Source organism: Mustela lutreola, chromosome 6, assembly GCF_030435805.1.
Source record: "Mustela lutreola isolate mMusLut2 chromosome 6, mMusLut2.pri, whole genome shotgun sequence".
NCBI lineage: Eukaryota > Metazoa > Chordata > Mammalia > Carnivora > Mustelidae > Mustela > Mustela lutreola.
Window position 1 is genome coordinate 45,875,497 of NC_081295.1, and position 72,089 is coordinate 45,947,585.

Consider the following 72,089-nt stretch of genomic DNA (forward strand, 5'->3'; position numbering starts at 1 on the left):
CTTTTAGTTAATTTTTCAAAATTAAATAATTTTGATTATTAGTGTTTGGCTAATGAATGAGGATGTTTCAGGACAAAACATCAGAGTGTATTCTAAGGAAAAGTGTCATATGGGAAAAACTGGGGCAAACTATAAGACACGCAAATAAATCCATTTTTCTATTTAGTAAGGCATACAGCTGAGAAACAGATGAATAAAAATGGTACAAGCGGGTAGGAATGTTCTTTGCATCTTCTAATCCCATGAGTTTATCTCATTGCCTCACTTCTTTCATTCCTAAAAAAGGGGATGCAAGTCATAACCACCACGAAAGTGAGTACACTAAGAAGAAAAACATTTATCTGGTCATTTGCCCATTTGGCCAATTTGGGAAGCTTTATGTGAAAGAAAGAAAAGTATGAGACAAATTAGAGGGTGGGTGAGAATGGAAAATATATACACTTTAGAAGAGTGTGGGTGAGCTGGAGTAGATTTCCTACTCAGAATCCCACCGTTTCCTTGGCCACAGGGAATCAGTTCTGGCTCTAGTTGACCACTAAGTTTCTGACGGAGGATAAGCCACTTGATCTGTCTGGACTACAAACCTCCTTGCCTCATAAATTAAGAATTTATGAGGCACACAGAATGTTACGGTTTCACGAATAGAGAAAGTAAGAAGGGTGACCATAAAGGCCCAACAATAACTATCATTTTACTCCTGGGCCTGGGAGGGAGAGTCTTACTAGAGAACAGCGTGATACCCTAGAGCCGTGATGTACACACAATAGATTTGGCTTCTTGCCGACGCTTCCTTTCCCACTAACTAACCTGTACTCTATGGTTCCATGTAAGCCATGGTGTGCTTAATCATCACAGCAGCTGCAAGCAGGGCATCCGGATCTTCTCACTGGGCATTTGCTTCTGTGGAACCTCATGCAAACCACCACGATGGGAGTTTGTGGGATAAGTTGATCTTTCATTGCTTCCCAAGAGTAAGTGCTATGTGATTATAAAGATTTAAAGTCAAGCAAACGTCCTTCCGAGTGAAAGGCAGAATGGAGAGGGGGGGCGCAGGTGCTGGTGCCACACAGGGGCTGGACTTTCAGTTGCCAATGTCTCTCTGCACCAAGGATCTGCTTTCCAAGACGAATGTGCCTCCTGCTCAGTGGGCCTGACAAAGGGCGGAGATGTGGCCTTCCGCTCCCCCTGAGACCAGCAGTCGTTCAGTGATTCATGGGATTTGGTGTGCAAATGTCCCAGCTCCCTCATTCTTCTGGGGAGCATGGTCAGGATTTCCCCAATGGGATTAGGTTGCGCTCATCCCTGGAGCTGGCTGCTTCCTAATGCACCCATCTTGCCCTGACGGCCTTCCTTGCCTGTCTCGTGTCCCCTCTCTCCTCTCACTGGTCACTGCTTTCTCCTCCCAAACTATCCGCACTTAAATTCTTACTTCATAGTCTGTTCCTCTAGGAGGTCAAACTAAGATTGGAGATTATTGGAAATGTAGCTTATAATATATTAGTTTTATTTAAAAGCAAATCTTGGGGTGCCTGGGTGGCTCAGTGGCTTAAGCCGCTGCCTTCGGCTCAGGTCATGATCTCAGGGTCCTGGGATCGAGTCCCGCATCAGGCTCTCTGCTCAGCAGGGAGCCTGCTTCCTCCTCTCTCTCTGCCTGCCTCTTTGCCTATTTGTGATCTCTCTCTGTCAAATAAATAAATAAAATCTTTAAAAAAAATAAATAAAAAATAAAAGCAAATCTTTTGGAGCGCCTGTGTGGCTCTGTTGGTTGAGGACACTGGGTCCTGGGATCAAGACCACTGTGGGACACACTGCTCAGTGGGGAGCCTGCTTCTCCCTCTCCCTCTCCCTTTGCCTGCTGTTCTCCCTCTTGTGCTCTCTCTCTGTGTAAAAAAATAAATAATAAATAAATAAATAAATAAACAAAATCTTAAAAACAAAGTGTTTAACGGTAACTTGTGCCAGATTACTTGTGTTCTCTCTCTGTAAAAATAAATAAATAATGATTTAAATAAATAAATAACATCTTTTAAAAAATAAGAAACAAATTGTTTAAAGATAATTTGTGCCAGATGTTCCTAAGCACTTTACAGATGTGAGGCTTATATATCCTTTCAAGGCCTTCTGAATTGAGGTACTAAATGATATTTTTAGATTTGAATTTCTGGCAATCATAGAACATAAATATTTCAAATGTTTTATCTCCTTTCTCTCTCTCTCTCTTTTAATTGAAATCTAGTTGACACAAATGTGACATTAGTTTCAGGTGTGCAACACAGTGATTCACAGCCTTGTACACAATGTTGTGCTCACCACAAGTGCAGCTCCTGCCTTCCCTTTTGCTTTCAAATGAGTTAAATTTAAGAATGGATAATCCGTAATTATATTAAGGTTTTACACTTAATTGTAAAAGTGTATATGGTCTGAGATCACTTGAGAGACAAAAGCAGGATACAGTAGTACTGCCTTACCCATGGTTTCGACTTCCATGGTTTCAGTTACCCAGGGTTAACCGCCATCCGGAAACAGATGATCCTCCTGACTTGTCATCAGAAGGCCTGTAGTACCTAACATTATGTAATAATCCATACGTCTCTCGCCTCACTTCATCTCATCACATAGGCATTTTATCATGTCACATCATCATCAGAAGAAGGGCGAGTACAATACAATAGATATTTTGAGAGAAAGACCACATTCATATAACTTTTATTATAGTACATTGTTATAACTGTTCTATTGTATGACTGTTTTAGTTAATCTCTTACTGTGCCTAATTTATGAATTAAAGTTTATATTAGCATACATTGGGTTTAGTACTAACCACAGCTTCAGGCATCCAGCTGGGTTCTTAGAATATAATCACCACAAATAAAGGGGATGCCATTATTTTACATTGACTCTCAGTTAGAGTTTATTTATGCTTCATTTTATATATATATATATATATATATATATATATATATAAAAAATGTATTTTGTGTGTGTGTGTGTATATATATATATACATATACATATATACTTATATGTGTGTGTATATATATATATACATATACATATATACTTATATGTATATGTATATATATATATAATAGTTAATTGTGCACCTCGGTGGCTGAGTTGGTTAAGGGCCTGACTCTTGACTTGGCTCAGGTCATGATCTCAGGGTCCTGGGATTGTCAATGTCAGACTCCACACTCAAAGGGGAGTCTGCTTGAGGATTCTGTCTCTCCCTTTCCCTCTGCTACTCCTCCAACTCACACACACATGTGTACTCTCTTTCTCTCTCAAATAATAAATAAACAAACAAACTAAATAAATAAATCTTTTTTAAAAACCCTGAAGTAATTATAATGGTTCGTGTTTTTTTGGTTTTGTTTTTGTTTTTTTAGAACATCCAGGAACGCCTGGAAGGTGCTCAGTTGGTTAAGCATCAGCTTTGGCTCAGGTCATGATCTCAGGGTCCTGGGGTTAAGCCCCACATCTGACTCCCTTGCTCAGTGGGAACTCTACTTCTTCCTCTCCCTCTGGCCCTCCCCACCACTCATGCTCTCTCTTTCCATCTCTGTCTCAAATAAATAAAATCTTTAAAAAGAACATCCACATTTTATTTATTTATTTATTTATTTATTTATTATTTATTTATTTAGAGAAAGAGAGAGTGTGCACACGAGTGGAGAGTCAGGGAGAGGCAGAGGGAGATAGTGACTCTCAAGCAGACTCCATGCTTAGTTAGGAGCCTGACACAGGTTTGAGATCTCACTACTCTAAGATGATGATCCGAGCCAAAATCAAGAGTTGGATGCTCAACTGACTGAGCCACCCCGGTGCCCCATAATGGCTCACTTCTACTGAATTTTAAGTTTTAATGATGTTTGAATAATACAACCCCAGCTAATTCATGTTATTCTATTTTTACTATAACAGAATATCCTAATATACATTAAAGTGCACTGTGATATAATAATAGCATATAGTAAGAATGGAGAGATTTTTCATTAAGACATGAAACCGGGGGCGCCTGGGTGGCTCAGTGGGTTAAGCCTCTGCCTTCGGCTCGGGTCGTGATCTCAGGGTCCTGGGATCAAGCCCCGAGTTGGGCTCTCTGCTCAGTGGGGAGCCTGCTTCCCCCTCTCTCTGCCTGCCTGTCTGCTTACTTCTGATCTCTCTATGTCAAGTAAATAAATAAAATCTAAAAAAAAAAAAAAAAAAAAAAGACATGAAACCGGTGTAATCTTGAGCAAATTACCTAACTTTTCTGTGCCTTAGTTTCCTTACCTGTGAAATCAGGGTATGGGTGTGGGTTATGAGATGTCAGCCTCCAGTTCTTTCCAGGACCACTTTTCTTGTATCCCTTGAGAAAATGTGAACAACCACAAACCATCACGCTTCTGTTAGGGTGTGACTATGTTTCTGTGAGCAAATCAGCACGTTTCAATCCTTTCACTTTTCCCTTACCTTTGATTACAGGTTTAGCCTAGAAATGAGCAGCAATCATACTATTGAAACACAAAAAGCAGTCTTGCTGAAAGGAGACACTTTCCTGTGTCTCAGCAACAGGAGGTTGGTAATAATGAGGGGAGAGAAGAGTTAATTTAGTCGTCTTCCCCCTACATCTTCTTTTTTGTAGTTTGGCAGTGACATGGCAACTGGATAATCACTATCAGGCCTCCCCCGGCCTCCCCCGGCCTCCCCCTCCTCTCCTACCCTTCCAGCTTGGCCATTGTTTCAGACTTTATTAGTTATTATATAATGTGTTGCCTTTTCCACTTGTATCCCTTTTGTGAGTCATCAATTGACTTAATTTGTGAGTTTTTTTCATCTTCTGATTTCTTTGGATGGCAGATGGTAGTGTTTGACAGATTTTCTCATCTTAATGAAGGACCGAACAACTGGAGTATTGTGTGTGTGTCAGTATCTTCCTAAATCTTAGTAGTGTTCCCCATGTTTCAAGAGTTCCTGGAAATTCAATAGGTATTAAGCTTGTAAAGTCTATTTAGGCAAACAAGGTTGAACATATCTATTCCCTTACAAGAAACAGAGGTGTAGAGTTTTTCTCAATGTTTTAAAAAAAAATTTTTTTAGGGGCACCGGGGTGGCTCAGTTGGTTAAACATCTGCCTTCAGCTCAGGTCATGATCTCAGGGTCCTGGGATGGAGCCAGTATTGGGCTCCTAGCTCAGTGGGGAACCTGCTTCTCCCTCTCCCTCTGCTCTCCCCCTGCTTGTGCTCTCTTACTTGCTCTCTCTCTCTCAAATAAGTAAATAAAATCTTTAAAAAAAACAAACTTTGGGGCACCTGGGTGGCTCAGCAGGTTAAACCCTCTGCCTTCAGCTCAGGTCATGATCCCAGAGTCCTGGGATCAAGCCCCACATCCGGCTCTCTGCTCAGCGGGGAGCCTGCTTCCCTCCTCTCTCTCTGCCTGCCTGTCTACTGTGATCTCTCTTTCTGGGAAAAAAAAAAAAAAAAACCTTTATAAAAAAATCCTTTTAATTCTTTAATCTGCACACATATTTACTGAGTATCCATTATTTAATGAGCATTGTCTGAGGATTCAAAAAGTAAGGAGAAGGAGGAGACATTTCTAACCCTTTGTAAGCTTAAGGTCTTTTGGAAGACAGCACATGATTAGAGGTCAATAAATAATTAGGTAATACAGATGGCATCTTACATTAACTAAATCCCTGCCCCCTCTAAGGCTTGAACTCAAATATTAACGGGTTTCTTACCATCCTTCAGTTTGTGGGTTGATGTGTGAGATCCCCATAAAGAAACCATTTCTAAAAATTCTGTTGTTGGTACTGAATCTCTAGGGAACGTCAGGAGTACATTGCTTTTCCCACATTCCCCTTCCCAATTTCCCAGAAATACAAATTAGAAGAGGAGTAGAAATTCAGAGAAGAGTGATACAGCTGAGTTCTGGAAGACCCTTGGCCAATTTCTCCCACCTGAGCCTGAAACCAATGTCAACGATAGAACTGTTTTTCCTCACCAGTGGGAAAGAACTGGAATTAGTTGATTATGATTGTTGTTCATTGCAGATGTCTCTGAGGGCCTTTCAGGAAGATAAATTTCACAAACTATAACAAATGGAAAAGAAGTTTCTCTTGGCTGTTTTTATTGTCACTTTTAGAGAAGAGAGGGGGCTACCCAGTGAACCTCCCTCATATGAGGACATGGGATTATGTTTGTAGCACAATGGCCTATCATTTTGTCACATAAGAGGTAAGAAAGATGGTGTGGGCACCATCGCTTTTGAAGCAATAACTTGGATGTGTATATAACTTTATTTCCTCACCACAATACTCCTACCAGGATAAAGGGTCAAATATGCTTGGGCATTTGGAGGAAAAATCTCACCAGCAGAGTACCAAAACCTGTATGGGTAATAACAAAATGCCATATAAATATGTTCTTAGTAGAGGAATAAATAAAGGGATGGCAGAGAAATTGACAGGCCTCAAGATTTCTTGAAACCCTTAAACTTTGTCTCCTTTCCCAACAAAATTAGACCTGGTTCAGTGAAGGATTTTGCCACGTGGATAAAATAAGTGCTAATGGGAAAATTCAGGGGTGACTTCATGGAAGATGTGGGTCATGAGCTAATCTTTGAAAGACAGGTAACATTTGGTTACTCAAAGTATACCATTGGGGGTTAGGTTCAAAGCTTATAAATGGAGAGAAATGGGAATTTATACTGAGAGATGGATAAGGGGACATGGCCAGTGAATCATTGTAGAGACAGCCCGATATATAAAATGTAGCAAAAAGGGTCTTGTGAAGAATTACTCCAAAATTTATATCCTTTAGACCAACATGGAGTCAGTTTAGGAAGGTTGAGGTTGCGATAGGTTTTGAACACTTGGTTTTAAGATCTTAATGTGACTTTGAAAAGGTTTGTCCTTGGGGGTGGGTGGAAAAATGAGTCTGTAACATACCAGAAGGGTGAGAGAGGAGTCAGAGATTTACAAATCACTCTTGTAGAGGTTACAGCTGGAACTGTGAGAGCCCAGGGTTCTCTCCAGAGTTCACAGAGATAAGTAGTACTCTAGGGATCCATACAATGTGGGAGGTGAGAGAAGACAAGCCAGAACAAGCCAGGACACAAGGACTGCTTAGCTGAAGAACAAACAGGGGAGGGAGGAGTCATCAAAAACACACAGGAAAAGGGCATTCCAAGGAACATGTGAGTGACGGCCTGAAATGCTATAAGAGCAGGTCTGATGAGAAAAAAGGAAGAGCTATAGAATAGTATCACATTCAAGAGAGCAGTTTCAATGTAAGGATAGAGCTCAGTGTCAGAACATAGGAAGCTGAAACAATGAAGGAGACAAAGAGGTGGCCAGAGCATGAACAGGAAAGGAAGAGAAAAGATGAAAACACATGAAAAGTAGCGGTGAGTCTTAGGTGAAGGTAATGAAGGTTCAGGGCCCCTCACTTACATGGGCCCTTTCTAAGGCCCTGGGAGGAGCCCTAGCAATTACTCCTGTGGTCATATGTTTTGTAAATTTTGCAAGACGAAGATAGTTTAACTGCAATTGGCTAGAAGACCATTTCCTTTCCACTTTAACTTCCCCTCCTCAGTATGAGATGCAATTGAGGGAAAGCTGAATTGGAAATACATTTAGTTTGGATTTATTGAAATCAGGGGGTACAAAGTTGCAGCTGGCTACAGTTAAATTTTTGCTGGTCCACCAGGTATAAGAATAGCTTCAAGAAATATCTTCCATCCACGCTACCAAATATCACTTGAAGACAATCAGCAAAATATTGGTTAAGTGTTGACAGTTTAAAGAGTATTTAAAACTCATCACTTAAGGAAGTTGAAATTCTCCCAAACCTTGCAACTTACATATGAAAGAAACTTGAAATTTTTCCTAAAATTGGCAACAATTCTAAATTATGACATGCCATTGTCAATAATGAACTATGACCCTAAAAAATGTTTTTTCTTAGACTAGATGGAATATAAAAAAGATCAATCAACAATGCTAAAAGAAAATCGTTTATTTTTTCTTTGCTAAATATACAAAAATGCTGTTAAAAAATTATTGTCCTATGAGGAAACAATCAAAGAGTGTGAGTTTGGTCTGGATTTTTCGATCAGCTTATTAGAAACGTGTAATGGGTTATGATTTATTTTCTCCTTCTACATACAAATTTACTTTTAAAACAAATTTTGTATTCTGAAGATTCACACCACCTAAAACCAGGATACACTCATGATGGGTCCAGGTTTTATTGTTTTGTTTTTTTGAGGGGGTAAGGTGAACTTGAAACAAAGCAACAGTAATTGCAAACCTATTCACTACGTGCAACAAAACAGTGCATTTCCTGATTTCCTTCTCGGAACAACCGTTCAAAATAAATAGTATTGTGTCTGTTGTCTAAATAATGGAACTGAGGCTCAGTTTCTGAGGCCATTCTGCTAGGAAGTGGGAGAACTGGCTTTAGAGGCAGATCTGTCAAATTTCAGAGCCCATGCCTTCTCCGTCATACTGCATGGTGAACTGGCAATGCAGACAATGAGAATAAGATTGGGGCATTAAACACAAAGTACACCAACACAGTGGAGAGTTGTGGGGTAATGACTATTTGTAGAGAAACTTTTGGGTTTTGCTCCTACTACTTTTACTAATTGGTAACTCTCATGCAAGCACACAAATTTCTAACACCATCTTAAAAGCAACAGCGGATGCCTGTGATCTTGAAATAGTTGATATTTCTGGCCACATCCCATGATGCAGTCTCTTTTCTGGTCTATAATGAACTATAACACCGTTGCATTTGATAAAAGCGAGTGTATGAAATGTTGTTAAGAAACCTCAAAGAAGGAGGCAATAAATGTGTTCATAAATTTTAAGAATTATGTCAAAACTGGAAAATTGGTTGCATATCTTTCATAAAGCAAATGTTTTGTCCATAGTCGATATGAAGTGTGCCAATTTGGGCTCCTTGGCTTGTTTCCACTTTTACTCAGTAGGCATCTGTCAATTCTCTGTGGCAAGATGTCCACTGGCTGACTCCCAGGTCCTTATGTAACAGGAAGAAAACAGCTCAAGCAAATGCATGCCCTTTTCAAATGAGAATTTCTGTTCTGTATAATATATTCACTCCAAGGTCTTCTATTATATTCAATGCTTTTAGTACTGCATGCATTTGATATTAGAGTATTTCATGACAGTGGAGGTGATTAGCTTTGGGGGGTTGTTTAGCATTTATAGAAAAGACAGATTAAAAATATGTGCTTAAATTTTATTGAGGTAGCTAGGTCAAATATCAGCCAGGATGCCATAGGGTGACAGCTCTAACCACACTTGTATTTAGAGTCTGAACACCTACATGATAGGAAGTGACCTTTGGCAGACAAGAACTTTATAGGAGGTAATTACTGGATTGAGACCAAGCCTTCCCCTGAGACGGAGTACCTATGACTTTCTGGGTGATTGAATCATCCTATAGTATTTTGTTTCCTGTGCTAATCTATATAGTATCCATTTTTAGCGTGAATTTGCCAATTAGGGTATTTTTGAAAGCTTATCAGCTTTAAAATAACTCATTTCCACCATTTTTAACAAGAGATAACAACTAACATACTGCTCTGAGAAGTGATCTAAATATAGAGTCTTTTTGCAGCTAATTAAATGTAGAAACTTGATCTGGGTGTCTATATGGCAAATTCTTCGATTGCTCTTGGCTAGTGTCTTAATATAGATCCGCCATGCAAATGATTAAAACTTCTCTAGTAAGCTGAAAGTTATATAGTTTGTACATTTCCTTAGCATAGAGGATGGGCACTTTACCACTCAAAGGTAAGCAATATTTCAATATTTTTAATGATGTTTCAAAATTTGCTTCCTGTTTATATGAGAAACTAACAAAAAAATCATGTTACACTATAGCAACATACTTGATTTCATGTGAACTCACATAATTTAGATAGTACTCTCTTCTTTTTTCTTAACTGACCTTGTTCTTGAGTTTTATTTAAATTTGGATCACATGTTGTCAGGCACTCTAGTGACTAAATCAACCATTTAGCTTAGTATCAATCAGTTAACCCCAGAGCTCATTTTGTGATGTTAGAGACATTAATAAAACCAAAAAAAGATCTAAGGAATCACCGGACTATGATCCTAGCACTTACATACTGCCCCGAGCCTATGAAGTACTTAGAGCTATTATTTAAATCATGACTGAAGGGTTGAAGTTATGATTCAACTGCACCTAGGTGGTAGCATGGTGAGGTAAAAGCATACCAGAATGGAAATACGTGTGTTACTTGTAGGATAAATTTTGTGCTCTATGTTATTTGATTTTTCAACCTTCCACAGTTTAATATTCTATCCTGGCCTGGAGGGTAGGATTTGAAGAGTCAGTTCAATACAGGAATGTTAGCACTGCTCAAAAGGACTGGGGAACCTACTGGAATGGGGAATTTTAAAACAGATCAATATTATCTTTCTGCCCAGATAATGTGGCACATTAGTTTAGCTATGGGCAAAGAGATGGACTTAATCATTTCTCAAGGAAGTTTTCAAACTCCAAGTTTGCTCCATTCAGCAGAATATATCTCTTGTACAATTTTAAGAATTGGAAATTATTCGTTAGAGTTTATGTGCATTTTAGTATGGCTTAATAAAAACCGTAGGTGTATAGGTATATTTAAATCCACATATACTTACACATAATATGTATTTAACATAGTACTAGTAATGGGAAAAGTGTGTGGACAATGATTTCCCATGATAACCCAAAGGGCAGAGTAAGGACACTGACAATCTATCTGTATCTGTATTTGCTTATCAAAACCAAAAGTACCTATGTTGCAATTAGGCATTCATTCCTGTTATAAGTACCATAAACTCACCATCAGTTACTGAGTTCTAATGATCCAAAAGAAGGAAAGCATCCTAAGTGAAAGGGAACCCTCAAAGAACATTCTGCTGTGGTCTTTATTTGCCTGCGTTATGTTAACAGCATCTAGTGTTCAGTTTTAATAGGGTTAAAATGATCTTCTTCTGAAGTGAGCACAGGACTTTAACATACATGTTAAACGTACCCTAAATATCCCACAGATTTTCAAGGGCCTTGAAAAACAGTCTTTCTACTTATGAATAATGCAATCTTATAGGTAGCATCAACCCATGAGCCAACCAGTGAGGTAATATTTGGCTGACAGCCCAACTTTGAAGATGGGAAAGTGAATGCCCCAACTGTGGTTGGCTTCCCCAGTGCCCCAGCTGGCAGGTGAAAAAGTACCGGCTAAAATCTAGATCTCTTACCAACCTCAGTCCTCTCAGCTTTGCAACCTTGCACAGCCTCATACCTACACTGGCTATTGGTGTTTCCTTCCTCTAAAACAAAACAAAACAAAACACCAAGAAACAAATATGTGCTATTTTAAAAGAGGATGAGCTAGAACTATCCCACACTGGATTGTCCCTGATCCCTGAAACTTACTGGCAGAATATGGCCATTTCACATGATGTCACGGTACTGCTTCATTCTAGGAGAGTTCCATTTTGGTTTCTCTATTAAACTATTTGACCAATGAAGACATAATTATGTGTAAGTGGCTTGTTATAAGTTATGATGTATGCAGTGGCCCAGACAAAACTGATCATAACATCTAGTACAATTTCATGTACACAAACCATGCTCTGTAAATATTTGATGATAATGGCATCTCACATCTATGTGAAATGTTCTCCAAGTGAACAGAACATACTTACGTGGCATGGTTCGCATCCTCTCTCCTTCAAACATATGCTTAGGGTAGAAATCTGTCTTCTGGATTATCTTGGGTGAAGGGCTAATTAGAGGCAATGGAATGAACTGCATGTTTCCATGTCCTTTCCAGATATATGCTTCTCTTACTCAAAAAATTCTTCAGCTTTTTTCATCATGAATACTGTCATAGCTTTTTTTTTTTTTTAAGCTTCTTCCTGCCTCTCCAGTTTTGCCCCACCCCCTCAAAAATGGTGGGAAAGAGTAGGAAACAGGATCATTTGTAATTCAAGTAGACCCCACTAGGGTGCACCATATGATCCAAAAAGCTAATTTAACATGTTTTTAAAGTCTCAGAATGAAATTATAACTCTAATCATCAAGGAATAATTTCAGAATATTTAAGTAACTATGTGTATTGGCAAATCATGACTTGGGAAATTATTGAGAACAAGAAGAAAGAATTTATGTTTACTGAGTTTATAGCTCTCTGCACCTTGTGAGTCAGCTACAAGGAATGCTCACATGTTACATTTTTCAAAGCTAAAAAACATTTTAACATTTTTGTGTCAATAATAACCACGCACAGACTACATTCCTGAGTGTGGCACACCACAGAATCTTACACTGAGTTTGATGTGCATCTGTTTGATGTTCCGATAAAATAGTGAGGAGAGAAAAATGACCTCAGGACAAAGAGAAAACAAGAGTGAGTGCCAGGAAACCTGAGTATTAAACAAAAACCATGGAAGATCAGAGCGTCTACAGGAACTCAGCATTAAAACTTGGTTTATGGCTATAGATGGTCTTTAATGAGAAGAGAAATGCTCCCAGAGCCCTCGAGGGAAAAGGGAGGGAGGGAAAATGAGAAACCCAAAAGGGTGAACACTGTCAGGATTGTGAGTGATGGCTACGGCTCAGGAGCAGAGGCCAGGAGGACCCTGGAACACATCATTCACCGAGCTCTTAGAAACCCGGCATCCTTCTAAATGTTAATAACAACAACCACAAATTGATATTGGGAGACATGTCAAAGCAGAAAGGTCGGGGGCGGGGGGAGACATTTGACATTTGAACTTTTAGGGCAAGAAAAAGATGGCTGCTACAATGGCCAACCAGGAGGTCTTTACACTGGTTTTTTGTTTGTTGTTTGTTTGTTTTTAACACTGTTTGCATCTCTCCCCAGTCACCAAAATCCTGGAAGCTACTCCTCATGAAGAGGCAGAAAGTAGTCAAGGCTCAGGAGGAAATAAAGGGGAACTGGGAGAAAAGCCTCCCTGGCTACATAACTCGAAGGAGTGTTAAAGAGAATCGCAGAAGCTAAATATATCACGTGCTGGAAAAATAACCAGAAGTGACAAAGGGTATTAAGGAAATGCGGAGGATGAACATCACAAGCACAGACCACTCGAGAGGAAGTCTGTGAATACAGCAGCCATGCACTCATAAACAAGCATTACATTAATTCTTATTTTAAAGATTACCTTTGAATGGCCGAGCCACAGAAGGCACATGCCCATGAAAAACCACAGATCCTCAAACCTTTGTGTTTATTCTAAAACACAATGCAATATTTCACTGCAAGGGGCTTTGGGCCAGTTGTGTAAGAAATCAGCAGCCCAGCTTGACTCTCGTAAAGGTAGCTGAGCGATATATCCCAGATGTTGAACTTGGTCAACAAGCGAGGAGAATTTGGTAATACTGAAACCAAGATCGTAATAGGAGAAGAAAACATTTGGTATCTGGTAGGAAAAACATGATTTAGACGAGAACTGAAATGTTCCAGCAATATTTAAGGTGCTAATGGAATCGAGTGAGGCTATGGACACCTGTCTGAGCTTTGTACTCTACTGAGAAAAGCAATAATTCCACACCAGAAGGTGGGAGGCCCCATGGTCAGGATAAACTCCAGGTAAGGGCGTGGGTGGGAAACAAAACACAGCTCAAGAGGCCTTTTGTGTTGGAGCATCTGCAGAAAAGTCTCAGGGTAGTACATCCAACAGCATGGGACTGACCACATTCAGTGGGCTTCACAGCCAAGAAGAACCATGAAGTGCGATTTGGGGAGTCACTCTGGGTTTTGTTACTTAGGCCTGTATTTTCACAGAATGCACACCTTCTAGATACTTCCTGCGCATTTCACCCACAGGAGCACAACTACAATAGCAATTTATGAATAATTGAAGTTGAATCGAAAGGCAAGTTGCAGGAGCTTATGAGACAAGTTGGGAACTGGAGTGGTTTATTTTTATTGCCAAATCAGGAAAAGATTTCAAAATATATTCATTGTTTTGTTTCAGGCTCAGACTTTTCCAGTCTTTGTCATTTTGCTTTTGCTTTCTTTGCCTGCCTTGACAATATCTTTATCAACCAAATGAACTTACTGTGAGGCTGTTCAAAACACACTTTCAAAAAACTGTATCAGATAATTCAAAATAACTGAATGTATGAAAGTCAAACACTGTCAGATCATTCTCTGAAAGGAACAGGACAAAAGAAAAGAACTACTTGAAAGTACGTCTGCTGAAGATCTCTATGACATGCTGTCGCATGAAAAAAGCAAACTGCCAACAGTATGCACAGTCTGATCTCATTTAAAAAGGGGTAGAAAGATAGCTAGATCACACGTGTACATGGTTTAAAGTATAAAAGAGGCACCAAAATTATTTTATATTAACAATACATATATACAAGTGGGAGGCTGATTCTTGTTTGTTCATTTTACTTGTTAGCATTTTCCTAATTTTCTGCAATTACCTTGTATTACTTGGAAATAAGAAAATAATACCAAATGTATTTAAAAATAAAGCGACTCCTTGTCATATAAATGCCCCGGCATGGTTCAGGATGTCAGAATGGGTGACTCAGAAGGGTACCATTGGATGTGACTGCTGTATTTTGGGATTTTTTTTTTTTTCCCTTTTTGTGACTCATGGCAGTTGACTCAGACTGAAATAGGGCAGAAGGAGCAGGGAGGCAGTTGGCTGCTGGAGCTCATCACTTTATGCTCTTTCCTCACCCTATCACCAGACGCTCAAGGCAAACCCAAATCATTTAAAAGACTCCTACTGGACTGAGTCTTTCATCAGCTTGGGTAGTTTTGCGCAGAATCTGCTGTGCAGCCAGGCCTCACCCCACCCGGTTTTGATTTGTCTTGACCCGCCAACTTGGCCTAATCAGCTCCTTTCCTTCTTCAGATAACCTCCACCTAGCCTTGACACCGCCAACTCTCAGGTCACGTCTCGTGTCTTTCTGGCCGATTTGGCCATGTTCTAAATGGATGCAGTACCTGACATTCTGCTCATTGGGAAGATTTTTGGAGGGATCTTTAATGGGGCAAAGGATTGAAGGGGTGCAGCGCCTGGCCTGTCTGACCTGTTTCAACAGCTCGATTCAGGATTGAAGCAGTTGGCACTGGATCATGGAAGTCTCAGCTGTAAAGAGATTTCTCAGCAGGCTTATGGAGATGCCACAGTGAGGAGGACATGGAATACCGGGTGTGGAATACCAAGGAGTTCCACGGGTGGGTAGTGGCTCCTGGGGCGATGTGTCCACAGGATCAAGGCTCCAGCTACTGGGTCAGGTTTATAGGACAACTGCCAATCTTGAGGCAAGAGACAAAAGAGAGAAGGGCAGAGCCCTCGTACTTATATCATGGAGCTGGTGAACTAAACAGGGGAGGAGATGAAGGTCTCAGAAAGGGGACAGATGCTAAGACCGTGGGCTACAGATGAGCTCAAGTTCAGGACCTCCACTCTCAGAATGTAAATTCTACAAGAGGCAAGTTGCAACTCAGGAAACCAGGAAAAGGGCTTAGGAATTTAGTACCTAGTCTCACGGGATAAATGAGGCAGGTAGTTTTGGTTCAGAAGCTGGGAGAGAGGAAAGAGCAATGCCACGAAGAGGCTTAGGTAACGTGCAGGGAACCCACACTGAGACCCCAAGAAAAATCAGAGTGGACCCAAATCAGAAAGTTCTGAATGACACTTACAGAACCATATGAGTTCATTTGAAATTATGTTTAAGTACCCAAGTAACATATAAATAAATATTTTTTGTAAAATTTCTAAATTATTATAGATAAGATTAAAGTCCTCTTATTTTTTTTTAAAGATTTTATTTATTTATTTGACAGAGAGAGATCACAAGTAGATGGAGAGGCAGACAGAGAGAGAGAGAGAGAGAGAGAGAGAGAAGCAGGCTCCCTGCTGAGCAGAGAGCCCGATGTGGGACTCAATCCCAGGACCCTGAGACATGACCTGAGCCGAAGGCAGAGGCTTTAACCCACTGAGCCACCCAGGCGCCCTAAAGTCCTCTTTTGATGCCCTTCCAACCTCTTTGATGCCACCCCACCCCTCTTCAGTGATATCACAGCTACCATACTTTCTGACTGTATGAATTTCTGTGAAGATTTTTTAGGCTAAAATTATCCCCAGAGATCTTTCCAAATTCTTAGCAATTCAAAAGTGACTAAAAAGAAGCAAGTCTTTTGCCCCCATGTTGAATGACCTCTTAAGAGGCTGCCTTACGGAAGCTGTCCCTAAGAAAGCAAGCTTGTCATCTTAGCCATGTGTGCGGGGCTAAATCACGAAAGACATCTCAGAGATAGGTAGAGGCCCAAAGATAATGACAAACCATATATTTGAAAGCATTTATGATTGATTTTAAAACCAATTCAAGTAGAAAGTATTAGAAAAGCCAGAACTTTGTAGAACTTCCTGCATTTGTTTTATAGTTTAATGTTTTTGTCCGGGAGGGCAATGCTATTTCCATGTTTAGAGTCTTGGAGATCCAAATCTGAATCAGGTCACTGGTATTATAATGTGAGATCTTTGACCGACACGCCCCTCCTTTTTGCACATGCGCACCAACCCCAATCCAACTAACTTGAGGATTTCTTGTTATAAATTTTATCCATTTAGTTTAAGGATTTGGCTTTTATAAAATGCAAATACTTGCTAAGATGAGTTATATGATGGAGAGCTGCCCACCATGGGTTGTGGAAAGGGAGCATGAGGACGCTGGGAAAGAAGCGGAGGAGAAGAGGAAAGAGCCCAGACTCAGGGATGAGAGCACGAGAGAAAAATGCAGCTCCTTTTCATGATCGCCTGTCACCGATTCTGCGTCTTCAAAATGAGCTTTCTACTTGCTGCAATTTCTTTTAAGAAAGAAATGTGCAGGGGCGCCTGAGTGGCTTAGTTAGGTGGTTTCCTTCGGCTTAGATCATGATCTCAGGGTCCTGGGATCAACCTTCTCCCATGTCCCCTGGGAGGCTCCCTGCACAGAGGGGAGCCTGCTTCTCCCCTGCTTCTGCCCCTCCCCTTCACGCTCCTGCTCCCTCTCTTTTTCTCTCTCTCTCCCTCAAATAAATAAGTAAAATCTTAAGAAAGAAAGAAAGAGAGAGAGAGAAGGAGGGAGAGATGCAGGGAGAGAGGGGGGGAGGGAGGTGCAAATAATTCCCTGTGGTTTCCCTATGGCTTTGAACAGCTGATCTCAAAATAGTCTTATTTCACAAGGAAGTAAAACAAATGATAGTAAGGAAGCAGTGACCAATTTCTTGCTGCATGCAGAGAGTATTATCAGAATTTCCTATTTTATAACCCATACTAGAAGATATACATATACATAAATATATAAGCTAAGACTTGAGAATGGGGATATTTTAAGGAAAGAACAATGGGGAATTGGAGAAAATACTGAAATTCAGCATTTTTGTATTTAGCTTCTTACTAAGAACCAAGGTTTGTGGGAGCAAAGATAGCACCTTTTCTTCTTCTTTTTTTAATCCCAAGATTAACTTAACATACATCAATTCATTACCTGTTTATATGTTTGTGTATAACTTGAGACAGACTTAAATTTCTCTGTGAATCTGTTACTTCAAGTTAAGAAATTACAGTCTATCTTTGTCAAGAACAATAAAATTAATAGTCATTGTGCCAGCAAAGACCCTTGAGTGTAAAATATCATTATGAAATTCATGTGTAAACACACAAAAGTATACATTTATCAGTTATGCAACAGTTAACGTAAAGTGTCATATTAATTTCACGTGTACAATATAGTGATTCAATACTTCGTACGTTACTCAGTGTTCACTGTGATAAGTGCACTCCTTAATCCCCCTCACCTATTTCACCCATGCCCCCCACCTGCCTCTCCTCTGGTAACCATCAATTTGTTCTAAGAGTCTGTTTCTTGGTTCATCTGGAATATAAATAAAGACTTCAAAAGAAAAAAAAAAAGTGTTAAGGTAGAGCAAAACCGAACATTGCCATATTCAAGGGCTCATGAATTTGTATTAGGTTCTTAGTTCAAGGGTTTGTATTAAATTCTTCATATTATGTAATCTCAATCTTTGTAAGAATAGTTTGAGTAGTTACTCTTAGTCATATTTAATTCTTAAGGGATTGGAGGACTTTGTCTAGATGGATGAGATAACTATTGAGTGGAAGAGTGTATACAGGAACATATATGATTTATGTAAAGATATTCATAGGTGTATTAGAATTTAAAACCATATGTGGAAAAGAGTTATGAGAAAAAAGACGGGGAAGTCTATTAACTAATAAATGTATATTTTGTGTGTTTACAGTTTGGATCACTTGAACACATGTGAAATTATACTCTTTCATACTTACTGTACTTTGATTTTAAAATGAAGATAGGAATTTGAGAGAATCAATTTTCTTCACAAAAGTCCAAGATTGTATCTGATAGCTACTACTAGTGATTCTACAAATAAAGTAATATTTCCTAAATACCCTTGAAGGATTTGGTCCAAATAATCCTCAGTGCTTCTTACAGCTGGCTATCCTTTCTGAATTTCATGATATGATTCAGAGGATCTACTCACAGGACTCTTATAAAGACTGAGATTAGGTAATCTAAAGAATTTAATACAAGATAATCCTATTATCTGATTGATTTTTTAAAGATTTTATTTACTTATTTGACAGAGAGAGAGAGAAAACACAAGCAGGGGGAGTGGGAGAGGGAGAGCAGGCTTCCTGCTGAGCAGGGAGCCTGATGTGGGGCTTGATCCCAGGACCCTGGGATCATGACCTGAGCCGAAGTTAGATGCTTATCACTGAGCCACCCAGGCATCCCCCATTATCTAATTTAATAAGGAAGTAACATCACCGACATTCCAAATACATCCTCACTGTTTCCCTTTTGTCTCACTCAGTAACATAAATGAAAATACCAGTCAACATTCTGAGCTTCACTCAGAGAACCCAGCACTAAATATTTACCAGCCCAAGTTAGTCAGTGTTAACTAGCTACCAGTTAGTCAGTGTTAGAGAGGAGACGCAAACTGAGACCCTGTGTCCCAGACTTAGCATTCTTTTCTCAAATCCCCTGATCTCTCTTCTCCAAGAGGCAATGGGATAAAACTATAATTCCTGGTTGAAGACAATGTCTAATTCCTTTTTTCCCCTTTCTTCATATCTCACCTTAGGAGTTCACTCTATGTTAAAAGCTTAGATATCAGAACAGTCTTGGATATCTTAACACACAAGAATGTTACCATTTTGTTTGAAGATAAAAAGAACCTCTTAAGTCCGTTTTTCACACTGTAGCTCACAACTGGGAGACTAAATTAATGGTTATTAAGTTCATGGATTTTTTATTTGGCCAGATGTGCATCCTGACACTCATTAGCTATATGCCCTTGTCAGCCAAGCCTCTCTCTTTTCTCAATTTTAAAATGAGAATAATACAGTAACCACGATGATTATTGCATAGGATTTTTTTAGACTCAAATGGAATAATGCTCAGCACATAGTGAACACTCAAAAGCACGTTAGGAACTCTTGCACTAGGATATAGGATGTAGTAGGAGGAAAGAAGTTAAGTGTGGTAGAGGATGATGCTTGGCTGAGCTTGTCCTGTCTACACCTCTTCTCTCTAGATACCTACCAGAGGTATGGGATGTCAGTTCTTCCAGTTAGGGCCAATGAAGTAGACAAACAGTTCTTTTTTTTTTTTTTTTTTTTTTTAAGATTTTATTTATTCATTTGACAGAGAGAAATCACAAGTAGATGGAGAGGCAGGCAGAGAGAGAGAGGGAAGCAGGCTCCCTGCCGAGCAGAGAGCCCAATGCAGGACTCGATCCCAGGACCCTGAGATCATGACCTGAGCCGAAGGCAGTGGCTTAACCGACTGAGCCACCCAGGTGCCCCCAAACAGTTCTTTTTAAAGGAACAGACTTGATGGGCATGACCTTTTGGCCTTTGGCCGTTCTCTTCTCTCTTTCCTGCCCAGGGTGGAGCAGTCATAAGGCAGAAACTAAGACGCTTAAGACAGTGGTGTGCACGTGACAGCAAGAACTTGTTTCCTTGAGAGCATCATGGAGCTTCTAGATGCCCCTGACTGCCGACCTCCACACTTCCTGAGATGTGAGAAAAACAAACCCTACTTGCTTAAACCACTACAGGAGTGTTTTCTATGGTTTACCACTGAGAGCGTTTTTAATAAAATGTTTCAAAATTAGAGGTGAGGGTCAGGGAGGAAGCAAGAGCACAGTGAGCGAAGAGAGAAACTGAGTTCATGAAAAACAGTTGTTTGTTTAACTTCTTAAGAAAATATATCTTCCAGGGGCACCTGGGTGGTTCAGTGGGTTAAGCCTCTGCCTTAGTTTGGGTCATGGTCTCAGGGTCCTGGGATCGAGCCCTGTATCAGGCTCCCTGCTCCATGGGGAGCCTACTTCCCACCTCTCTCTGCCTGCCTCTCTGCCTACTTGTGATCTTTCTCTCTGTCAAATAAATAAATAAAATATTTTTTAAAAAAAGAAAAAATATCTTCCAATCATCAATACTATACAATTTTCTTATAAATTATTGATCTCACCATCAGGAAGTGAAGAAACGGCAGAAGATACCAAATAAAGAGTTTTAAAATTCAAGAGTTTGCTTGATTGATTCCTCAATCAATCTGTTTTATTCCTAACTCTGAACCCATTTAAGGATGAGAAAAATACTTGACAGTAGGTGGGAAATTTAATCTGAGGAAAGAGAATGGATGATGTAACTGTCTGAGGGAAAAAAAAAAGTACATATATAATATATAGTATATAAATACACACATAAATACTCTCTCTATAAAATATATATTTTCATATATATACAATATATAGTATATATACACACGTATATACTCTCTCTATATATATATTTAATATATAGTATATATACACACATATACTCTCTATATATTTTCATTATGCCGTTATTACTGAGCTTCGAATAAAGAATTGCCCAGATATAGGAAATATGAGCTATAGCAGTTGATATTGTTTTGCCAAGAGTTAGCTAATTTGGGGTAAGTTATCATGGTAACAAATGATGCTGAAAATGATAAGCAATATTCATTTTAATTAATTAAGGAAAGCATGTATTCTGTTTCTTTCCTAACATCCTTAATTAAAGTTACAGGGGGAAAAAAGCATGCAGTCAAGCATGACTTGCTCTGTAATACTGATTTCTGGCCTCCGGTGACGTCTAAGGAAAAAAGGGCCTTTCCTTGGTGAGTGCACAGAGCTTGGTGACTAAGCAAGCCCAGGGCTTCCCTGAGGCAGCATCTTAAGCAATTCACAGAATTTAAGAAAATTAAATTCTTTCTCTTTTCAAAATATGATTTTGCTTTTTGACACAAAGAAATGAAAGCATCCAGAGGGGGCTCTGGGAGGGGTCAGGGGACTTAAGTCCCCGGTGCCTGGCCCTTTAAAGAGCATATGGTCTCGAGCAGCCTGGGTGCAGCTGAGTCAGAAGCTTCCAGAAGGCACTGAACCAGTGAGGAGCCGGTTTAGCCCTGGAGAAGCCTGCTTCCATTCACCAGATCCAGTTCGTTTCATTGCCACTAGTCTTGCCTCCCTCAAACCTCTTTCCAGCCCTATTTCTGTCTCCTGCTGTCTCTGGCAGCTCTCTCAACAATCCCTTCATCACTCTGCATGTGGTTGGTATCCGATTTTCCATTCTTGCCCCTTGTCAGAATGATTTTCTAGTTCCTTCTATGTTTCATTTCTTTGTTTCAGGCCTGCTAAGCTCCTCAGATCCCATAGTCCACCTTGAGCTCCTTCCTCCTTCCACTGTCCATGTTTCCTCCAGCAGTAGACTGGTGGGTGTGCTTTCCTAAGGGCTCAATGTCTGTCTATTTAATAATCTTATGCAGAATTAAGGCATTGACCTCAAGTTCACTGATCTGTATTTCCAAGATCTACCCTTCAAAGTCTGACTTTTTAAAAATTTGTGGCAACTTTTTCCTATTTTAAGAACCTGAACTTCACAATAGGAACTTCCAAGCTTACCTACAGAGACCCTGTGATCGTACCTCTAAGAATCATGGGTATATGCAATAATGACATACAGTTAATTATCTCTCACTAAATCTTGGGGCGGGGAGAATATGATTTGTATAAGTGCGTCACTTTCAACACTTTCAAAGAAGCATGTCGTTTTCCATGATTGCCTCTCTGAAGCTGGTCTTTTGTACCCTCCTAACTAAATTGACTTTATGAGTCCCAGTTTGAATACCATTTGTACTAGAGAGAAATAAAAAGTCCCGAAGTTCAGTCTTTTCCCTTTTGTCTGTTGATATCCTACTATCTGCCCCAAGTCTTGACCGTATCTTTTTTATTGTTCTTGCCCTGAACTTAGCTTAAAGGATCACTGGAAACCCTTTTAAAAAAGATGATGAACATTTCCACAAGCTTCAGCATATCCTGCATTCGAGCCTTTCTGATATTATTCTCCTAGATTTATGTTGCTCTCACATATTGATCCTTGAAATGTTTAGATCCCTTTCATCTGTTCATTGAAATGCACCCCGGGTAAAGGAAATGGCAGGAAGCACAAAGGAGGATCTGCTTTGACTGACCCCAGAGTTCCCCTCTTAGATATTATCAACGATGTTATAATGGCCTCCAAGGTGGGTTTCATTTTCATTTAACCGAGTTTTGTTGCAGGTTCATGATACACATATATTAGAAGTTGCTCTTGTTGCTTCTTCAGCCTTTTGTGACACTATATTAATAGTATCAAATATATAATTATATTCGATATATATGGTATATATCACATATAAACATATATTTTTAAAATAATTTTTATTTTTTTATTAGCATGTAATGTATTATTAGCCCCAAGGGTACAGGTCTGTGAATCGCCAGGTTTACACACTTCACAGCACTCACCATAGCACATACCCTCCCCAATGTCCATAACCCAGCCACCCTCTCCTTATCCCGCCCTGCCCCCAGCCAACCTCAGTTTGTTTTGTGAGATTAGGAGTCTCCTATGGTTTGTCTGCCTCCTGATCCCATCTTGTTTCATTTATTCCTTTCCTACCCCCCCCAAACCCCCCACGTTGCCTCTCAACATATATTTTATATCTGATAATATATTAATAGTTACCGATTTAGCTGATGTTCCTCATTGACTTTCAGGAGGCTTCCAGGAGCTGGCTGGACAGTTGTGGACTCTGTTGCTGCCGTCATAGCTGACCCTGTGTGGGAAGCATCAGTTTTTCCTCGTCTCCATCTAACGGGACATAACTAGAAACTTACCTACCCCGCTTTGGTTTTCCTCTTTTTCCTCTCTCCTTCTCTTTTCACCTCAGTGCCATCCAAACTGTCACCCTTCAAAATCACAGACTTTCACATGTTGATACCTGCTCCTTAGGTCCTCTCTTTTTCAGTGGAACCAGTCATGCCCTTCCATTGTTTGATTTTTGGCCTCAGGTGTCACTCCATCTATTGGGTGATAATTACCAATCATGATAATTACAAGTCATCTATTGGGTGATAATTACAAAATCATCTTTACCTCCTAATGCTGATATTTCAAATCCTTGTTCTCCATTCTCCACGATCATATAGCTCATATCCATGATCATCCCGGGCTAGAATATTCATATCCATGATCATCCCGGGCTAGAATGCTCATATCCATGATCATCCCGGGCTAGAATATTCTCCCTTTCCCTATCCCTCCTCCCTCCTCTTTCTCTCTTACCCTTCCTTTATCAAATGTGTATTGAATGCTTTATTACATACCAGCTGCACGGGATACATTAGTGAACGGGAATTTATCTTCTTAGGAACCTGAAGATTTTAATCAAAGATGGAACTTTTTTTTTTTAAGATTTTATTTATTTATTTGACAGACAGAAATAACAAGTAGGCAGAGAGGCAGGCAGAGAGAGAGAGAGGAGGAAGCAGGCTCCCGCCTGAGCCCAGAGGCCAATGTGGGGCTCGATCCGAGGACCCTGGGATCATGACCTGAGCTGAAGGCAGAGGCTTTAACCCACTGAGCCACACAGGCACCCCAAGATGGAACTTTTAATAGTTATTTACTGTGCTCATTTATACAACTTAATAAGTAAGTATTGTTTATTGAGTTCATAGCACATACAGAGAACCGGGCTAGGACAAAAAAAATAATCATAGTAAAGTGGCAGAGGGAAGGGTTGGTTTCCTAAAAGAAACTGGACTTTGAAGTTGGGTTAGCCTGGATTTAAAAGCCTTTACTAGTAACGTGCTCTTAGACTTAACTATCCCCAGTCTCCTCAACTATAAAAAGGTGAGAATTGGAAATATGTGTATACTTGTGTATACTTGTATGTAATTATGTAATCTGGAATAGGACTTTGACTATAATACCCATAGAACAGATCAAAATATAGTCTACAGTTTATCTACAAAAGGGGAACCTCAGTTTCTCCAAATTACAAACCTAGAACGGGCTATCTCTCTTAGAATATAATGACTTTTTTCTCCAAGAAATTGAGATATGATATCCCACAGGAGGAATCATCAGGTAGGTTTTAAGTTCACTGTACCACTGAATATTATTATATTGTCTCAACTAAGAACGTTCTGTGTGAAAGAGGTTCGAGTCTATTTAACGTGCGGTCCTTTTCCCTTCATGATCAGAAACCACAAGTAAGAGAAAATATTACAGTTGCAGTATTGATTTAAAGTTTGAAAGCTCTCTTGGAATCTTTACTACAATCCCACCACATGAATCAATGCAGGCAGAAAAACCTTTTTGGCATTTATGCTTTTTAAATTGGCATAGAACAGGATGAGATCCTAGCCTGTCTCATTTATTTTCAGGGTGCTTCATAATCACCCCATTTTGGGGCTACTTCTTTCCTGTGGGTCAGTTTTACCAACCACTCGGCTGGGGTGCGTACTAGAACAGACGCACCTCTGCTCTACACATCCGTAGGCCCACACAGGTGAGGGACTCTCATCCAGTGATAGACAAGCTCATTGTCTGGGGTATTTCTCCTTTGTTGCCATATGCTCCTCCTTTGACCCAGTCTGGTTTCTGGTCCTTGCCTCCATCAGCTGTGTGTGATTGTGTTCCTGACCTTGAGACTTGTGAGTTTCTGGTACACACTTTGATTTCCCTTCAAAGACTGGCTGGCATTTGTACTCATAGCTCTCTGTCCTGGGGGTATTCTCAATAGTAAAACCCACACCATTGGGACATTCATTTACTCAAAAAATCTTTATAAATCAACTAATCTTGTGTCAAGCTTTCTGCCTCAAGACCAAATTCTTTTTTTTTTTTTTTTAATTTATTTATTTCTTTGACAGAGACACAGTGAGAGAGGGAACAAAAGCAGGAGAAGTACGAGAGAAGCAGGTTTCCTGCTGAACAGGAAGCCCAATGTGGGGCTCGATCCCAGGATCCTGGGATCATGACCTGAGCCGAAGGCAGACGCTCAGTGACCGAGCCACCTAGGTGCCCCAAGACCAAATTCTTAAGCTTATTCCTTATTCCCCCAAAGAGAGATTTGACAACCCTTTTCCCAGCCCCTTCCATCTGCACCTACAATGATGGTTCCCATCTGTCATTCAGTCACACCGGGCTCTTGAGCCCACGCTGACAAATAAGAGAGGCAGCAGTCTTGGTGGACTGAATCCGTCCTTGGTTTTTCTGTTGCGGACCCAACATCCAGTGTACCTGGAAAGAATCCATCATATTGCAACTCTCTCTTACTTCCCATTGTACTGACTAATCTGTGCAATAAAATCTATAACTTGGTTTTCTCCACTAGCAACCTAGTTTTCCTTCTAGGCCTGGGATGTGACCTCTAACTTATGCCAGTCCATGCAGGGAATAACCCAGCTTCTACCAGTATGTCTCCACCATCACTACCAAAGCCAACAGTTCCAGGCACTGTTGCTTGCATAGACTCTTGTCCTAAGCGGAACTGGACCACATGCTTGGTTTTTTGAGACTTGGTTCCCATCGACCAGACTGGATTTTGGGTAACATCCTCTGGAACCAAAATACACCATTTTGAGCCTTTAGTGTTTCTGCACAAACACACGAGGAGAGCTGTGTCAGAATTTAATCTGAGTGACGCTAGTAAGTCATATGAGGATACATGGGCATTGAGATATCTAACTCATAATTCCAATTTTCAAATTCTTCTGCACCCAAGACTTTTCTCCTATATTTTATTACCTGAATCTTGGGCTTAACATAGGTAGCCATTTATAACTTTAGATAGACATGTGATTTGGAGGTGTGGCCTGGGAAAATTATGTCCTTATGTAGAGATCATTCATCTATCCTCTTCTTGTGAAGGCTAGAGAATGCCTACATTAATGCAAAATTAACCATTCATATCTTTCCCAACTTACCATAGAAAAATATCTTTGCCAACTAGTGAGTATCTTTTTCCCTTCAATAACACACCTATTTGTCAAACATGAGGATTGCTCTGTATTATTCACGTCTTTTGTCACAAGAGAGACTATCTATTTCAATGCAATATGGAACTAATTTAGAGGGAGATCAGAGGGTATTCTATTGTCTTCCAAACACTAATAATTGAAGTCCACTTGTGCACCCTCCCATGAGCCCTTGGGATGTGCTGATGTCCTGTTATCAAGTTAAAGAGCCACAGGCTTATGATTGAGACTTTTACAAAAGAAGCGACTATATTCAAAGCAAAATCACTTGTCAGGTAATATCATATCTAGTGTCTTTGCTGGGAAAGAAGTGAGAAATAGCACTGAATGCAATAAGCCTACAGTCCCTTAACAACTCCAAAAGTATTCATTTTAAAGACACCTACGTTGGAGACATGCCATTTCAAGCCCACTTACAAGGAGGAGTCTGTTTCCCTGCCCTTGGCCGTCCCTGCCCTTGGCCGTCAGTTTGTCTCTTTAGTGAAAGGCGGTGGTAGATAGCAGCGATTTCAGAGCCTTCATCATATCGTTAGTTTCAGTGTCATTATTATGAGAGAGATTCAATAAGAAACTCCTCGGTGAATATATTTGGACAGAATGCCTGGGAATAAGCCTCCAAGCTCTGGCAAATGACCGCCTATGATTAAATCACAGACCAGCAGCTGAACAGGTATGCAATCCTGAACAAGTTCCCTAACTCTGGGCATCCGTTCCTCTGTGGTACATACCTCACAAGATTATTGAAAGGATTAAATGAACAGTCTCACCGTGCTTTACAGAAGTGCCTGGAATAGCCCGTGTGTCATAAACATCAGGCATTATTAGTATGAGAAACATCCCACAGAGAGGGCAAACCACTGGCACATGTCCCGCCACACCCTGTGATAAGAGCTCACTGTCCCACTGAACTCCGAGATGAGCTTTGGATCATTCCAACAGAGTCCTAGACATAGGGCTTCATCCTGCTCCTGCCATTTGATCCAGAGGGAAACCTCCATCTCCAGCTAGGTATAGGGCTCCCTCGAGAGCGCACCTTAACCACGCATTATAAACTAGTTGGCAGAAGCATTTGTGGTAACTTTCAACCTGTGGGAGGCTACTTGCCTGACAGAAACAGTGAAGGCAGCCTCCATTTGGCAGGCTGGGGGAGCGGGGAGTGCCGAACTCCTGTTTTGGTGGGGTGGGGGTGGGGATTTGCATGCAGATGTTGAACTTTGGACAGCGATCCTGTAAAATGCCTCTGTTAGATAAGACAGCAACTGATCTTCTGTGGAGTTTTTGTCTGTAAAATGATCTTAGGCACTTGACATCCTCCATCTCACTCCCTTACATGAAGCTGATTTTAAATCGGTTGTGAAAAAGCAGGCACCAGGCTTTATACCCAGGGCCTTAAACAAGTCCAGACAGGCCTCAGGAGACTTAGGCACTACCCAGAAGATCTGAGAAGCACAAATGGGTAAAATAGATTCATCAGCTGAAGTTCTTTTAGCATTTTCTTCACACAGTAAAAGGGCTATGCATGAGTGATGGAGAATTCTTACGATTTTTTTTAAAGAACAAAATGTTAATATATAAGAAAGATACATGGGCGAATGATTGTAACAAATTACAACAAATGATTGTAACAAATTCATTATATAAAAACAGGATAAGTGAGGTGCCTGGGTGGCTCAGTGGATTAAAGCCTCTGTCTTTGGCTCAGGTCATGATCCCGGGTCCTGGGATCCAGCCCCCATGGGGCTCTCTGCTCAGCAGGGAGCCTGCTTCCTCCTCTCTCTCTGCCTGCCTCTCTGCCTCCTTGTAATCTCTGTCAAATAAATAAATAAAATCTTAAAAATAAAGAAGTAAGTAAAATAAATAAAAAAAAAACAGGATAAGGTTTGGTGTTAGACTCATTCTCAAATAGATAAAAGCACAAAAGGAAAAGGATTAAATGCACTTCCCAGAATTATAGAAGTGGTTGGTGGCACAGATGAGTCTAACAATAAGTGTCCCTGGCTTCCAGACCAGTGTCCCTGTCTCAGCAGCACCTAATAATAATTTGATACCTTGGATTTACATTTACACTATCTTGTGGTGCAAACACAAATTGCTCTCACATACGTGATCTCACTGCTCATGAAAGAACTGTGCTTGTCCTGGTCTGCTTGGCTGGTTTGTGGGTATCTGCACACAGTCTCCATGTAACTGCTTCAGTGACACATGCACGCTCACTCACCACCAGCAATAAGGAGAAGTGGTAGGATAATCATAAGTGTTTGGGGTGGCCCATATGGGTCAGTCAGTTGAGCTTCTGACTTTAGCTCATGATCATGATCTCAGGGTCCTGGGATCGAGCCCTGTGTCAGGCTCCCTGCTCACCTCTTGCCCTGCCTTTCTCCCCACTCTTGCTCTCTCTCTCTCTCTCTCTCCCTCTTAAATAAGTAAGTAAGTAAGTAAGTAAATAAATAAATAAATAAATAAGATCTTTGAAGAAAAAAAGAGTATATGGAAGGAGAAATAATAAATTTTAAGAATGGCCAATAAATACATGATTTTTGTCACCTAAGTGTTTCTCGAAGTGATCTGTATGTCTGGTGTAAATCGTTCATACCTAAGTGTGAAGAAATGAACAAATGCTCAGGAAAGGGCCCAAGAGTTCAGCAATATTATCAGGGATGGTGACACAGAAAGAGAATGTTACAGTGTTTCATTGTAAGTGACAAAAGAGATGTTTGCCCTTAGCATTGAATCTTTCAGATGTGATAGCACACTTTCAAAATGCCAATATTAACTTACATAAAAGCAAGAAATAATTAGTGGGGAAAAAAATCAATACACTGCTTGCTTGTGATACTCCTTAGTGAATATTGGTTTTAAAATCAAAGTTCTTTCTGTGGAGGAGTTGTCAGGGGAAAAGTTAAAATTAGAATAGCTGTTGGAGGACTGAGCAAGGGAAAGAAATGTCATGCAGGTAGATTCAAAATATTTAAATAGAGTTCGAGGTAGGGAGCCTTCAGCCTTGCTTTTCCACAGAAATTAAAAAAAAAAAAAACTTAACAGAAGTTCTCGTATCCACTTTATTACAATGTGGGAAGTAAATCAATGAATTGAGTGTTGTGAAAGCAACAATCAGACATGTGAAGAAAGTCATCTTAGGGAAAGGACACGTTGGAAAGCTCACGTACAGGGAATAATTTATTATTTTCTGGTCCCTGGTGAAGATGCATTTTATCTGTGAAAATTGATTTATGCACTGATAAAAATATCGTTTGTCTTCTCTGGGACCACAAAAAGCTACAGTTTTGTTTGTTCCTCCTCTCAGAGCACTAATGATTTTGACGTCGTAGATACTACATACCAAATGGAACATAATGCACTCAATATAATCATCACTCAAAACAAACAAATACTACCTTCACGTTGTGGTTTGCAAGAAACCACAAAACAACGTGTCATTAAATATTCAGCATATGTCCTCACTTCTCTTTGTCAGGAACTGAGTACTCTATTGGAGTGTACTCAAAGTGTAAAGTCGGTGTGTTTTCCCTAATAACACACCTGCGCTCTAAATAGAGCTGCCTTCTATTTAAGGAGAGGCAAACTGAAGTCATATCCTGCTATAAATTCTTTGTTTCTTTGAGTTCTGTTATAGTGCCTTGCTACCACAAGCAAACAAGACCAAGTCCAAGAAGGTTTGAATTGATGCCTTAACTCTTTTTGGTCAAATCAGAAATTCATATTGTTCAACATTTTAACTGGCAAAAGCTAAGTCGGCAAATACTCTCACATTTCTTTTTAAAAAAAATTTTTTAAAGATTTATGTATTTATTTATTTGACAGAAAAAGAGAGAGAGCACAACCGGGGGAACAGCAGAGGGATAAGGAGAAGCAGACTCCCCACCAAGCAGGGAGCCCAATGTAAGACTGGATTCCAGGACCCTAGGACCATGACCCGAGCCGAAGGCAGATGTTTAACTGACTGAACCACCCAGGAGCCCTCCACATTTCCTTTTTGTGGCCAACACTTTGCATTCTGTGAACTCAGAACTCTATTTCCAGAATCAGAGAACTGGATTCTAGTTTCAGGTTAGCTGTTAACTGGCTATGACACACTGGTTAGGTCACTAAGTTCACAGCCACTCAGTTTCCTAACCTGGGAAGTGGGGTATTTTATGAAATGCTCCCTTACATCTTTCCTACTTCCAAATTCCTGCTCAGTTTATGAAATTGTAATAGAACACATTCTCTCAGCCTTTCTGTGACTACACAAAGAATAATCAAATATTGATCAGTTACAGGTATTTGCAGGTCTTGTAGAATATATAAATCGAAAAATAAACCACGATTTAGGTCCAGATCAAAAATATTTAGAGACCTCTATCAGTGTCAGAGGAAAATAAATTTGGGCTAGATTCAAAGACCACAAAAATGCTGCATCATTCCAGCATGATTGAATGTGTGGAGTAGTTGTATCCCATCTGGTCCTGCAGAGGCTTTTTAATGAAGAGCCTCTAAAGGACACATTTCTGGTCATTAACATCAGCAGAATTATTGTGCATATGGGAAAATTGTTTGTCTAAAATTTCTTAGGACTTTTCCCCAAATTTCCTCTGTTAGAGCTAGGGGAAGAAGGGACAGTTTTGGAGATTGAAAAATGGAGCAAGAAAGAGGAACTGGTGATGGCAAGAGTGCCGCTTTTCTCTGAACCTGTTACAACATGTAATAGAAACAATGTGCTGTTTCTATGCTCATTGAATACAGGTTTCTAGTCAGTTTTTTTTGTTTTTTTTGGTTTTTTTTTTGGTTAAGTAACAAACTTTATTTTTTTTTTAAGATTTTATTTATCTGACAGAGAGAAAAAGAGCACAAGTAGAGGGAGCAACAGGCAGAGGGAGAGGGAGAAGTAGGCTCCCCACTGAGTAGGGAGCCTAATGCAGGATCAGGGATCCCAGGACCCTGGGATCATGACCTGAACTAAAGGCAGCCGCTTAACTGACTGAGCCACCCAGGTGTCCCAAACTTTATTTATTTATTTTTTTTTATAGAGCAGTTTAAGGTTCACAGGAAAAAAATGGGTGAAAAATACAGAAAGTTCCCATGTACCTGCTGTCCCCATATACCCACACACAGCGTCTCCCAACTGCAAGCATCCCACAGCAGAGTAGTACGTTTGTTATATTTGATGAACTTACCCAGAAACATCATTATCACCCAAAGTCCACAGTTTACACTAAAATTTATTCTTGACATTGTAAGTCCATGGATTTTGATAAATGTGTAATGAAACATATCCATCATTATAGTATCATATGGAATAATTTCACTAGAAATCCCCTGGGCTCTGACTATTCATCCTTCCCTCCTCACTAACTCTTGGCAACCACCAATGTTTTTTGTTTGTTTGTTTTGTTTTTATTGATTTATTTGTCAGGGAGAGAGAAAGAGCATAAGCGGGGTGGGGGAGGGCGGCAGGCAGAGGGAGAACCAGGCTCCCCTCTGAGAAAAGAGCCCAACGCGGGATTGGATCCCAGGACCCTAAGATCATGACCTAAATCAAAGGCACACGATCAACCAACTGAGCCACCCAGGCATCCCAATCACTAATGTTTTTACTAGCTCCATAGTTTTGCCTGTTCCAGAAAGTTACAAAGTTGAAATCACACAGCATATAGAATTTTCAGAATGGTTTCTTCCCTTAGTCATATTCATTTAAGTTTCCTCTATGTCTTTTCATAGCTTGGTAGCTCATTTATTCTTAGAGCTGAATACTATTCCATTTTTTTGGATATACCATGGTTTATTTATTTGTTCACCACTAAAAGATATATGTTGGTTGCTTCCGCATTTCAATAATTATGGATAAAGCTGCATGTGCAGATATTTGTGTGACTATAAGATTTCAATTCATTTGGGTAAATGGCAGGGAGTGCTGTTGCTGGATCTTATGGTAAGAGTAATTTCCGTGACCTTACCATTTTACAGTGTCGCCAGCAGTCAATGAGAGTCCCTGATGCTCCGCAGCCTCACCATCATTTATGTAGTCAGTATTTTGGATTTTGATCATTGTATATATGTGCAGTGATATCTTATTTTCATTTCTGATTCTCTAATGACATATGATGTTGGACATCTTTTTATATGCTTATTGACAATCTGTATATCTCCTTTGGTGCAGTGTTTGAGTCTTTTGATCATTTTTTAGTTATATTGTTCATCTTTTTATTGTTGAGTTTTTAAGACTTTTTCATATGTTCTGGATAACTGTTCTTTATCAGATGTTTCTTTTACAAATATTTTATGCAAGTCTATGGACCGTCTTTCTATTCTCTTGACATAGTTTCTCACAGAGCAGAAGTTTTTAATTTTAATATGTTACAGCTTATCAACAATTTCTTTCATGGATTGTGCCTTTGGTATTATATCTGGAAAGTTAACCATACTCAAGGTCACCTACATTTTCTCCTAGTTTTCTTCGAGTTTTATAAGTCTTGCAGTTTACATTTAGACCTGTGATCTATTTTGAGGTTGTGTGTATGTGTGTGTGTGTGTGTGTGTATGTGTGTGTGTGTGTGTGAAGGAGTTAAGGTTCATGTCTTTGCTCATTTCTTTTTTCTTTCTTTTACTCATTTATTTTTTTGCATGTGATCTCGAGCTCTTTCAGCACCATTTGTTCAAAAGACTATCTTTGTTCCATTGTCTTGCTTTTGCTCCTTTGTCAAAAGCCAGTTGACTATATTTATGTGGACCTATTTCTGGGTTCTGTCTTCTGTTCCCGTCACCTGTTTGTCTATTCTTTTGCTAATACACAGTGTCTTGATTACTATAGCTTTGTAGTGAATCTTGAAGTCAGATAGTTTTTGTCCTTTAACTTTGCTCTTCTTCAATATTGAATTGGTTCTTCTGGGTCGTTTGTCTCTTCATATAAACTTAGGAATCAGTGTGTTGATAATCACAAAATGACTTACTGGGATTTCCATTGGGATTGCATTGAATCTGTAGACCAAGTTGAGACAAACTGACATCTGGACAATATTGAGTCTTCCTATCCATGAATATGACATATCTCTCCATTTATTTAGTTCTTCCTTAATATCTTTCATCAGACTTTTATAGTTTTCCTCCTATACCTATTTTTGTTAGATTTATACCTATGTATTTCATTTTATACCTATGTATTTTCATTTATTAGTAAATGGTAACATGTTCATAATTTTAAATTCTGTTTGTTAATTGCTGGCATATAGGAACGTGATTGACTTCTGTATATTAACATTATGTCCTACAATCTTGCTATGATCACTTATTAGTTCCAGGAGTATTTTTGTCATTTCTTTCAGGTTTTCTAACTAGATGATCATGTCATGTGCAAAGACAGTTTTATTTTTTTCTAATCTTTATATCTTCTGTTTTCTTATCTTATTTTAATGTGTTAACTAGAACTTCCAGTAAGATGTTGAAAAGCAGTGGTGAGAGCAGACCTCCTTACTTGGTTCCTGATCTTAGCAGAAAATCTTTGCATTGTCTCATCATTTTTTTTAAGATTTTATTTATTTATTTGATAGAGAGAGATCACAAGTAGATGGAGAGGCAGGCAGAGAGAGAGAGAGGGAGGGAAGCAGGCTCCCTGCCGAGCAGAGAGCCCGATGTGGGACTCGATCCCAGGACCCTGAGATCATGACCTGAGCCGAAGGCCGTGGCTTAACCCACTGAGCCACCCAGGCGCCCCCCGCATTGTCTCATCATTAAGTGTGATATCAGCTGTCGCACATTTTGTGGGGGCTTTTGTAGATTTTCTTTATGAAGTTGAGAAAGTTCTCTTGTCTTATTCACTGAGTAATTTTAAAATGAATGTATGTTGGATTTTGTCAAATGTTTTCCTACATCTATTTGTACAATCATATGATTTTTCTTCCTAGCCTATTAATGTGGTTGATTATATTAATTAAATTCTGAATGTTAAACCAGACTTAGATACTTGGGATAAATCACACTTGCTCATGGTGTGTATAATTTTATATACATATATATTATTGAATCTGATTTGCTAATATTTTTGTTGAAAATTTTTGCATCTATATTTGTGAAAGATATTGGGTTGTTGTTTTCTGGTAGTGTCTTCTTCTCATCTTGGTACTAGGGTAATGCTGGTCTCATAGAATGAGTTAGGAAGTATTCTCTCATTTTATCTTTTGGAAGAGATTATAGAGAATTGGTATACTTTCTTTCTTAAATGTTTGGTAGAATTCACCAGTGACCCCATCTGGTCCTGGTGCTTTCTGTTTTGGAAGGCTATTAATCATTGATTTAATTTCTTTAATAGTTGTAGCTCAATTCAGAAAATGTCTTTCCTGTGTGAGTTTTGACGGATTGTGCCTTTTAAGAAATTGGTCCATTTCAGGGACGCCTGGGTGGCTCAGTGGGTTAAGCAGCTGCCTTCGGCTCAGGTCATGATACCAGCATCCTGGGATCGAGTCCCACATCAGGCTCCTTGCTCAGCCGGGAGCCTGCTTCTCCCTCTGCCTCTGCCTGCCATTCTGTCTGCCTGTAGTCGCTCTCTCCCCCTCTCTCTCTCTGATAAATAAATAAAATCTTAAAAAAAAAAAAAAAAAAGAAATTGGTCCATTTCAACTAGGTTACCAAATTTGTGGGCATAGAGTTGTTCAGAATATTGCATTATTATCTTTTTAATGTCCACGAGATTTGTAATAATGTCCCTTCTTTCTCGTCCATTTTTAAATGAGTGATTGGAACATTTCTGATATCTCTAAAAAGAAATCAAGTAATTGCTTTGTATTTTTTTATGACCCATAGCCAATTAACATTGGGAAATTAATGGCATTTGACAGAGAAATCAGTTCTTTGCTTACACTTTCTATAAACAAGAATAGTATATATAATTTGGCTTATGTGTATTGGCCATAATAAAGAATAATATAGTTAAAATGCTCCTGTAGAAAAGAACCTACCTCCTTAATGTGTTTCTTTGTTAATAAAAGAAACTACTCTTTCAACTTTTAAGTCCATTGTAGATAACATATGGTGTTATTTTAGTTTCAGATATATAATACAGTGACTCAACAGTTCGATATGCTACTCAGTGCTCCTCAAGACAGGTGTACTCTTAATCCCCTTTACCTATTTCACCCTTCCACCCTCCTCCCCCCTTTCTGATAACTGTTTGTTCTCTGTAGTTAAGAGTCTGGGGTTTTTGTTTGTTTGTTTGTTTGTTTGGTTTGGGTTTTTTGTTTGTTTGTTTTTTGGGTTTTTTTTGGGGGGGTCTCTAATTTTTTTCCCTTTGTTTATTTGTTTTGTTTCTTAAATTCCACATATGAATGAAATCATACCGTATTTGCCTTTTTCTGACTGATTTATTTTGTTTAACATTATACTCTCTAGATCCATCCATGTTATTGCAAATGGTGAGATTTCATTTTTTAAAAGGATTTATCTATTTATTAGAGAGAGAGAGAGCACCCAGTGTGGCAAGGAGCAGATGGAGAGGGAGAGAATCCTCAAGCAGACTCCATGCTGAGTGCAGAGCTAGACATGGGGTCAATCCCAGGACCCTGAGCCAAAATCAAAAGTCATGACCTGAGCCAAAATCAAAAGTCAAACCCTCAACCAACTGAGCCATCCAGACACCCCAAGATTTCATTCTTTTTTTTACTGTTGAATAGTATTCCGTTGTATACACACACACACACACACACACACCACTTTATTTACTTATTTATTTTTATGTTAAGTTTTTATTTAAATTCCAGTTTGTTAGCATATAGTGTAATATTAGTTTCAGGAGTAGAACTTAGTGATTCCTCACTTATACACAATACCCAGTGCTCATCACAAGTGCCCTCCTTAATACCCATCACCCATTTAATCTACCCTCCCACCCCGGTCCACCTCCTCTCTAACAACCTTGAGTTTGTTCTTTAGAGTTAAGAGTATGTTTTATGGTATGCCTCTCTCTTTCCCCCCTAAGTTCATGTTTCATTTCTTAAATTCCACTATGAGTGAAATCATATGGTATTTGTCTTTCTCTGACTAACTTACTTCACTTTCACTTAGCATAATATACTCTAGCTCCATTCACGTCATTACAAATGGCAAGATTTCATTATTTTTTATGGCTGAGTAATATTCTATTGTGTGTGTGTGTGTGTGTGTGTGTGTGTGATGTCACATTTTCTTTATCCTTTCATCTATTAGTGGACACTTGCAGTGCTTCTGTAGTTTAACTATTATAAATAATGCTGCAGTAAACATAGGGGTCAATATATTGCTTCAAATTCACATTTTCGTATTATTTGGGTAAATGCCCAGTAGTGTGATTACTAGATCACAGGATAGTTCTCCTTATAACTTATTGAGAAACCTCCATACTGTTTTCCATAATGGCTGTACCACTTTGCATTCCCACAAACAGTGCATGATGTTTCCTTTTTCCCCACATCCTCACCAACACTTGTTTTAAAAAATCAAAAAAAGAATACATTAAATTCCCAGTCCTGTGGAATGGGAGAGAATATTTGAAGTCATTTATCTGATAAAGGGTGAATATCCACAATATATAAAGAACTCATACAACTCAATAGCAACCACCCCCGAAAAACTGATTAATAACATTTAGTTCAAAAAAACTAAATAGACATTTTTCTGAAAAAGACAAACAAATGACCAACACATACTGAAAAGGTGCTCAACATCACTAATCAAAGCAACAATGAAAGGTCACCTCACACCTGATAGAATGGCTATCATCAAAAAGATAAGAGATAGCAAAGTATTGGCAAGGATGTGGAGAATAGGGAATCCTTGTGCACTGTTGGTAGGAATGTAAATTGGTGCAGTCACTGTGGAAAATAATATAAAAGTTCCTCAAAAACTTAAAAAATAACACTACTATATGACTCAGCTATTCCACTTCTGGGTATATATTAAAAGGAAATGAAAAGAGGCTATCAAAGAGGTATCTGCACTCCTGTTTCATTGCAGTATTACTTAAAATAGCCAAATATGGAAATAACCTAAGTGTCTATGAATGGATGAGTGGATAAAGAAAAAGTGTCATATATATTAAGGAATTATTTATTATTAATTAAAAATTGTAAAATATTAATTTTTAATATTAATAATGGAATATTATTTAGCCATTGGAAAGGAGGAAAGCCTACCATTTGCAATAACATGAATGGAACTTGAAGGCATTATGCTAAGTAAGACACCAGAGAAAGAAAAATGCTGTATGCTCTCACTTACATATGGAATCTTAAGCAAAAAAAAGTCAAATTCATAGTAACAAAGAGTAGTAGAAGGGTTACCTGGGGCTGGGGGCTTGGGGGAATAGGGAGAGATTAGTAAAGTGGTACAAACCTCAGAACTTATCTGAGATCAATAAGTTCTGAGGTTCTTATGTAAAACATGATGGCTATAGTTGATTACACTTTATTATGTAACTAATATCTGCTAAGAGAGTAGAACTTGAATGTTCTTACCTCCCACCAAAAAAACCAAAAAGATACGTATGTGAGGTGATATATCTGTTAATTAATTAGATGGTGGGGATCCTTTCATAATGTGTATGTGTATCAAATCACCACAATGGACACTTCAAATATCTTATAATTTTATTTGTCAATTATACTTTAATAAAGCTGAAAAATATATATGTGGAATTCCCCAAAGGACCCATTAGATTTTACATGGCACACCTTCTCATTCTATTTAGGAATTTCTTAGCTTCTGCTTTTTATAAAGAAAGAATTCAAGAATTAAATGTGAGTCTTCCTTTCTTTTAACAGTCAAAACATTTCTTGGAAATTTTGGTCTTTTCCATGCAAATATGTTTGGGGATTTTTTCCCCCCAAGTCTTTCCATGACATCTGTCATGCAGCTAATGAATTTCTGCCAACATCTAAAACTTTATCTAAATTCTTAATTATTTCCTAAAAATTTATTAAAATATTAGTCATTCTCCCCACTGAAGCAAATCACTATTTTCTTCTATCCTATCAGTTTTTTTGGAGTCTCACATAATTATATTAATTCTTATGTACCAACTAGTATCTGAAAATATTTTAGGAGTCCTTACAAGACATTCTTTCAAAATAATCCTTTTGATAAATCCGTAAAATAGTAAATAAAAACTCTGTTTCTTAGTATTATAGGTCAGAGTGTCAGTTTTGCAACAATAAAACAATTGTTCAGATACAGAATTAGAAACAAAACCTTGTCTTTCATTTATTATTTCCCAACTTTTCTCTGAAAGCATTAGTATTTGATATTTGCATATCTTGAAAACATTTAGTAATCAACTTGCTAGAGCCAAAAATATTTCTTGGCTGCATTTACTTTTGCTATTGAATTTTGCCTTTTATGAGTTACATCTGAAGTTCAATAGAGTGTTTAACAGGTTTTACTTCCTTAATTAATTTCAGTACTTAAGCATCAGGGATTTCAATGTTTCCTCAGACCTCTGTTCTTTTGCCCACAATTCCCAGCAACGGTGCCACAGAGCAGCAAGCAGGGTGAGCCCACAGAATGGAAAAGATGAGGCTATCTGGCCCCCAGGGTCTGGGCTAGTGAACAAAGGAAGAGTTTCCTTGTTCCTTTCTAGCACTAAATCCTGAAGTGAGCGGAGAAGTTTGGAGAAGAGGGAAACCAGAGGTCTTGTTTTTTGTGTGTTTTTTTTTTTTTTTTTTTCATTTCTTTCCTTCCTATAATCCTAGTCATCAATTCCAATGTGTGGGTGTTTTTCTGGTACCTCCAAGATATCCTCTGACAGTAGCTACATGTCCTACAATTCATCTCGATTCTGGCAAACCCTATCTGGAGATAGCATCAGATCCCAAAGGGTGAGTCAAAGAAACATTTTACCTACTAGATTGCCAGTGTATTATAAAAGTATATAATCCAGGTCCTGCCAGGGAGAAGAGATGCATAAAACAAGGTTTGTAAAAAGGGCACAAGACTTCCAGCCACTCTTCTGATATCTCCATATGTCTGTCCACCAACCCGGAAGCACCAAAGGGAAGCGGTGCCTGCCCTTTTGGGTTTTTATGAAGGTTTAATGTCATAGGCATGATTGGCTCTTGGTGACTGATCCCCTTCCCCCACTCCTCTAATACCTGGGTTGGTTCTCCAGGCAACAACTAGCCCCTACTCTGAGAGGTGATCCAAAAGTCATCTCATTAACATAACAAAAGACATCTTTGTCACTCTCATCACCTAGGAAATTCTAAGGGTTTTAGGAGCTCTGTGCCAAATACAGAATGGAGGAAGACCGAATATTATTTCTTATTATCAATCACAACATCACATCTCCTGCCCTCCTCTCTCCTTTCTCTCTGTTTCAGGTTAGACTCATACTTACAACGAACAGAATTTATTCGGATTAGCTCCAATAAAGATTTAATGTTAGAATACAGAGAATCCACTCCTAGTTGGGACTCTGGATGTCATAGGAACCACAGAAATCTGTCACTGTCTCTGATCCTGTATTTCTTTTTCTCTCTGGCTGTATGATTTCTCTCTCATAACATCTGTTTTTCTTTGTGCGTCTGTTCTATTTGCATCTCTCTATTAACAGACTTCTCAATACTATAATTTTTGTTTCCACCATATCTGTGTCTTGACTCTACATCGCACATTCCAGAGGGTGATATCAGAGCCAGAGTTTTTCTGCTTGGTCGGTAGCCAGGCAAAGGCTACAAAGAAGGCCAAGCTGTAAATCCTGCTGTAGAGGTCCAGAAACTGATGTGAGGTTCTGCATGGAATTCTTGCAGTCAAGAAGCTTGGTAAACAATGTCTGTCTTGGCTGCTACGTTAGGGCAATACAAGGTGGCCAAAAAATACAATACAAGGTTTACCAAAAAACCTTTTTGCAGTTTCACCCGGAGTTACCTTCTGCCTCTAACCCCTTGAAAACCAGATGTTTCCCCTGAGGAGAACTTGTCCCTTGAATCCTGATCCCTTCAGCTCTTCTAAAGTCCTCTTCAGTTGTCCATTCAGCTCTACAAAACACACAAACATTTCACTACATGTAAGGCAAAGGGGTTACAGCTATGTGGATTTGTAGCAATACATTCTTTCCCATGTGAGCTGACACATGTGACACCATTTTACAGGCATTTCACAGGCCCTCTCCCTACTTGCTTGTACTTCCATCTTCCTTGCACACCAGAAACATTTCTTCCAGCTTCTTTGGTTAATGAGAAGATGAAATTGCTTCTCTCTGAGTTCACAGATTCATCTCTGTTTCCAGGTCATATTCACTTGTTTGCTTGAGTTCACTTGAACTTTAACTTTGCTTATAAAATTTTCTCCAATTACACACTGGGGTCAGAAACTCAAAGTTACCCATGCTGTAACCAGTTTTTCCTGTTTTAAAACCCGCTCTAAAAGCTCCCAATATTTCTCCCAATTTTCCCATGATTTTTTTTTTTCACCATCTAGCATCCCCTCAGTGCCCAGGGAGCCCCCTTTCCAAGGCCTACATCTGGGTTGCACTTTCTCCTCGTAAACACAGGAAGCATCTTTTTAGTACCTCTTCAGACTGCCCATTTGGTTTGTTTTACTCTCTAGCCTTCCTTCGAATTGTTGGGAGATAGGGGTTTATTTTGCATTACGTGGCTAAGCTGTATTGGCAAGATGGACAGGAGTTAGGGAGGTCCAGAGAGCTGAAATGTAATAGAGAAAGTCAAAGCTGTTGGAGGTCGGGGAGAGGGAGAGAAAAAGAGAGAGAGATGGAGAGAGAGGGAGTTTCTGTGCAGAAAATTCCCACCTGCTGCAGTAGTTAATTTCCAAGTCACTTAATATAGTGCTAAGTTAATGGAGGTGTCAGTTTTTCCCTTCTTCCCATAGCAGATAGTGATGCTACTTGTTACAAGCGTGTCTACTTATTCTCTACTTCTCCCCTAAACCAGACTACAGTCTGAAACCCAGCTCCCACAGTTCAACAGAGCCATGCCATTTCATTTGTTTAATTACAATGCTTATTTTTACCAACACCCAGAGGCCTATTAGTGAAGGCACATTTTTAGAAATCTAACAAATGTGTCCTTAGATCACAGACACAGTGCTCCTATCTTGTTTTGTACAAAAAGGAAAGCACTTATCACACCTACACACTATTTTTTTTCCTGTTTTCATCCACTTAAATGTGTTTTCTGAAGAAATGACATGTGATTTTATTTTTTTATATTTTATTTATTTTTTTTTAAACCATAGCTAGAATTTCTTTATTGGGCATTACCGTGAATATCTTCTGAAAATCTTCTGTAATGATATTCAATTTCTCCTTTGTACTTTTAAATGGCTTTGTAACTGAGTGAATAAGGGAAAAAATTAAGAAGACACTGGCACAGTGGAGAATACCTAGAAGGCTATACCACTAACCCAGCAGGACTTTGATTTGGAAAACTGCCCAGATGGCATCACTAGTTAATTCTTTTGAACATTTAAGAAAGAAATAATAGCAACCTTACACAAACTTTTTGAGAATATAGAGAAAGAAGAAACATTTTCCAATTTGCTTATGATGCCAGTATAGTTCAGATAACAAAAATCTGACAAAGAGATTATAATAAAAGTGAAAAATAGCCCAATCTATCTCATGAACATAGGTGCTAGAAATCTTTAAATAAATGGTTGGATTTCTATATGGGGGGGAAAAAAAATAAACCTGGACTCTAAGCTCACACTCATTCTAAATGGAATGTAGACCTAAATGTGAAAGCATTGAGAATGATAAATCTGGGAAAATAAAACATGGAATATTTAATGGCCTTGGAATGTGCAAAGATTTCTTAAATAGGAGACATAAAATTCTAATCATAAAGAACAACAATGATAAATTAGATTTCATATAAATTAAGAAATTCTCTTTATCAAAAGACAACAAAAAATATTAAATAGCAAGTCACAGAGAGGGAAAAGCTTTTTTCAATACATATATCTAACAAAGGACTTGTATCCAAAATATATAAAGAACTGCTACAGGTCAATAAGGAAAAGACAAACAATCCAATGTCTAAATGGGCAAAAACCTTGAACAGGCACTTCATTAAAGTGGATACTCAAATGTCCAATAAGAACTTGAAAAAATTGTTCAGTATCAATAGGCAGTAGGAAAGTAAAAATTAAAACCACAACAAAATATCATGGGATATCTGCCAGAACGACTAAAAAATTTTAAAGGATCCCATACATCAGAGAGTTAGAACTCTCTGTTTGTTGTTCCAAACTCTGTTTGGAAATCTGATTGACAATATCTGTAAAAATTAAACATGCAGAATCTCTATGAGTCAGCAGTTCTACATATCTACCCCTCAAAAATGTGAACACATGTATACTCTATGACACAGACCCGAATTCGTCATAACATTATTACATATGGTCACCCCCAACAAGAAACATCCGAAATGTCTATCAACAGAAGATAATAAATAATTTATGATATATTTATAGTAATGGAATATTTTGTAGCAATAATAAAGAATGAACCAAGATAATTTCAAAGAAATAATGTTAAACTTAAAAAATTGACACAAAGGAGTACATTATGTATTTTTTCAATTAATAAAGTTCAAAGGAAGGCAGAACTAATTTGTGATGATAGAATTTTCTTTGTAGAAAGCTCCCAAATGATTCTAATGTGCATCTAGTTTTGAGAACCTCTTATATAAAAAAGAGATAATTGAAGTCCCAGGAATTGAGGTGGTTTGGCCAAGTTCTCTTGATTCCTAGCTTTGTTTTATTTGTATAAACAATACTGACTCTGACATTGGGGAAAAAACTGATTCCACCAAAACTTGATTATGTGTGTGCTATACATGGAATTCCAAATCTTAAGATGTTTATACTTTCACCAACAAACCCATTCAGTGTAGATTCCATGTGCTGCCTGAGAGATCACTTTCATTTAAAAGTGAATGTTTCTCTCTCTTTTTCCCTAAAATGTTCTTAGATAATTTCTATTATTCTAAAATGGCAAGTGCATTAATGTATCCATTGAAAAATGAAGGAAGTAGTATATATTTCTCTAAATGTCATTTTACCTCTCTACCTGGTACTAGTTAAACCAATGTTCTGATATCTCCAATGTTTACCTTCCATTTTTTTTTTTTTTGTCTTAACCTCTGTTCATTTTAAAAATTATTTAGAAAGATAAGGGGCACCTGGGTGCCTCAGTCAATTATGCATCTGATTCTTGGTTTCTGCTCAGGTCATGATTTCAGGATCATGAGATCAAGCCCCATGTTGGGCTCCACACTCACTCCAGACTCAAGTCTGCTTGAGGTTTATTCCCTCTCTCCTCCTCCCTCCATTCATGTTCTCTCTCTCTCTCTCTCTAAAATACATACATACATAAATACGTAAATAATATATATATTTTAAAATCACTTGGAAAGATTCTTAAAAGGCTCGAGGAAGTTTTTCAATAAGGAGATTGAGAAGCACAGTTTTTGGACCTTTATAAAATGCTAATGAAGAATAAATTTGGAGGCATCACATTTCCTGATTTCAAACTGTGTTATAAAGCTATAGTAATCAAAACAGTGCAGTTTTGGCATAAAAACAGATATATAAATTAATAGAACAGACAAGAGAGCCCAGAAATGAAACCAGATATATATGGACAATTAACTTAAAACAAAGGAGCCAAGAATACACAATGAGGAAAGGACAGTCTCCCCAATAAATAATGTTGGGAAAACTAGACAGCCACATGCAAAGTTACGAAACTGGGTCACTGTCTTAATCATACACAAAACCCAAATCAAAATGGATTAACTACTTGAATGGAAGAGCTGACACCACAAAACTTTAGAAGAGAACATAGGCGGTAAGCTTCTTGACATGTGTCTTGGTGACGCTTTTTGGATCTGACACTAAAGTCAAAGGAAGCAAAAGCAAAAATAAACAAGTGATATTATGTCAGACTAAAAAGCTTTTGTACAGTAAAAGAAATCATTAACAAAATGAGAAAACAACCTAGTGAATAGGAACATTTGCAAGTTATGTATCTGATAAGGGGTCATTATTCAAAATGTATAAAGAACTCATACAACTCAATAGCAAAAGAACCCCACCAAAACAGAAAACAAACCAAAAAAGCAAACAATCTGAATTTTAAATGGGCAGAAGAGCTGAATAAATATTTTCCCAAAGAAGATGTACAGATGGCCAGTAGGTATATAAAAAGGGATATGCAAATCAAAAACACAATGAAATATCACCTCACACCTATGAGAATGGCTAGTATCAAAAAGACACAGATAACAACTGTTGGTGAGGATGTGGAAAGCAGGGAACACTTGCACACTGTTGATAGGAATGTAAATTGGTGAAGCCACTATGGAAAAGAGTATAAAGATTTTTCAAGAAAATAAAAACAGAAATACCATATGATCTAGCAATTCCACTTCTGGGTATTTAACTGAAGAAAATAAAAACAGTAACTCAAAAAGAAAGATATACCCCTTTGTGCATTGCACCATTACTTACAAGAACCAAGATATGAAAACAACCTAAGTACCCATCAAAAGAAAAATGGATAAAGAAATATTATATATAATATATAATCTTTATCCATATATAATATTATATATAATTTCTTTAGTCATATATACATATGATATCACTCAACGACAAATAAGATGGAAAGATCCAACATGGATGGAGTTGAAGGCATTATGCTAAGTGAAATATCAGTCAGAGGAAGACAAATATTGTGTGATCTCACTTACATGTGAAATCTAAAACAACAACCACAAAAAAAACCCATTAAGCTCAGAGATACAGAGAACAGATTGATGGTTACCAGAGAGAGATGGGGATGATGGAGGGGCAGAACGGATGAAGGTGGTCCAAAGTTAAAGATTTCCAGTTACACAATAAAAATCCTGGTGACTATAGTTGATAATACTACATTATATATTTGAAAGTTGCGAAGAGAGTTGATTTTAAAAGTTCTCATGACACACACATTTGTATGGTGACAAATGTTAACTAGACTGACTAATCATGGCAATCATTTGTCAATATATACAAATACTGAATCATTATGTTGTACACCTAACACTAACATAATATTCTATCTCAATTATGCTACAATAAAAAAAATGCTTATTGTGTTCATTCAGTACCTTAATTCTATATGACATGGTGATAAAGGCAGAAAAATGCTCATATTTTTTGCTTTTGGTGTGGTCAATGGAGAATGCATGCAGATAAATGAAATTCAAGAGTATTGCCAATATGAACAAAAGAGATGTATTATCACTCTGCACATCTAGTTATTATCAAGCATGACAAATAGCTCAATGAAGGTTGACACATTCATGTGTGAAAAGGATTTGAATATTCATAGCTGAAATTCACAAATGCCGATGCAGCTGACCCCTGGAAAACACAAGGAAGCGTAGGGAAATAAGAAGGACTAAAAAGGAGAATGACCAATAATAATCAGCTTTACTGCTACAAGTTATATTGGTGCAGATAACGCTTCACACTTTTTTCTTTTCTGAAATCTTTATTTAAACTCCTTTCTCTTTTTCTTCTCCTCCTCTTTTGTATTCCAGAGTGTTGTTACCTACAAAACACTCTGTGGGCTTATAAAAATGTTTTCTTACCAGTTTATCTAAATCCCAACTCTTTTTTTTTTTTTTTTTTTGAGAAAGAGAGAGAGAGAGAGAGAGAGAGATTGAGAGAGCATACATGCCCAAGTTCGGGGGAGGGAGAAGGAGAGAGACAACCTAAAGCAGGCTCAGCCCCAGCCCAGAGCCCAACACAGAGCTCCATCTCACAACCCTGAGATCATGACCTAAACTGAAATCAAAAAGTTAGTTCAACCAGCTGAGCCACCTGGGTGCCTCAGTCCAAATTCATTTCTATTGGTGAAAGCATTACTTCTTATCCTGTGGCTTTTATCTTCTAGGACATCAGTGATGCTAAGCATTAGCATTCTGTACTATTTTCCTTATAGTTAATCTTTCCTCTTACTTTTCAACATGCTTGATAAATGGCAGCTGCTAGTGAATTCTTCCTGAATATACCAGCCTAATTCACAACATAGGGACTATGTCCCACTCATCACCAGTATTGGAGTCCTCATTGTCAGCTAGACATAAGCGATCAAGCACCAAAGCCCTATCTTGTGTCCTGTGTTCTAGCTCCACTCCTGGTATTGTCACTGGATGCAATAATCAGCAAAGGTGTAAGGGAGGGCTGGGGGCAGATTGAGTATAGGGAAATGTCAAACTGTGATACAGGAAGATAAAGCCACTCCCCTGGGAAATTGGAACAGGTACTCATCATCATCATGTGGCCTCATTGGGCCTTTATAGCCCTGCCACCATCAGCCCCTGGATGTGGGACACCTGGAAAGGGTATGTCATTGAGGGAGGGACTGTCCGCAGCTGAGGCAAACCTAGAATGGTGCTTATAGTTGGGACATCAGGTTCTTCCTCAGAGGGGTTTGGTTTCCACCACAGAGATCCATGAGGACAGAAAGCAGATTATGTCAGGGCTGAAAAGGATCCCAATCCTTCAAAATGACCCCAGATTTCACTTGAAAGACTATAGATTTCATTCAGGCCTGATCTTAATTTGCAGCCTGCAGTGTGTGCCAAAACTTCCCCATTCACTTTGGGAAATACTCTAAAATCTCACTGAGCTGAATCTTTGGTGCCTTGTAAGGTCACTAAGAAGGCTTTTTAAAATGTAGTTTGTTTTTTTTTTAAAGATTTTATTTATTTACTTGACAGAGAGAGATCACAAGTAGGCAGAGAGGCAGGCAGAGAGAGAGGGGAGGAGGCAGGCTCTCTGCCGAGCAGAGAGCCCGATGCGGGACTCGATCCCAGGACCCTGAGATCATGACCTGAGCCGAAGGCAGCGGCTTAACCCACTGAACCACCCAGGCACCCTAAAATGTAGTTTTGAAAGAGATTTCTAGTTTAGTTTTCAAGAAAGATTGAATATGAAAAAAAGGTTTTGGAATGAAACGATGCGATTCTAAGGAAAAGTGATTTACTATCAGCAGGGGAAAAGAGAACTCATAGAATCTCACTAGAAGTATGTTCGACCTTAGGCCATGCTTTAGTAAATATTCACTTCTGAGCCTGTAAGGTTCAGTGAGATTCATTTCCAAAAACCTCTTTAGCCTTTTCCTGTCTCCCTAAATACAGACCAGAATATCATGAGTCTAAAATTTAAATTCCATTTGGGGCACTTAAGATCTTTAGCCATTAAATCAGGTAAACATTTTAAAAGTCCTAATTTGGGGCACCTGCATGGCTCATTGGGTTAAAGCCTCTGCCTTTGGCTCAGGTCATGATTCCAGGGTCCTGGGATCGAACCCCAACTGGGCTCTCTGCTCTGCAGGAAGCCTGCTTTCTCCTCTCTCTGCCTGCCTCTCTGCCTGCTTGTGATCTTTGTCTGTCAAATAAATAAGTAAAATCTTTAAAAAAATAAAAATTTTTTTCAAAAGTCCTAATTTGGGGGAATTAATCCTTTCCTCCCTTGAGTTGAGAGTTTTCTTTGTTCTGCCTCGAAAGCAGCCCAAAACAGAAAAACGTCCACCAGGCAAAGTAAGAACTTTATCTAAGAACACAGAGCTTTACTGTGAACTAATCTGAAATCAGTTTCCTATGCATTACGCTTCTGTGCATTTTTTAATATCTAGCCAATAAAGGTACTTTGAATAAGTTTCAACATCAAGAATGCTAAGCCATTGTTTTCAACTGTCAAACAAAATTCCTGTTTCTCTAGTGACCAATAAAAATTGTATCAACTCTATTTCTTGAAATAAAAACAAAAAATAGTTTAGTGCTATAAATTTAGAATTTGTATCATTGACTAATAATCTCATCACTATGATTTGATCCCATCAACGATGTAAAAATGAAGTATCAACCTTATCTTAAGGGTTCACATTTCATTTGGGAAAAGAATGGAGGGTTTCTTAGGGTCTGCCTTGCAGTGAAAATAAATGTTCTCCATCAGTACTAAAGGTATTCTTGGAACATTTCCCTTTGTTCAATTAGCTTGATTAGGAACAATTCGGGTGCAGTGTTTTCTCTTATTAAATTCATACCACCCAAAACTTCTCTCAAATAAAGCGAGGTTAACATTATGTCCTCAGTCCATCAGAGTAAGTGACAATATCCAGATTCTTCTCTTTTCTTTTATTGCTTCTTCTTCTTTTTTGCCTCCTCACCCAGAGTGTACGTTCCCCCACAGAAGAAAATCAAGTCTCCTTGTCTTCTATTGCCTTCAGTGTCTGGCACTGGACCAGTGGGTAGAAGAGTCCCCAGGGCTTGGAAGAGAGGGACAAGTAAATGTAGTTTTACAATGTGGTGTGGTTGAAGCTGTATCATGTATCAGCCTGATGGGCCTATTTAATTAGTTCCAGTGAGAAGGCAGGAGAAGGGCACAGCATCAATAAAATAGAGCTCAGTCAGCAAATGTGACTCGTGTCAGCGTGTAATTCACCTTTCTCCTCCAGCCACTGCCACCATTCAACCATCTTTTCCACACTGATAGTCACAATCTGGCAGGTGTCTCTTCCTCATTCTGCCCTCCAGCCAAGACTCAAGTGATCAAATTGTTGGTAGGGAGAGGATGAACAAGTGATCCTTTGCAGCATAACTCACCCTAAGTCCCACATTTCTGTGGAAATCACCTTAACAGGAATTGATGAAACATGGTCCTCTGAAGCCACTGGGGGCTGCAAAGGTCTCTAGAGCCCTGTTACTAAAAATAAGTGTTAGAGACCATTACAGACTCTCAAGCTCCACTTCCTTCACACCGAACCAGAATCCATGTTTTACCAGGATGCCTAAGTCATTCACAAAAATGGTAAAGTCTGAACAGCAATGGAACACCCTTCATTCTGTGCACCTGAAATCGGAGCTCTACAGAAGCTAAGTATCTAGAAAACGTGTGTCAGTAAAGATTGGCTGATCAATTAATTCATTGCCCCAGAAAAAACAATAACATTAAAATATGTAATAAACATTATTAAGAGAAGGGCTTTAGCTACCAACAAAAGATTCACCAATAACTGAATGAGAAATCCAATTACATAACAATACATAGTAATATAACTCTGTAGTTCACTCATCTTTCTAAGCACCATCATTAGTACTATTCAGTGAATACATGCAAAAATTAAATAAAAATATTACTTTTGTTCATGTTGTTTGTTGCATTGTTCTGTTTTTGCCTAGACTAAGTTATATAAACATGAAAAGGTGACAGAAGTCTTAGTCATTAGGCAAGATTTACAGGTGTTAATAGGACTTCAAAAGTTGTTACTTCCTTTATCCTTGAAGTTTCTACCTGGTCTGTTATTCCACCTCCAGTCACATGCAAATTCTTCTTATTTATTTTTGTGATAATTTGTTAATAAAAGGGAATACATGCTCTACACAGAGAACACAGCAGAGTATTACAAAGAAAAGAAATTAAATTACCCGCAATTGCAATCCAATAGAAACAGAGTTAACATGTTTATATATTTTCTTCCAATTTTTTTATGTAGTTAATAATGACACCGTATTTACAGTTTGCTATGCTGATTTCTTTTAAATTATGACAAAGCATATCATGTTATTACCTAGAATATCATCAAAACTTCATATAATTATACTGTACTTTCAGAATATAATTGGATCCTTTATAATCATAATGTTAATGATTACATAATATTTTATTGGGTACCATAATTTGATTAGGGAAAATTAAAATCTCATTGTTCAAATAGAAAATTTAAAATTCATATTGTATTTCTTTTTTTTTTTTCATATTATATTTCTTCCCTGTGAGTGCTCGCTTCGGCAGCACATATACTAAAATTGGAATGTATTTCTTCTCTGTGATAATTCATTTCTCCAAAGTTCATTTATCTACTGACGTTCAAGGCATTTTTCTCATTGCTTTATATGTGATATTTATAGTTACAGATACTGTCTTTATATTAGTCTATGATAATATTGTCTGTTTCTAGACTATATTTTTCAGTGTGCGGCAGTTTTTATTATTGTGGTTCTGTGGTATGTTCACATACATTTTTGGCAAAACTTTTCCAAAATTTTCTTATATATTTTCCTATACAAGGGCCACTTAGGTGCCCCTGTTTTCCTATATATTTTCGAGGTTTGGGGTTTTTAATTATTAATTTCTAATAAACTGTTATAGTGAGAGAACTCGATGGGTATTGCACTGAGTTTTTGGAATTTACTGGAATTTCTTCTTGCCTTGAATGTTTGATAAACTTTTCATGTGGACTTAAAAAGAATGTGTATTCTTTGATTGAAAAGTATGATTTTATATTTACATCTATTAAATCAAACATGTTGTTTCATCATTAGTGCTAGGGTGCTAGTGTTCCATATCCTTAATTTTATGTCCACTGGATTATAAATTTTTGAAAGCTATGTCAAATCACCCACTACGATTGTGGACCTATCAAATTTGTTTATTATTTTCTTAACTTGTGTTGTACTTTTTTTCAAAAGATTTTATTTATTTATTTGACAGAGTTCACAAGTAGGCAGAGGTAGGCAGGGGAGGGGGGAAGCAGGCTCCCTGCTGAGCAGAGAGCCAGATATGGAGCTCCATCGCAGGACCCTGGGACCAGGACCTGAGCCAAAGGCAGAGGCTGAACCCACTGAGCCACCCAGCGTCCCTGTGTTGTACATTTTAAAGGGCAATTTGTTTAAGTACTTGTAAGTTTGTGATTTATGTTCTTGATGGATTTTTCTTTCTCTCATTATGCTATGCTTCTTGATCCCTGTTAATGTCTTGGCTCAAATTCTATCTGTAGCCTTGATATTGGTATTCAGGTAGGAATAGTGTGTTTATCTTTCTCTATCTTTTGCTTTTCAACTTTTCTGTATGTTTTGTTTATATTATGTGTACTGAAAGTAGTATATTGTTGGACTTAAAAATCTAATTAGATAATTATTTTTCTTTTAATTTATGAATTTAATCCAGTGGTATTTGCTTTAGTTATTGATATATTTGGAATTCTTTATATACCTTCTTTGGCGCTATCTTTGTATCATTTTTCTGTTTACTTCTTTTTTCCTCTTTTAGTGTCTCTTTTGGACTTAATATGTTCCACATTCCTCCTTTTTTCTCCACTGCTGATTTGGAAGCTATAGACTGTATTTCTAATTTTTTGGTGATTATACTTAAATGTTTATATATATGTAAATATTTCTAACAAAGTTTATTTTTTCTTAGTACTTCTATCTTCCTCTCAATTTCAACTTAACTATTTATTTCAATTTAACTATTCAACCCCCAACCTATAATCTTGTTAACATTATCTAGAATTTTATATTTCCATCTTAAATGCAAAAATTATCAATTAGTTTTAAAAAGTCAGTTACAGGGGCACCTGGGTGGCTCAGTGGTTAAGCCTCTGCCTTCAGCTCAGGTCATGATCCCAGAATCCTGGGATCGAGTCTCTGCTTGGCAGGGAGCCTGCTTCTCCCTACCCCTCTGCCTGCCTCTCTGCCTGCTTGTGATCTCTCTCTGTCAAATAAATAAATAAAATCTTTTAAAAATTTTTTTAAGTCAATTACATTTAATAGGTCTCTAATTTCAATGACTATTTTTCATTTTTATAATTTTTTTACAGATTTTATTTATTTATTTATTTGAGAAGGAAAGAATGAGAGAGAGAGAAAGAAAGCATGAGAGGGGGAAGGTCGGAAGGAGAGGCAGAGGCAGACTCCCCTGCTGAGCAGGGAGCCCAGTGCAGGACTTGATTCCAGGACTCCAGGATCAGGACCTGAGCTTCAGGCAGTGACTTAACCAACTGAGCTCCCAGGTGCCCATCATTTTCATAATTTTTAAAGCATTTATTTTTTTGTGTCCATTTAACTTTTTTATTTTACCTTTTTATATTTTATTCTTTTATTACTCTGACTCCTTCATTTGGCTCTTTAAGCATTCTACATGTATTTATTTTAAAGTTTTTATCTGACTGCTATAATACTATTTGAATCTGAGTTCAACCCATGTTTTATGGTTGATTTTGTCAGATAGAACTCCTAAGATTAAATTTATTCACACAGTACAGAAATTTAGTCATATTTCTGAGATTGTCTTCACATATGGTAAAATTTTGGTTTGTGAGCTCATTTTGAATGCAAAGTTATGGGGGTTTCTTTTTGTTTTGTTTTTTTCCTCAGTCTTCTTTTTTATCTATTTACTTGCTTTGGGTATTACATTTTATCTAGAATTTCTCTGTGTTCAAAATGGGTGGGATGGGAAAATAGGTCCTAATCAGTTAGTTCTGTCATATATCATCCCTTCCTCTATTTTAATATTGATATAAATTCCTCCAAATTTCACCAAGATTGTGTTCAGATATGTTAAAATTTTACATTAGTTTAGGAAGACTTGATAGCCTATTTAGACTTCTCAACCAGAAACACAGACTACATGGATTTCTCTTTAATCAGGCTCTCTTTTCTCTCTCCTAGTAAACTTTCATACTCTAATACCTTTTGGAGTAGTTAAATCTGTATTTCTCAAAATAGGGTAATTGATCAATATTACTAATTTAAAATTCCTTGAATGTAGCCGGGATGCAGGAACATTCAGACTTGATGCGATACTTCTCCTTAGTCCCTACAAGGTCTCCGCTATCGATTAATGCCATCAAAGGATTGTTTCTTTGGGCAATCTTGGGTAGTGCTTCCGGCTCTGTAAGGACATGAGTGCATTTGTTTCCCTTGGATTGCTGGCTATTTTGATCATCTAGACCTACATCTTCTTGGACTAGTTTCCTACAGTCATCTGTTTCCTTTTTTTAAGGACAATGTCAAGGCTCAAGGCCAAAAACACATGGCTGTCAGCCAAGAACAAAATTAGTCTATAGGGTAGAGCACCAGCAGTTGTTGATGGAAGGCATGTGCGGGTGTATTTGTGTGTATTTGTGTACGCTAAGGGCACCTGTTTTATAACTCTTTGGAGAAAGAAATCTTATAGTTGTTGAGCTCTACTTCCTTCATTTTGCATTTTGTCTATTATAAAGTATTTGTTCTGAGGGCTAATTATCTAGCTGGTAGGGGAGGGACATTAGCAATCAAATAAATAATCCTTATTGTTCATATTTAATCCACTTAGATTTGAGTATGTGTTTATTTAGCAATGGGAACTTTCAAATGTTTTGGGGTACCAGCATGTTATATGCTTTCATTTTAATTTATTTATATCTGTTATCTTCAAAAGAAATGTCACTTGATCTAGCACTCACCAAAGAAAACTAGATTTAAAATATAAACAATCTGTTCTGGAAAAAAAAAGTTTATGAGATAGAATAATTTCTGAACTATTTTTGAAATGACAAGTAATGTATACCTATATGTGAGATTTTATATATATATATGAATGTATATATATATACATATCTTTTCTTTCAAAATAAAGACCCTAAAGTTTAAACCAAATCAAAGAGTCAAGATCTACAAAATTCCTGATAACAACAAAAACCAAACCAAAATAAAACAAAATAAAATATTATTAGACAGGAAGGACAAAGCCAAATTGTCTTGAAATGAAATGTGTGCCACATGGGTTATCTCTTTTGGAGCCAGAAAATCAATTTGCCACAAGATAAAATAATTTTAATCAAGCATTTTTAATTAAACTATTTTACTACTACACCCCTTTACCCCAATTAAAGAACTAAATACAGTATTTATAGACACTTCTTTTTTAAAAAATTTTTTTAAAGATTTTATTTATTTATTTGACAGACAGAGATCACAAGTAGGCGAGAGGCAGGCAGAGAGAGAGGGGGAAACAGGCTCCCCGCTGAGCAGAGAGCCCTATGCAGGGCTCCATCCCAGGACTCTGAGACCATGACCTGAGCTGAAGGCAGAGGCTTTAACCCACTGAGCCACCCAGGCGCCCCCAGTATTTATAGACACTTCTTAGGAACTACAAAAATAGATAACAACAATTATACTTAAAATTCCACATTAAAAGAATCCTAATACCAAACAGATTAAAGTAAGTTATTATGAGAAGGAACCCCACAATGTTCGTTCTTTTTTGCTGCTTATACTGTGCAACATTTCAGGGGTCATGAGAAGACAAACCAAAGAGATTCAGAATATTTCTTTGGCTGAATTATGTCCTTGTAGTTTCCCACAGATCATTCAATAAAAGCAAAAAGCTTTGAAGGATTACAGTAATAATCTGAATCTTTGACTCTGTTTATACCATTATTCCAAAGAAGTGAATGTTATCCTATAAAAATCAATGACATAAGAAACAATAAATATGTTATTATTTTGGACATTTTTGAGATTAAGTCTTTAATAATCAATCACAGAAAATTCCTAGTTCAGAAACCATCTTTTCAAGAATAAAAAGATTCACTTTATAATATGTCTTTAGTGTATTTTTCATTCTCAGAGACCAGAAATTATGTGAGTCCATAGTTATTTCTCCAGGTTCTGAAATGTTCCTTCAACATTCCTTCTGAGGATTTAAATGGATTTAATTTTTACTGGAATGAAATTTAATAAAACCATTCCTTATTGCAAAATGTCAGTTATTGGAATAGTGACGATAACACAAGCTTTCCACTTTTTATCCAACTTTTTATTACTAAAGGATTTGATAGCAACCTGTTTTTCAAGTCACCCCTTTCATCCTTAAAGAGCAACTGTCTTCATTTCAACTGTCATTCTAACATCTCACCAGCCCTTTCTCATTCCTAAGCAGAGCAACACAGTTAATCATAAGCATAATACAAAAGAGAAGTAACAAGTAGTCTCTGCAGATTTGAAAGCATGACAAGTTGTGGATTTCTTGAGAAGACAATTTGAGTTATTGACTTTTCAGGATTGGGCTAGGTGTTAACAAACATCAGTCCGAACTCTCGCCTCCTCTGTAATATCCCCCACAGATTATGCCGACTGGCTAAACCAGTCTAATTTCTAAGGAGTTCATCATCTTTTGTGATAGACCATTTTGCTTCGAGTAGGATGAACGGGTCTTGTCAATTGTGTTAATTCTATAAATTTAGATCTGCTTTTCCATAATGTTCACTGATAGGGACTCCTGGATCTACACAAAGAAAGTCTATCCCACCTTCTCCGAGACAGCACTTATTATTTATGAATATAAATATGCTATCCACGCATCACCATGTTGCCTTTCACTTTCCAAATTAAACATTGGCACATTATTCAATTTCATTCCCTCACCTTTTCTTATGTAAATGAACTCTAACTTGCCTATATTCATCTTAAAAAATATGGTTTCTAGAACAAAAGAAGATTCAGATATAGTCTGATCAATAACAAGTGAAACAGGGCTGCCACCTCCCTATTATAAATCCCCCTCTTGTAGTTTTGCTCCTTAACATGGGATTGCTTTCTGGGGAATGATACCAAATTGTTTTATTTTGAATTTACAGTAATTCAACTCCCTGGGCTTTTTTTTATCTGATACATTGTCAGTACAGTCTCTTTAATCCAATATTTATCTTTCGGGCCCTATATGAAGAAATTTTTATTTTCTTTCGCATTAAAATTAATCAAAAAAGAATTGGAAAAATGCTTAAATACCCACAATTTCACCATTCTCAGCATGTCAAGCCAACTCTTTAAAATTTTCCCTAAGTCTTTCTTATATGCTTAGTAGTAACCATATCATAGATACCATCTTGAACTATTTCATTTTATATTATGTTATAACTATATTTCCATATTTCTACATGGATTCCAAAATTTTCATCTTTTTAAAGTTTTCTACAAATTTTTTCAGCAAGTTGCTATGCCACAGTTTGATTAAGAATTTCTAGTTTTTATTATTATAAATAATTCTATTTATTTCCTTAGAATAAACTCCCAGAATTAGAAGGTTGAAGGAATCCCTCTATGAATCTACAGTGCTATTGCCCAGCTGTTCCCAAAATAGAAGGAAATGCTTGTGCTAGTTTTCCCTAACTCTCTAGGAATGAGCATCTAAGGATATCTTTGTTCCCCTCAGATTACTGAATGAATATTCTGGCTATTGACTTTAACTTCTTTTTCTTTTTTAAGATTTTAATTATTTATTCGAGAGAGAGAGAGAGGAAGAGCATGGGGAGGGGAGGAAGGAGAGGGAAAGAATCTCAAGCACTCTTGCTGCTGAGTAAAAAGCCCTACCCAGGGCTGGATCCCAGGACCTTGAGATCATGACCTGAACCAAAATCAGTCAGATGCTCAGCCAACTGAGCCACCCAGGTACGCCCAACACACCGAGTTTAACTTCTTAATGTTAGAAAGTAGAGAGCTATTATTGTCCTTCTCTACTTTACGCCAAATTCTCTAGCAATCCTATGCAAGGGTCTGTTATAACCTGGCCTCAGATTCTCATTCCCCAGTTATTTTCTCTTGGCCAGGCAGGATTAATAACCTCTGCCTGCCTGTTCTGTGCTCCAGGTAGCCTTTTGTACATGCACCATGGGTAAGAGAGCTTCAGTAAACATGAGTAAGATACACAGTCCATCACCCTGTTTCATAATCATTGTCTGCATGTTTTCCTCTCACTGGACTATAACTAAAGTTTTCAAGGGAAGTCTGAGGTCTTCATTTTTCTTTTTTCTTTTTTTTTTTAAGATTTTATTTGTTCATCTGACAGAGAAAAAGAAAGCGCAAGCAGAGGGGGAGTGGCAGGCAGAGGGAGAGGGAGAAGCAGGATCCCTACTGAGCAGGGAGCTTGATGTGGGGCTTTATCCCAGGACCCTAAGCTCATGACCTGAGCCAAAGGCAGATGTCTAACCAACTGAAACACCCAGGTGCCCCAAGTTCTTCATTTTTCTATCACCAGTACCCACAAGTTCACCTAACATGAAGAGTTAGTATTTTATGACAGAATAGAGGAACATATCCATTTCATCTTGTCCACAATGGCCTTATTGTTACAATGCTATCTTCTTATTTTTTAAGATGTGTTTCATTGGCTATTATTAATATTGACTATTTCCCCATGCTTATTCAGTCATTGAATCACCTGTTGTGTGATTGTCCATGTTCTTTGTCCATTTATACGCTGAGGTAGGCCTTTGTATTTCTGTCATCAATCTGAATATTCATTTAATTTCTTTTCATCTAGCAAACAGTTATATAGCATTAATTATTTGCCAAGTGTTGTTCCAAGTGCTTGTTGTTCCAAATATCAGTTCATTTAATCCTTGCAAAAACCTTTTGAGATAGCTATTATCAGAGGCACAGAGAAATTAAGTAGCTTGTCCACCAGTAAGTGCTAGAGACAGAATATGATTCTAGGGACTTCAGAGTAAGAAATACTCCAAAGTGGGCCCCAGGCATCCTTCTACCCAATAACTGCTTCCCTCCCTCCCTTGCCTGCAATCCTGATTGTGGAAATTTCACCTTTGTTTCTGGAATATAATTTATTTTCCCTGCTGGGACTGACATTCACTTATCTATAGAACTGACTTTCTCCACAGCTTTTTCTAGCCTCCACTGCTGGGATTGTGCCACTCTATCAGCTAGATCCGTCAGACCACCTGGATGCTAGTAGGCAGACAACCCTCCACTGAGAAACCCCCACTGCCTTGGCCCAACAATGACAGAACCCTTAGTGACAATAAAAACTTAATTCTGTAAATGAAACAAGATGGGATTGGGAGGGAGACAAACCGTCAGAGACTCTTAATCTCACAAAACAAACTGAGGGCTGCGGGGGTGGGGGGTGGCTGGGGGGGGGGTTAGGGAGAGGGTGGTGGGGTTATGGACATTGGGGAGGGTATGTGCTATGGTGAGTGCTGTGAAGTGGGTAAACCTGGCGTTTCACAGACCTGTAGCCCTGGGGCTAATAATACATTATATGTTTATAAAAAAAATTTTTAAATTTTTTTAAAAAGTGAAGATTTTAAGCAGTTTGGGAAGCTTTTTTTTTTTCTTAGACAAACCCATTAAAAGAACCCATTAAAAGAACAATGAAAAAACAAAACAACAAACAAACAAACAAACTTAATTCTGATCCACAGCCTACCTCTCCTTGTGGGTGTCATGATCTTAAAATGCTATTTACACCCACAGAGATCATGACGTCTCTCCAAGTATTGATGCAGACCCCTATCCTCCAAGGCACAGCACAGGTAGATACAAGCTTCCGCAATCCCCTCCTCCCAACTTAAGCATCTTCTGCCACTTTCTGGCTTGGTTCCCATTGGCCACTGTCCTGTGTAGAGATTCCAGCTTGCCTTGTTGTGTTGAGAAAATCTGTTTGGTCTTTTTTTGAAAGACACTGGGATTAGAAGGCAAGTGTCATGCACCTCCTTCAAAGTTCAATCTCATTAATTTTCACCAATTAACCCACCTATTCTTCTGAATATGAATTCCGTGTCTCAATATAGTCACATTAGCAAATTTATTTTCTAAAACTTGATAAAACTGTCTCTTGTGTTTTCATCCAAATTACTGGATCAAAGTTATTGTCAAATATATGACACCTTACATACACCTAGGGTTTCCTATCTTATTTGAACATCTATGGGTCTATACAGCTGTTCTGTAATCCAGCCCAGTCTTCTCTCCCCATCTATTGTGTTGTCATAAGAGATTTTGGAAAATACCTTCCTGAAATCCAGGTAGATTGTTTATTCAGATGAGCCTGATAAAACAATATATTTGTGTTAAGAAAGGAAAAAATGTCCCCAGGGATTTTGTGATCTATATGCTTCATTGCTTTATTTTAATTGTATTTCTCTTCCATATTTTGAAGCTGTAAAGTTGTTGTGGGATATTCCTAAATGGCTATTGATCTTTGTTCATCCTAATAGTCCCTGTAGGTTTCAGAAGCAGGGCTATCTACTTACTAAGGTCCCTAGTTTTACAGTTTTCCCAAAGTTCCTCTAAGTCTGGTAAATTTTTTCAGGAGAGAAAGGTAGAATTGACTGTTACTTTTTATTTAAGTCATCAAATATTTCTTGATGACAAGATTTGCATAAAAATAGTTTTCCATAAAATAGCTTTCCAGTAAGTATTAGAAGGAGTCAGATTATTTCTTAACAGTCATCGAGAAATAGTAGGAATGGTTTTGAGAGGACTACAATAGAGACGTTTCCTTTTTGTAAAAAATAGTTTTGCTGCTTTCACAATTAAGTGATTTCAGTAGTTTATAAAAATAGATCTCTTTCCACTTGATCTGGGTGGTTTCTGTCTTCTCATGAAAGACCCTCACCATTTCCACTCCCTCCACTCACTGATCTCTTTAAATGGACATCAGGTGAAACCAGAGGCACGAAGTTGCGCGTACATTTAACTAAGAGATCCGTGGTCTAATCACTTACAGAATTTGAGTCTGTCTCGGGCATTACTTTGTATTACAAAGCAATTTTTCAATGGCTCATATATAAGAAAGTAGTTTCTCCACCAAAATTTAAAATTTAGCATGCAAGTCCTGAAGTGATTGCGTGTAAAAAAATTCCACCTTGTCTAATGTTAACCCTAGCAGCAGGGCAAGCATAATAGAAATGAAAGCCTTTTACCTCCTCTATGAAATTCTTGACATTTTCCCATTGCTATGGGGATTTTCTTAGCTGAACGCACACAGGCCACTTTAAAGTAGCGCTTTCCCTTAGTCAACTCTCATGATATTTTTCTCTAGTGCTCCAGAACTAGAATTGTTCGTTCAACCCCTCCCTTTTCAGAAAACAGAATGTAATTTGGATTTCTCTTTTTCGGCTTTGTAGAGTCATGCTTACCCTATTCATCCTGACTTTTGATAATCTCTCATTCCACAAAACAAGACTGAAAAGAATGAGTTATTTTGTTCTTAGGAAATCTAGTAACTACCCCCATTGACTGTTAGAAAACTTAAAATGAGAAACCCAGTGTGGATTTTAGTTTCTTAAATGCAGCATTGGGTCGGGTCCCCCCACCACACCCCCGACCCACCCCTGCTGATTCACGGGCAGGACCAAGTGAACAGCTGTCTGCTGGTATGAAAAGCATCCTTTACTTTAACATGTCATCAAGAGTAACATGTTCAAAATGTACTCTCTTGGTTTTAATTGTCAAGTACTATATCGTTTGTATGTTTTTGTGTATTACATATTGTATTGTGTATTGTGTGGAGTCGAGCATTTTTCTTCAAAGTCCCATCATAAAAGTAAACTAGCAACATATATGAGTAGCTCTGCCATCACACCCATCCGAGTTCAGTTTGGTAAATGCTCGGAAGTGGGCAGTTAACACCTTTGCAAATGTAGCTAAAGAAAGAGCCAGTTAATCGCAATTGTTATAATTTCATTTTAATGTAGGCATCAAGCAAAGAAACAAAATGAAAACACATTGTCAAGAAGTTATTTGTGGACACTTTAGAAAACATTGATGGTTCTATTTATATGTATGACAGAGTGAGTAGTGCAAGGGAAAATGTGAAATCCCCACACCGTAGTGCTGAGTAAATTCTACCCTGTGGCAATACCAATGGCTGGATGAAACAAATGAGCCCTTTCCTGTGTGCTAGCAGAATTACCAAGCCTTCACACACCAAAATTAGTGACACTTCACACTCTCGGGAAGCTTAGAATATAGAAAGTTAGTGGACAAAAGAATATTATCTAATGCACCAGCGATTCAAACACACACATGACAAAACGGTTCCTGTTAGCATAACACTCATGGAATGGGATCTTCAGAATTCCACAGTAGCAGGTGTCAGATATATAAATATACATGCAGAAATGTACATTTGGCTTCTCTCTAGTTGCTTCCCCTTTTTTGTTACTCTTCTTTTTTTAAGGCGCTGACCTTATTGCTTATTCAAGAACAAGTTACCTGAAGTGACTTTCACGTTCTTTACAGTAGAATAATAAATGCATATTGTTTTGTGCTACCATGAAATCCATTTAGAATGCCTTTTAAGTCCATGAATTCTTTATTCTTAAGCAGATGGCTTTTTTCCATTTATCTGATGATTTAGGATATAGAGTTTATTGCCCAATATACAATCTTCTGATTAAAAGTTCTGTGAAAAATATTTTTTAGGCAGTTACACTTTTGACAAAATGGCTTATTGACTCACAAGGGTCATCGTCTGCTTCTAAACAGGATATTTTGCAAGAGCTGAGAAGTGTCATATGCCACATAACCAAATAGACATCCCCTCATTCATTTCATTTGAAGAATTGGAATATCACTTTATGGTCTGTATTGCTATCCTACATGCATAGTGATTGATAAGACTCACTTCAATGATTTAACACTCTTCAGAAACTTCCACATAAATTCTGATTAACTAGCTCAAGCTAGGCTGTTAGTGCCACAAAACAGAACCAGATCTACTTACTATATATGCAATATTTAGGATAGAGGCTGGCAGATTACAGGATATCAACAAAGGTATTTGTTTTGTACACAGAATATTATTTGTTTATTGTTGTAGTAAGGACTGGGAAGGAAAAATGCTGTGCAATGAGAATCTAAGAATAAGGGATAGTGTGTGAGATGGGATGGGTGGCTAGTTGGGAAGTCGGTCAGGTTTAAAAAAAAAAAAAAAGTCCAGGGAATGATTACATGCTGAGAGAAATGCCTGTAGGAAGGCCTGAAAGTGGGGAAGTCGTTGGTACTTGGGAGGGAATTAAAATAAATCCAGTGTGCCTGAAACAGAATAAACAAGAGAAAGAGGCAAGGGGCTAGAGGTTGAGGCAGGGGTGAGATCTCAGAAGTTGTCATAAAAAAAAAATTAAGGGGGTGCCTGGGTGGCTCAGTGGGTTAAGCCTCTGCCTTCAGCTCAGGTCATGATCTCAGGGTCCTGGGATCAAGCTCCGCATGGTGCTCTCTGCTCAGCAGGGGGCCTGCTTCCCCCATCTCTCTCTGCCTGCCTCTCTGCCTACTTGTGATCTCTCTTTCTCTCTGTCAAATAAATAAATAAAATATTTTAAAAAAATTAAGGAGATACAGTATCCTAAAACAATAGGAAGTCACTGAAGTTTTAAGCAAGGGAATGATATCATCATATAAATATATAGACACATGAGGGCTGTTCAAAAGGACAGAAGGACGTTTATAATAATAATTATCAATGTATTGTACACCAATGGGTCATTCACTGTCTTTAAGTCTTTATTCAAATGTCCCTCCTCCATGAACTTCCCACCTTTGACCATCCTAAGAAGGTCACTACCAGTTTCCAGATTCTGCCCACTCTTCATTTTTCCTGTAGCACTGTTATCTTTTAACATTTTAGACAATTGACTTACTTATTAGCTTATTGTCTTGTCTTCTCTTGCTAGAATGTAAAACCCACAATGATTTTTTTTTTCTAGCAAGTTCCTGGCAGATGAGTTTTCAACAAATATTTATTGACTTAATGGCACATCACATTATTATTTAAAGCTATATCATAAGATGGCTTATCTATCAGTGTTTATGATTCAACACACTCGGTTTAAAAAAAAACAGTTTCCTAACTATGTGGTCCTAAGCAAAGCATGTACTGTCATTTAATTCTTAAACATGAAAATTGTTGCTGTAGCATAAATTAATCATACTTATTCAAGTTTATTGAAAAATGTTTTTAGTTGATTTTTTAAAATCGAGCAGATTTTAAGAAAAGGTTATAAAACTTGGGTCAGGAGTCATGAGTCACAGTGATAGTGTCACTATTTTACAACGTTTTTGCTTATCTCTATCAAAATGTACTGCTATGCTGACAAAATTAAAGTATTTTTACAATGCAGCAGTGATTAACCCTTTAAATCTTTACCTTTGAATGATTGTAACCTCACTTGACAGTATTCTAAGGACTAATATGCTTTTGGCAAGTTATAGCTTATGACAATGTCTAGAATTCCTTTTAGGAAAGCCAGTTGATTGGTAAAAAGTGCCAGGCAGTCTGCCTTGAATTTCTCTGTGTGTCTGACCTCATCTAATCAGAAGAACCCTTAGAGTTTCCTGGCTTATTTCACAAATTTAAATTTTCTGAAAAATCCATTCTTTTCATCCATGTCATTATTACTCATGATTTCCCATTCATTCATTTATTCAACTCATTTATTGAGCATCTACTATGTTTTATGTACTGTCTTAGTTGTTGGCCCATTCACTTGCTAGCTCACTGGCCAAACATTTATTTATTTGTATTGGAGGGAAGCACAGATTTTAAGAAGTTAAATGGGACAATTACATGGTCAGGAAATTAATTTATCTGTAAAAAATTGAGAAGAGTTAAGTAAGTAGAGGAAGACATATTTGATTTTTATGAAAGAATACATCTCAAATTAGCTCCAGTTTTAAAAATAATTTTGACTCTAAACAAGGTTGAAAGCAAGAAGGTGAGGTTATAACTGAAAATCTTCTTTATATTAAACATATATAGATATATGGAACCAAATATACAAACCAAAAAATAATTACATTATTTCAATTATATGTTTAGCGCTAGAAGGAAATATGTTCACATATTATTGATAGTCTCCTTTCTAAACCACTTGAAAACAACTTACACAAGAAGCCATAGTGCAAGAAAATAAGATTAAAACAGGGCAGAGTTTTTGCTGTGCTTGATGTCTTGCCTCTGCACCCATTTTTACAAAATGGGCTACTTTGTTCATATTTGCAAAATCAGTGCTATTCCACGTCTGAATCAAGCCAGGTAATATTTAAGAATGACTTTTTATCACTGTTCTAGAGTTTCTCTTACCAGCCCTCCTACCAATATTAGAATCCTGCCTCTGCTCTTCACCTGCTCTACACTTGCCTGGGCTCTGCCCCCTCATGGAACACTTGTCAGGATAACCAAGTACTGCCTGCTTGGTCTTTGGCTCACTACAGCTAATAGACACCTAGCATTTTCTGGCACATCATTACCCTAGTATGTGCAATTTGGGCTTAGGCCCCTGTGTTTTGGGCCCTAAAGATGGGCTCAGGTCCTTATCGTATTTTTTTACTCTTTCTGTAGCTGGAACAACCTGAATAAGACATCAGAATACATGCTTTCAGCAACAGTTAAAGCAATCTATTCTACATAAACTTACTTATAGTTGATACAATCTATGTCTATTTTTACCAGAACACTCTTCCACACCTGTAAGAAAATCTTTCATTCCATTAGCCCAAGATATCCTTCAGCATCATGAAAGTAGCTCATGTTCTTTTATTTCTCAAATAATTCTGCTCCGTGCTATTCTTAAAGTTCCCAGGCAGAAAGAAATTTGCTAACCATAGCATGAGTACATCACTACTGACCCAATTTCATACAAGCCTCTGAGAGGTAGCCTTACCACAATCAGGACCTCTCTTCTACTCTGTGGGGCTGGAAGCCATAGCATATTGTTTGATGATAGGTGCCTTGGCTTTCGAAATCAAGGAGGCCAAGATGAAACTGGTAACGTTTAAAACTGGCGAGGTCTCAAGCTTTGGAGGTATCTGCCTAAACCCCTGGATCACAGTAACACTTACATCTCTCATAAATGTCAGATCCAGCCTTTGAGATGGTCATGACAAGAACAAAGTGATAACCATGACTCTTGAGCAATGAGTTCCTTAACTGAGGACAGACCTCGGTCCTTAAAGTGATTCCTTACATACACAGCTGTTGGAAAGGAATCAGATGAGGATGAGGATGTGGAAATGCAGCCGTGATTGCTAGGAGAAACTCAGACAACTGCAACTAGAGAAAGAACATGAGCCATTTTAAGGACATACCGATGCTTGGTAGGTGACAAAGCTGTGGGCTGCTAGGGGATGAGAGCCCCTGAAAGATGATGTATTTGGGCAGATGTAATTACCATCTAGGGCTTATGAGCATGAGATTGTGTATCGGAGGCAGGTCTCAAACAAAAGCAGCCATGCCAACCATTACTGTAGTTGGGAATCAATCAACAATATTTATATACACAGTTCAGAATGGACTACGCTCCCTACGAGGGACCATGTGGTAATGGTCATCAATAACATCTCCAAGTGCAAAGGACAGCAACCAGCAATAAACCATGTAGCTGCCAAATAATGTCCCTCACTGGATATCACCAGACCAAGGGCTAAAGCCCCCAACAAAACTTCGAAGTTACCAACAGCAGTATGTTTATCTTCAGTATACAGTGAGATGTGTATATCTTCAAAATTTTGCAGTCTGTTAATAAGAAATACTTTGATGATTCTAGGAAATAAGGCTGCACAACTACTAAGTTTATTGACTTACTCATTTGATTCATATTCATTGCTTTTGTCCTTAAAATGGAAGTTTTAGAGTTTTCTTGTTATGTCAATGTTCATTCTTTCTTAGCAGCAAAATCCTGAGTGAAGTTGCAGGGGTTGTAGAATAAGTCAGTAACAATAACAAATTGGCTGTCTTATCACATCTAACAGATGTAAGAGAGGCACCACTGACATTGATTCAGGTGTCATTAAACCAAATACTCATCTTTGATAATACCCATTTAGAAGCAGCAGTACAGAGACATAACAGGCATCCAATCCATACATGACAAGCGATGATGCCAGAGAGCTTCCCAAGTTTTGTTTTTATGACTACCTCCAAAATCATTCACAATGATAGTAGAATTAAACCAGTTTTAGGTTAAAAACAGAAAATTTTAAGGGAAATTTTCCCATTGATTAAGTCAATAATGGCCATAACTTTCTAGAATTACAACAATCAACTCATTTTTAATTTCTCCATAGGAAATAATTAGCATTCTAGCATTTTTTAAACCTATTTTCTACTTAAGTGAAAATGTGGGGGTTCCTGGGTGGCTCAGTCAGTTAAGTGTCCAACTCTTGGTTTGGGCTCAGGTCATGAACTCAGGATTGTGAGATGGAGCCCTGCATCAGGCTCTGCACTCAGCAGGAGTCTGCTTGAGATTCTTTCCTTCACCCTCTCCCTCAGACCCTCCCTCCACCCTGGCTTTTGCTCTTTCTCTAAAATAAATAAGTAAATGAAATCTTAAAAAAAAAAAAAAAAAGTGAAAATGTGATCCTCTGGGGCGCCTGGGTGGCTCAGTGGGTTAAATCCTCTGCTTTCGGCTTGGGTCATGATCCCAGGGTCCTGGGATCGAGCCCCGCATCGGGCTCTCTGCTCAGCGGGGAGCCTGCTTCCACTTCTCTCTCTGCCTGCCTCTCTGCCTACTTGTGATCTCTGTCTGTCAAATAAATAAATAAAATATTAAAAAAAAAAAAAAAAAAAAAAAAAAAAAAAAAAAAGAAAATGTGATCCTCTGTTGAAAATTTGGTTCTCCAAACTAATATTTTTTTTTTAAAGAAAATAATATATTTTGTTTCATTACACTTTTATTTTAGGGCTAATTTGGGAACATTCTAGCAAGAGGCTAACATAAGCATTAGAACAAATCATATATGTAGAGTCCTCTAATTTGATAAACCTCCCACAACAATGCTCTGTCCTTTATAATGACTCTCAGATGGCTAAAGTGGAAGTTCTTGGACAAAAAAAAATACTCAAGACAAGTAGAAAAACAATATTATTAAATGGATTATGCTCTTAAAAGAGTAAGGCCTTCCTTGTTCCAGTCAAAATTAGTTTAAATGGTAACACGCCCGCTCATTCTCTTCTGGTTATACTGAACATCAAATAGCCTAAACTTTCCATTTCTCTTTAATGTTGTCTTGACTGGAGACACAGAAATGGTTGACTGATATAATTATAGTTGATAATTATATAATTATGATTGTACTTGGTCTAAGTAATGATTTTTGCAAGAGAACTTTTAACACTGGCCAGTAATGCATATATTCCAGTTACACGATTTGACAAGTGTGAGAATACCAAGCCCTCTCCTGCACACTGCTGTGTTCCCAGAGCTTTACAGAGACAAATGCACGGCCTTCTGCCATGAATTCTCAGGCGGAGCCTGAGTCACTCACCCTAAGCAGCCAGGAATGTAAACTGAGCTGTAAACAAATACAAACAACCCTCGAAAACAGAGAAGAAAGTAAGGTCATGAGAGGAAAACTTAGAGATGATAGACTTCTAGAAGGTGAGGTACATTGGCTCAGCATTCACATGCTTTCAAGTTAGAAGTTTATTTGGGAAACTTCCTTCCCCAGACAGGCTTTCCTGATTAATCCTCTCTTTTCCAGAGAAAACGCCTCTCGCTCCCAAAAATTTCCTTGAAATTATCTCTCTAGGTTGGGAAAAAGACAGAAGGAACAGCTGTTTGCTACAGCACTATTGCCCAGTGACTGTTTGTAAGTGCATGTGTTTCCTACTCTGTTTTTCTGGGAAAAGTAGGAGCTCAGTCCAACCCATGATGATATTTGAAGTAACCTGGTTTTACATCTCAGGAACTAGGTAAATGAGTAGTTTATTTTCTCACTTTAGAATTGATACTAGTAGAATAATATATTTATCAGAGAACTATATACACTTGTAGTTCCAAATAATCAAATAAGACGATAAAAATATACCTGTAACATAATAAAATCAATTATTCCATCAACAACTACTCACTGAGTACTATTAGGCACACTTACTGGGCTTTCATTATGTGCTAAATACTCTGTTATTGGCTCTATATGCCATTATTCCATTTAATGGTAATAATGATACTTCGAGGTTGATATTATGATTGTTCTCATTTCGTAGATGAGGAAACTCAGCCTTAAAGTCTGCAGAATTTGCCTAAAGTCACACAGCTAATCAGAGCCAATGCCAAGTACTTAAACCAGGGCTTGTCCAGTTCCATAACCTACAATATTAACTACCATACTTTCCAGCCCATGCATTTTAAAAAGGGCTTTTCTGACTAAGGAGCAAATTAGTATAATGAAATGAGAGTCTAGCATAACATTATTATATCTTTATTAGAACGAAGGGGTGCAGTTCAAAGAACACTGGATTAGAACTTTGACAACTAGAGTTTAGGACTGGTTATGCCATTACCTTAGTGTGACAGAGGGAAAGTCACTTAAAATTCTCTAAAGTCCCTCATATGTAAGAAGAAGGCTGAAGTAGAGGATTTGGGAAAGATCTGCAGGTCATGATATAACTTGCTATGAGGTGTTGAGGGATGAATAGGAGTTTCCCTGGTATGGGAGAGAATATTCAAACCAGAGTAAATGATTCATTGTGTTATTTTATTGCATGCTCAAGCCATTTTTAAAATCAATTTCCAATTATTTTTCAGACATTCTTAATGAATCTTAAGTGATTCACTTAACCTCATACTTCTGAGAGTACACATTTCTCTTTATAGGTTCTTCACAAAGGTTTTCTTTTGTGTATCATCACTGTCATGGCTGGTCCTCCAATGAGCTTCACCATAATAGTCTCCTCTCTTTAAATCTGGGCCATCTCTGTGACTTGTTTCTCACTGAATGAATATAACAGAACTGACACTGTATGACCTTGGACTTAAGTCATAAGAAACCTTAAACTTTTACCAAGTTTCCTGGAATATTCCACCTTGGGATGTTCCCTCTTGGAAGCCAGCTACCATGTAATACATCTGACATCTCTGGACTCTCGCATGAGGAGCTGAAGTCACATAGAGAGGCCCTATGTTGATGCTCTGGTCCAAATCTAGCAGAGCTCAGTAAGCAGCCAGTATCAAGTGCCAAGCATGTGAATGAACAAGTCCTTTTGGGCAGCCCAATAGAGACTTCCAACAATTACAGCCCTGGCTGTCATCTGATGGCAACCAAATAAAAGACTTCAAAGGAGAACTACCCAGTAGGGCCCTGTTAAAGCACAAAACTGAGAGGGAATTAAAAAAAAAAAAAAAATTTAAGACAAAATTTGTTATAGGTAACCAGAACAACAATAGAAAACCAGAGTGGCCATATTAGATTTAAAACAGGGATGCAAAATGAAAATGCCATCTTTAAATCATTTTCATTATTATACATGTAAAATGTATATGTTCCTTCAAATATGTTGGCTGCCATTGAATTTATTTATTTATTTTTAAGTTTGATTTTCTTTGAGAGAGAGAGAGCTTGTGCAGACATGCACACATGTGCAGGCAGGTGGGGAGGGGCAGAGAGGGAGAGAGAAGATCTTGAGTAGGCTCCATGCCCAGAATGGAGCCGGATGCAGGGCTTGATCTCAAAACCCTAAGGTCATGACCTGAGCAAAAGTCAAGAGTACGATGCTTTACCAACTGAGTCACCCAGGTGCTCCTCCATGGAATTTATTTCTAACCTGTCAAGCAGAATAAAACTTAATAAATATGTTTGTCATGACTTGGCATACACAGTCTCTTCATTTACTTGAATGGTTTCATGGATGAAATGCTATACTTCTCTGAGATACTCTAGTTATTTGAATCTCAATCTTACTGATATTCTGTGCAACCTGCTATTGTCTTGCTACATTACAGTGCTCATCACTTTCATGGTCTCTTTCATTTGTCACCTTATAAAAGTGAAACAATCTTTATGTCTTCACACAAGTGCATTCAGGATATCAAAACTTACTTTTTTTTTGCCAGTTTCTTTTAAGTTGGATCATGTCATATTTATATTTGGGGATGGATATATGCCAATATAATTATTTTTAGACCTCTTGGGGGTATTTTTGCTACTTTGACAAAAAAATATCCTTGGAATAAAATCACCCTATAAGTGATTTTATTTAAGATAGTATTGTTTTTCGACAAAAATGTGAATTTTCCAACACCATCTAAGTTTGTTGCCTGAACAAATCAGGAATTAAAGTTTCTTTTATACTTGTTATATCTTACAAATAAACTGAAATCAAGAGCTTGGAGATGTTTGCCTTCAGATGTTGATATAAATCATATCTACATGTCATCATTGTTGGTTTGGTTTTCTGTATTAAATCTGATACTCAGAAGAAAGCATGGGTGTTAAATCAGATTTAGAAAAAAAAATCTGTGTGGTGACATACATGTATAGTCACTCAAAAAAATTCTCTCTCTCTCTATATATATTTTTTAAAGCATGTTCTAAATGTCTATTTTATATAATCTGGTCATTGAAAGAGATCAAAAGATTTTTCAGTTTAAAAAATATTGAATGTCAGTGTCTATTCTTTTTTTTTTTTTTTTTTTTTAAGAGCAGAAGAGAGAGTGAGAGGGGCAGGGGGACAGAGAGAGGGAGACTATCAAGCAGATTCCATGCTGAGTGTGGAAACTAATATGGGGTCTGTCGCACAACTCTGAAATCATGACTGGAACTGAAATCAGAAATCAGATGCTTAACCAACTAAGCCACTCAGGAGCCCCACCAATGCCCTTCTTGACTAAAATTTATTGAATGTTATTTATTGTGTTCTGGGCCTTCAAAGGGAGTATACTGTTAAGGAATAATTTTTCTTCCTTTCAGTATATTTCTACCTTTTGATCAATTTTCTTTCCTTCAGTTTCATATACAACATTCATGGTCATATTTCCCAGATGGAGGAAACTGGAATTTCTTTCTTTCTTTCTTAAGATTTCTTTTATTTATTTTAGAGAATGAGTGCAGGCAAGTGGGGGAAGGGACAGAGGGAGAGTGAGAATTCACAAGCAGACTCCCTGCTGAGTGTGGAGCCTGAGGGCTCCATTGATCCCAAGTCCTAACATCATGACCTGACCAGAAATCAAGAGTTGGCCGCCTAACCGACTGAGCCACCCAAGTGCCCCAAAGACCTGGCATTTCTTAATCTTTGCTGCTGCAAATATGCTATTATTTGCATATTTGCATTATTATTAAAGCTCAGTTAGACCTTCTTCCAAAACAACCAATAGCCTTTCATAATTTGGTTCTACTCTTGACATAATTTACTAATTTGCATATGGCACTTTGATAGTTTGCAGATTTTCAAATATTTTTCTGCTACTACCCATGACAGAAGGATATCCGTGTGTGGGATACCCTCCTGCCCATAGCACAACAGACATGAGCAGTATGTCAGGTACTGACTATGGCCTCCCATAATTCACAGTGCTATCTGGACCTAAATAACAACATGTAATTTCAAGCTCTTAGAGGACTGACTGCAAATATACTCCAATTTAATTTTGAAAAGTAAATCACTTACAGACTATATTATTTTGACCATTACTGGAAACATGTTACTTGCTCCAAACCTCTTAACTAATAACAATATATATGACATGACATTACTATTGGACTGTTGGAGAATCACAATTCTATACTATTTCATTATTTCATGAAAATTGTATAATTTATCTACAAAATGTTGTTCATAACATTCTCTTATCCTCTTAATGGGTCTGTGGGATCTATTCTGCCTTTCATTCCTAACACTGGAAATTTGTGTCATCTCCTTTCTTCGACTAGTCTGACTAATATTTTAATAACTTTTACTCTTGTTTTTATTATTTCTTTCTTTCTGAAGGAAACTCTGCTAAATTTAAATTATTCTTTTTCTAGTTTCTTCAGATTGCAACTTGAAGTTCTCCTTCGGTCTTTTTTCATTGTGAGCGTAAGCATTTTCATGCTCTAAATTTCCTTCTAATCACTTCTTCACCTGCAACCTACAAATTTTGATATGTTGCGTTTTCATTATCATTCAGTTCAAAAGTAAATTCTCCTATGGGGAAGTTAGGTCTGTGGATTATTTAGAATGTGTTGTTAATTATCAAACATTTAGAGATTTGCAGATATGTTACTAATTTTTAGTTAAATTCCACACTAGCAAGAGAATACAGTTTGCATGATTGTAATTCTTTTAAATTTATGAGACTA